Genomic DNA, 72089 nt, shown 5'->3' with positions numbered 1-72089 from the left:
TGCTGACAAAAGTGCATATGACTGTAAAAGTCTTCGGCTATTTGCAAAAGCAGGCTGTAAATTCATTCAAGTTTAATGGCAACTTGTTGATTGTTCCTTGGAGATGAAGGAAATGTGCAAATACTGAATTTAAAATGAAAAAGTGAGTGTTTGAGTTAAATTTGCTCAATTTTAGGCTCATCAATTAAGATTTGAAATATTATGTCTACAAACAAGACAAAACCTCTATGACTTTTCAAATAAATAATAATAAATAATATGTTGGTATGTTAAGTTTTGGCATGTTTCTAACAATAGTAAACAGGTCAAACTGTATATTTATAAACTATTTTGAGTTGATTATGATATTACCACAGATTTTATGGCCAGTTTATAGTAATTGCCCCTTTCAAACTTATTATTTTGTTAAATCAGTTGAGCTCACACACACTGTTATTTTTTTCTAAAATGAGAGTGTAAGCAGTTTGTCCCATTTTCATAATGAACTACAATTATCATATATTAGAAAAAGATTTTTATTTTCTGATGTCAGATTATTTTTTAAAAATGATTCCCTACTGAACACAAGGGTTATAATTTAGTTTCTGCTGACATCATAAACTATATGAGTTCAACGTAAGTAGTTTATGAATGATAGGAGAACAGTTAAGTTAAATTAATCCTAAAGATTTATTCCAACTGAATAAAGTTTAAAAGAAGTGTCTTCTATTAAAATTCAAATAATACATTTTCTTCATGAAGGGCAGTGAGGCAGAATAGCTTTGTCACAGAGTCATTATTTCCTAAATAAGATTTAGATAGTGTAAAAGGTATTTATGTTGTAATGTAAAGAATTCATTTTCATGTAATTAATATATGGTCACAGGTTCTATTGTATTTTAAATATACTGTCCTTTTGTTAATTTTCTTTGTATAAATTACACAACACACAGTGTTCTTTTTCATGTTGTTAATTACAAATTGAAGATACCATACTGAGTAACCTTGGCAGTATATTATGATGAATTGTAGGTAGGTTGCATAAGATCAAGCAAGTAGTGAAATCACATGATCATGTTCTAAATGAGGGAAATGCCCAACTTCTTCTAAGATTATGTTAAATCTTTTCTTCAATTAGCAATGAGCACTTTGCATAGGGATTACATGAAGTTGTGGATACAGTGACAAGAATATGTTCTTTCTGTGTAACAATTCAGCCATTGCAGTGAATCAAAAACTTCACTGTGTGGATGCCTTCTTTTAAATATTCTTTCACTTCAGCATTCCCTCTTCATTTCCATTTTCAACTCCCTTAGTTTGAGCCCCAGCCACCCTTTCCTTGTTACATCCATGTGCTTCTGCCTTCACTGTCACCATCTGTCCTCCTAATATACATATCTGGTCCATTTAAAATCTATCAGTGAGTTTTCATCTTTGACATATAAATCCAAACCTTGTATTATAGGTTGTAGGATACTATTAGAAATAAGTTTGTATCTCCTCTCTGAGGACACCCTGGACAGAGAAAAGGGCAGGCGAACTGCAAGATTATCGATATTATGACTCATTCTTGATAATGAAATAATGGATGCTGAATACCTTAGAGTCTCTTCATTTCAGGCCTGAATAAATCTTGGTTATTGCAGAAGTGGTAGCCAGATAAAACCAGCAGGCATCAAAATCTCTTCTGATTTCATTAAACCCTGAAGGTAAAATTTTCAGATTCCTCAGCACTTGCACTAATCCTGCTTCAGAATTCTACATGATTAATGCAGGCATTTTTGGAATGAAGTGACAAACCAATGGAAAGATGTTCAGCATCACTCATTCTTAGAGAAATGCAAGTCAAAATCACTCTGAGGTACCACCTTACACCAGCCAGAGTGGCCATCATCAAAAAGTCTACAAACAAGAAGCGCTGGAGAGATGGAAACAAGGCACCAGGCAGGCTGGGCAGTGTGCCTACCCTCTGCTGGCACAGCTCCCTTCTCAGAGCCCCGCCAAGGCAGGGGCTTGGAGTCGCTAAACCGGGGTATTGCGTGCCTGTTGGCAGGCAGAAGCGCCAAGCCTCTGGGGCCCCTTGGCTCGCCAGGCAAATGGGCAGTGGTGGTAGGCTCCCTCCCCCGCCAGGGATCCGGAGGCCAAGATGCTGCATCCACCATTCTTGCAATGCAGCGCAAGAGTCCAGCCTGCTGGAAGCCTAGAGGAGCCCCAGGCAGGGAGCGCACAGCTCCCTGCGAGATGCTGACAGTGCCCGCTGTCAGGATAGTGCTTTCCCCGGGATCCCAGGCCTGCAGCCTGGCGGTGCGCCCTCTGAGCCTCCTGCTCGGCCAAGCATATCCCCTGCAGAGCCAGGGGCTGCTCCCAAGCGCCCTCATCCCCCTGCGGTGGGGGCGTGGCTCTGGCTGCCTCCCCGGGGCCTGCAGGCTCGGCCACCTGGGAGCGCCAGCCCTTGCCACTAGAGGGCAGTGTGGCACCGCGCTGCCTGGACTGCGTTGCTGGCCGATCTTACCATAACTTTGAGATTTTTAGGATCTGTAATCCAATTACTGTTTCTCAGACACTAGACTCTTATCAGGGTCCAGAATCATGCTCCTGGATCCATGCAGCACAATAATTCAGCGAGAGATCTCCCCAGAATTTCCAGAGTCTTCTGGTGTTTCCTCAGTTGGCCCCTAACTCTGCCAACTGAGTCCCCTTGCTCCTTCCCAAATCTGTTACCTTTGCAGCTCCAGGCTCTTGCACTTGGTGTCCTCTGCTTGGTGACACTCACTGCTTGGTCTCAAATTCCCAGTACTTCTGCTTGAAAATATGGCCCCTGGGAAAATAGCCCTTTGAGTGGGCTCCTCACATGCCTCCTCTGACCCAAACATTGCAGCCTTCTGTGGCTGTTGATAAATGTGTAGTTCTACATATTTTGTCCAGATTTTGTAATTATTTCATGGTAGAAAGAGAAGTGTGTGATTAGGTACTGTCTTGTCCATACCTAAAGTAGTCTTGCCTAAGAATAAATGAATAAATCCTAGGGTTAACCTTGTAAAAAACGCTAAAATGTAGGATTTCAGAACACATTTTAGTTCTAGTTTACATCTTTTGCTTTAGGTCCACATCCAAAGTCATGTTACTCTTTGGGTTCTTATTTTGGCATCTTGTACCTTAGTACTGTCCCTCATTTGGTTCCTTCTCAGATCAAATCAGTATCTCTTTTATATTTTCTCTTCAATATAATTTGATAAATCTTGTGACTAGTAGGGCAGTAAACTCAGAATCAAATAACTTAATCTAAGAAAAACCTACTAATTAGGACATTTGGGGGCAACTCTGGCCTGTTTTTAGTTTGTTCGATACTAATACCAGTTTACATTTATCTTGTTCATATGGATAAAGGGAAGTTTGGCTGGAATTGGAAAATGCCTTATATATGTTTAAAGGCTACTTACAAAGAGAAATAAAGGTAGCCTGGTAAGACCTTTTAACTCCATTGTACTTGTTCCCTATTCTTTTCTGACTACAGCCAAATAATTCATTTCACTCTCTTCTCTAGAATGAAATGGAAATGATTTCAAACTTAATCACCATATAGATAATAGAATCTATTTTTAAAAAATATCTATATGCCCCCTTTCCTAGTCTGTTTGTTGTTCATGTATTTACCAAAGATTATCCATGCCACTCCTGTTCCCACAGGCAAATAGCGATTTTATGTAATGGGAAAGATATGTTACATTTGAATTCATAATCCTCTTACTAGCTATGTAATGGGCAATTTACTTAGTCCTTTAACTTTCTTTTATTTATTACTGTCCTCCTTTATTAACTGGGGATAAAATATTTCTTTGAAAGTTTGCTTTGAAGAGTAGGGAACTCTCTCTGAGTTACCCAAACAAGCCGGCTCATATACTAAGATGATCGTCAGTGTTCTGCACTTAATTCACCTGAGCTTCGCTGCATGTACTAACTTAAATAGCCACATGTTTTCTCACTGTCTTTTTCCTACTATGCTCTTAATTCTCTGTAATCAACATTTAGTCCCTTCTCAAAATTGTTCCACTTAAAAAGAAACATATAGACTCAGAAAGGAATTTGTGTATTTCTATTTTTCTTAGCCTTACTTATTTTCCCAAAGAGGTTTTGTTTGCTCTTTGCAGTTTATTGTCTTGCTCCAAATAAAATGAACACAATCATTTTGCCTCTTTTAATATTGTTAAAAGTTTCATTTCATACCGTGCTCTAACTTTGCCCCCCTACTTACCACTACTGATTGTCTCTGTCCTTCCTGTGGGGTTCGCCTACAATCTTTCCTTACATACTATTTAAAATACTTTTAGCCTGCTGTGAGGCAGCCTTGGCATCTTTGCAACTTTGTTATCTTTCCACTGGTTTGTATCTAGTTAAAATGTAGTAAATTTATTTTCCCTCCGCCTTCTTCCTACCTTTTCCCCCATTTCTTTCCTTTCTCCCATTTTAGCATTTGGTTTGTCTTCAGTTACATTTGAAATTTAAAAGCTAGCCTAGCTAGCAAGATCCTTTTTTTCTGATTAAAAAAACAAAACAGAAACTGCTGTTTGCTTGTTTCTTTCTGTGCGTGCGTGTGTGCGCGCACAGGCACACACGCGTGTGCATAGGCGCGCATGTGCGCCTTTTTCGCACATTTGTTTCATTTACTCCTAATGTGTAAACTTTGAAAGAAGGAACACCCAGACCTCCTCTGTTAATTAGTATGTTGCTCTGTATGAACACACTCTTCACTAAAATCAAAAAATAAAGGCATCAGACTGCTACAAGTTTTCCATGGAATCAACTGAGCTGATGTTCTTTCATCAGTAAGTTGTGCTCAAGACTCTACTTCTTTGCACTCCTTTCAAGCAGTTCATGCAAACTAATTTAGGAGAAAACAGGATGAAACTAACTACTGGCCAAGAAAATGTGTGCTTGAAGGACCTGGGGCACAATCTGGGCACACCTGAAAGGGCTGGCTGGGTGAGTCTTGCCTTCAGGGGAGGGAGGGAAACGCCCATTCTGCCCTGCAGGGGTTGGGACTGCGCATGCGCAGAAGCTGGCAGGCGGAATCTCCCAAGACAGCACGTAGGCGTGAGAGCAGCCCCTCGAGCTCAGCGAGGAGGAGTGGCCTGTGGTAGCCACGGCGGCCATTATGGGCGGCCATTACGGGCGGCCATTACCCGGCAGAGGAAGAGTTCTTGAGGAGGGAAGCACTCTCCACCCCTCCTGTCTGCTTTGGGGAAAAGAGAATACAAGATAAGGGAGAAGACAGGAGGAAGAAGGGGGACAAGTGAAGGGGGTACAGAGGGAAAAGGACAGCAGTGAAAGGCTAGAGCATGCAGGGGGCTGGCGGCCATGAGGGTGGCAGTGTGGAGCAGGAGCGTGGGCACTGGGGCAGGGGCAGCTGCCCCTGCTTGGAGGCAGTATGTGCTGCGCCCCTCCACTAGACACTGTGGGTGTGCTCGGAGTACAGAGACCACACAGCCGGGTAAGCCTGTGCCATCCTGGATCCCCACGCTGCACATCACCAGGTCCACTACAGATCTTCCAGGAAGACCGCGATGAACAGAAGCATGGCCCTGGGGCTTGGGCGCACTGGTCCTAGGACACTAGCTTCCTGATTACCGGGGGAGGCAGTCAGCAGAAGGTCGACCCAGAGACCTCCGGAGCAACTGGGATGTATTGATGACTGGTGTGAGAGAGCACGTGGGGTGGAGCGGCCAGGTAAGGATGGCGCCTGCTAACCCAGCACTGAGCTAAGTGGGTGGTGGCAGTGGCTGACCAGTTTCTTGCCCTATTGCTTGTAAAAAGGAGGAAACTATTTTCTGTGGGGGTAGGAAATGTCCTTGCTCTGGGGAGTTTAAAGATCTGAGGAGGGAGGGGAGAATTGGTTTATAGGCATGGGGGGTTCTATATATTATTATGAGACCATCATGATGCTTGAAGCATTAATCATGGTTTCCTGTGTTTAAAACAATGGCTTTGTATCTAGTTAAGAGACCCTGCATAAGAACACACACTTCAGAAAGAGGAGAGCTGCCCCTAGAACAAATCCACACATTTCCAGAAGGTATGTGGTAGTAGCTTATTAAAAAAAAAAAAAAAAAAAAAGCCAAAAAAAATCTAAGGTCTTATCTTCCAAATGTGGTGGCATAGATATGGCATTGGGGGCACCTTCTTTTTGTGAGAGCTGGTACGGGGGAATATACTTGGAAAATGCCTGCTTCTCCAGTGTGCATTCAACATGCCAAAAATATGTGGTTTAGATCATACACACCTATCATAGAATAATCTGTTTTTAGATTTTGTTTACATTGTTTGTCACAATTAACTTAATATGTGATTAACTCCCGTTGAGCTAGAAACCACATTCATTTTGAAATGGGTTTCCAAATCTGACTAGGAACCATGCGGTTGTGGATTTGATCCATGGTCTTGCTCAGTGGGTTAAGGATCTGTCATTGCTGTGAGCTGTGGTGTAGGTCACAGATGTGGCTTGGATCTGGCATTGCTGTGGCCCTGGCATAGGCTAGCAGCCATAGCTCTGATTGGACCCCCTAGCCTGGGAACCTCCATGTGCCATGGTGCAGCCCTGAAAAGACAAAAGACAAAAAAAAAAAAAAAAAAAGGATTTTCTATTTGGAAATATAACTTGAACTTAAATACTCATTTAAAATAAATTACATTGCAGTTTTGATTTAGACTGTGTAGTGCTGTAAGATTGAATTTAGTATGAACATAGCAGTAGTGAAATACTGATTTTTAAAATGACAACCAATATTTATTCCAATATACTTGATATTTTAAAAAGAATATGAGATTAAAAGCAGATTTTGAAAAGACTCTTTGACAGTGTGTATATTTTGCATGGAGTGAGGAAAGTATAAATTGGGAAAAAGGTAAGCATGTTCATGGAATTGGTTCAGATTTAGAGAAAAATAGAGAATGTTATTATAATGAGTAGTTTTCTATTGAACCCTACTTGACTTATTCAGGAAACTTTCCTTGATAGTTTAGAGAAATGTATGAATGTGTTTTACCTAGGTTTTCTTCCTGGGGCAAAAGGTAAAAATACAACTTCAAAAATATTATTTATTTCTGAAGATTATTTAGGCATACTTAAAAGTTCTGTAGGGTATGCTCTTTCACTTTCTCTTCCTTAGATAATTGATTTGTTTCCTTACAAAAAGCATTTTGCTTGTTATTTTAAGCTACAGTGTGTAAAAACATGGGCTTCTTTTAATGCTTTTTTAGCTTTTAATTGCAGGCAACCTGTTGAACATGAGACCAGGGGAAAAAATATGAAATTTGCAGAACTGGAATTTCTTCAGTCCATACCAGGAAATTGATTAGACAGCAAATGAAACCATATGATCAAAAGCAAAGCTGCCTTGCGTATTTGAAAATTATAAAGAGGAGTTCCCGTCGTGGCGCAGTGGTTAAGGAATCCAACTAGGAACCATGAGGTTGCGGGTTCGGTCCCTGCCCTTGCTCAGTGGGTTAACGATCCGGCGTTGCCATGAGCTGTGGTGTAGGTTGCAGATGCAGCTCAGGTCCCGAGTTGCTGTGGCTCTAGCGTAGGCCAATGGCTACAGCTCCGATTGGACCCTTAGCCTGGGAACCTCCATATGCCGCGGAAGCGGCCCAATAAATAGCAAAAAGACAAAAAAAAAAATTATAAAGAAACAACTTTGTTCATGTTTTTACCTAAAATTTCCTCTAACATTTCCTTGGCCAATGTAGTGTACTTGCCTAAGAAAGATGTTGACATTGGCACAATCAGTTGCTTACCCCCAAATGGCCTGTACATTCATATATATATTTAGATTATGAATACCTACACATTTATACACACAATCTAAATATATATGAACATTATTTTGATCTATTTGAATCATAATTTAAAGACATGATTTTGGAGTTCCCATCATGGCGCAGTGGTTAACGAATCCGACTAGGAACCATGAGGTTGCGGATTCGATCCCTGGCCTTGCTCAGTGGGTTAACGATCCGGCATTGCCGTGATCTGTGGTGTAGGTTGCAGACGCAGCTCGGATCTCGCGTTGCTGTGGCTCTGGCATAGGCCGGAGACTACAGCTCCATTTGGACCCCTAGCCTGGGAACCTCCATATGCCGCTGGAGCGGCCCAAGAAATAGCAGAAAAAAAAAAAGACATGATTTTGAGGATAAATGCATCAGATACACCCATTTAAGGTTCATGTGGAATTAATTTATTTTTACCACATATTAGTTAAATAATGAGTTTATCTAGGTTAAAAAAATAAATTGAAATCTGTCAGATTACCAACACTAGAAACTTAAACCTCGGAAGAGTTTGATTGCAGATATACTTTAGTTTTTAATTTTTGTTTTCCTAGAACTTTGACAGTTTCCTCATACTGGGAAAGTCATTGAAAGAGTCAGCACATATTGACTTATTTATGAGTTTAATTAATTAAAATACATAGCTTATAAGCTAAAGACTAAAAATTCTAAAGGTAATAATAGCATATACAGTCCATATTACTTGCACTGTGTAGTGAGGATAAGAAGGGAAAGGGGAAGAAAAATACACCAAGCTGATGGGGAAAAATGAAACTAGAAAGAAGCATAACAAATAATTGTTAAACAAAATGAGAACAGTTTCTATAAAATTATTTACATAAGATGAACTCATGAACTCATAAAGACTGGTCCTCAGATTGCTTTAAAACCTTAAAGTCATAGCAAAGTTATTTTTAAAAATTGTCAAAAAATACAAAAAACAGACAGAGTTTTAGAACAGTGAAACTACTCTGTTTTATGCTATAATGGTGGATACATTTCATTATGTGTTTGCCAAAACCCTCAGGATCTACAACACTAAAATGAATCCTGTGAGCTATGGACTCTGGGTGATTACCATGTGTAGGGTGTAGGTCCATCTGTTGTAACAAATGTAGCATTTTGGGTTAGGCTCTACATGTGTGGGGGCAGGAGATATAAGGGAAATCTCTGTACTTTTCTCTCAATTTTACTCTGAACATAACCCATCTGTAAAAGATACATCTGTTTAAAAAATTTTAAGTTAGAAAATGTAAAAATAAAAATAAAAACTTTCATACCATCCAAGTCAATGCAAATAGAAGTGATAAGGACAAGTGATAATAGTACAAAATTTTGTTAGATCTACAAACTAATGAATGATCCCTATATGAATAAAAATGGTGGTTTGCATCACAGCTATAACCATTAGACACCTCCATGTGCAACTGACATACAGTCAAAGACATGGAAAACAGAGACCTTCACATAAAACACTACTAGTGGGGTATGTTAAACAAACAAAATGGGAATACTCAGGTACTAAAAAACAATTGTATGTCCATTTAGAAAAACAGAAGACAGAAACCTTAAAATATGCATGTGAAAAATCTCCAAACAGTGGGGGGAAAAAAGCTACTTCTTTATTATAAGCATACATGGCCTCTTTTCAAATTTATTTTGTGAGTTCCCATTGTGGCTCAGCAGTAATGAACCCGACTAGTATCCAGGAGGATGTGGGTTTGATCCCTAGCCTCAAGGATCCTGCATTGCCCTGAGCTGTGGTGTAGGTCACAGATGCAGCTCAATCCCAGGTTGCTGTGGCAGTAGTGTAGGCCCCCAGCTCCAACCCCTAGCCTGGGACCCTCCATATGCAGCAGGTGTGGCCCTAGAAAAAAAAAAAGTTGGAACTAGTTAAGTTTGATTTTAAAAGTATCCTTCAAAAAATATATACCAGACAATAGCCAGAAACAAATTATTTAAATTTTGCATAACAAAAGGGAGAAACTTAGGTGAGAAAAGAATAGTTTAAAAAAATAAAAATATTTTATTTTATGGAAACCTAAATGAATTTAAAGATACGGAATAGCAGTTGCATAAATGGACTAATGTATTGTTGCGAAAACCGCAAAAACCGTGGCAATGGAAGGAGACAAACAGCACTCGGAGATACAAAAAAGCAAGGTTTATTCAGCACCGGTGCGGGCTCAGAGGAGTCACCTCCAGAGTCTGAGCACCAGGTCTTTGTTCTCAGTAACTTTTATACACTACAAGGTCTTGATTTTCCCATGTAAGCATCCCGGACCTCCCCCATCCCCAAGCAGACAGTGTTCCTCCCTAAGAAACTGAGCAAGCAAGGTTACAGAAGCAGAACTGATAAGCAATGCTGGGTACCTGATTAGCAGGGCTGCTGGCTTGGACAGAGAGCACACAGTTGTTACATTATTACAAGAAGGGTGGTATAGTGAAGAGCATAGCTGGAAAGGCCTGCAGCTGCCTTAGCCAAGGGGGGTTGTTCTTCAGTTAAAACTCTATTTCAGTATAATATGTAACCTATAATAAAGTTGGAAGTAAAGTGAGTAAATTTGGACTTTCATTTTTAAAAGCTTATTAAATACTACTATTCATTTGGAAAAAATATAAGAGCAGATGCCTAATTTATATATTCATGAATCTGATATTTTTAGCATGTGTTGTGTTCCAGGCAGTATATTAGTTATTGAGAATATAGTGGTGAACAAAACAGATAAGATAAAGACAAAAGCATGATATAAGGACAAGTTTCATATGTGCTTATGTTCTTCCTAGGTTGTAAACTACTATGTCAGGAACACTGAATATCCAGCATTTAGTACAATGTGTTAATGTACCAGGTTTTAAATTTATATGTACTGCTTGAAAGAATAAGTGGGAAGTCTTAATGACAGAGTAGCATTTACAAGTGGTAGTGGTAAAAGAAAAAGGTTACATAGGGTATATCAGAAAAAAAAATTGAAATTGGTGAAATACGGTATGTGGGAGAGGTAGGAAGAGTACGCAGATTTATCCATATAAAAGTTTGGGGTTTATTGAAGATACTATTTCAAATTATCCATACAATTATATAATGCACTTTTTATCCTTTTGCCCTCCTGTTCCCTGACTTCTCAGTCATAAAAAGTATTAAAACTAAATATTTAAGAAGTACTTGAAACCTTGTAAATTTTTTTTGGCATCAGTGAATGCTTGCAGAGTGTTAAAATAAGGTGATTTGACTTGAAAATTCTTATCAGCCCTTAAATCAGGACATAATCTCTGGGGAACTTTGGGACAAAGAGTTTAAATGAGCTTTTAAAAAGTTGAGGGAAGGAGTTCAGGTCGTGGCGAAGTGGTTAACGAATCCGACTAGGAACCATGAGGTTGCGAGTTCGGTCCCTGGCCTTGCTCAGTGGGTTAACGATCCGGCGTTGCCGTGAGCTGTGGTGTAGGGATCCGCGTTGCTGTGGCTCTGGCGTAGGCCGGTGGCTACAGCTCCGATTCAACCCCTAGCCTGGGAACCTCCATATGCCGCAGGAGCGGCCCAAGAAATAGCAACAACAACAACAACAACAAAAGACAAAAGACCAAAAAAAAAAAAAAAAGTTGAGGGAAGAAGAGCATACACACATACAACACATACAAGGTCACGTCTCTCAACCTTAGAAAAATCTTTGGAGGTTGCATAATGATTTCTATTATAACATTAGCAACAGTTAAAAGGGCACTTTTGATCCCAGGTGGCTTCTTTTGTAAAGGGGATTCCATTATCTCTCTCTTTTTTTTTTCCATTTTATTATCTTCACTTTAATGCAGGCACTGTGTTTTTGTTTTTGTTTTGTTTTTACAGAATAAAATACATATATTTATAAACACAATTACATTCACACATACTATTATATCATGGATCTTAAGAAAGAGATTAAGTGACTCCCTCTGGAGAAGTGGAATGGAAAATATGCTGAGACAAATAGGAAATTTATTCTATACTTTATCCCATTTTGTATGGCTTTCATCTTTACTATTTAGTATTATCTATTACATTTCAATTTTTCTTTAAAAATTAGCATTATAGTAAAATTGTGTATATTATGCAACTAAAATTTATAAAGAAGAAAGCCTTATATACCATTAAATACTTTATATAACATAATAAAAAAAATAACTGGTAAGAATAACAAAAATAATACACCCTCTGAAAAGAAGTAAAATATAAAATGCATAAATTGGTTAAAAAACAGTGTAACTATATAAATATGTCCTCACAATTTGTTACATCTTATTGATTCTTCAGTATAGGCATTACACCATTCTAGGTGATGTGATAAACAAGACATCATAGACCTTACATTGTACCATGGAGAGAAATGGTTATTAATGATACAATTGTAGAACTGTATTATTTAATTGTAGAGTTGCATTATTTAATATAATTATCATAAATTCTTTGATGGAGAGGAAATCAGAATCAGATCTAAGAAGACCTCAGCTTTCCAAGAGTGATGTCAAATGACCCCCTTCATGGTGGATTATGCACTTATTTACTGTGAGACATATTTCTTCTCCAGAGATTCCTTGTTTGTGTATCCATTGTAGATTTTTGGTTTGCAGTTATTCTGAAGTTTTGATACAAGTCTATATGAGATTGTTTTCAGTTGTTCTCTTCATTGTAAATTCATCTCCATTGTCCTTCATTTGTACCCACCTCTTCTCATGATGTCTGATTTTGGTGGTATAATTGTGCATGGATGATTTTGTATTTTTACTGTATATATACCTTTACTGGTGAGCCTTGTCATTTGTGGAATTTTTGTTTCCTGTTGCTGTGTTTTCTTTTCTGCCTAGAGAAGTTCCTTTAGTATTTGTTGTAAGGCTCTATTGTCTCTTTTGTATTAATTATGCTTTGATTTGCTTGCTACTTAGAAGATGTGCTTTTTATTCTGTAGAACTTCTGTGCTTGAAATTGAACTTTAAAAAAAAATATCGTCTTCAAATATGTTTGAATTGAAATAAAACTGTTTAAAATGAGAAACTGATTACGTAAAGAATGCTGATGTTCAACACTATAGGTATGTGACTACAATATTTGATGTAGTTAAATGTATTTAATATTTGATGAAATATTTGATATTCGATTAGTGGGTTAAATGTACATCTTTGTTTCCCAGACTGCTACTTTCTGGATTTATACTAAATAGGATCTCATTTTCTGTGCTTGCTTATGAAACTGCCTATAATCAGTTAATATTGCTTGGTTCTAAGGGAATGTCTTTGGGTTCGTTGTAAGATAGAGCTTGAAGCAAAACTTAGTGTTGATGTTTTCTTTATTGTGTGATGTAATTCCAACACAGGAGAAAGGGAAAAAAGCATAGAATGCTGGAAAGCAAATAGAAAGTTTCATGAGCTTTTAGTTATTGAGGCTGGCTGGTTCCGAGTCTGTAATTGAAAATTTTCATCTAGTTTCTCTACCACCTATCATAGAATTCCCTTGTTTTTAACCAGTAACTTGGCTCCTTTGCATTGCCTGAGTGGTTTTGCCTTGGTGGATTATGGTTACTGTAATTGTTATTGACAGTTATTACTGAACATGGCCTGCAAAGTGATGGCCCCAGGAATCTCCTAGATTCCAGACATATTACCTTTGCAACATTTTGTATTGAAAACCCTCGATCCATATTACAATTCAGGATGAATGCCCCAGCTAATAAGATAACTGCATTTACCTATTGATCATTGGAGCTCCAAGCAGCCAGATGGTACTTAAAACTTCCAAGCAGTGTCCTCTGTCTTTTGTCAGAAGTATTCACTTCTAGGAAACTGGACTCCTAAACCAGCACAACCTAATGTTAAAATGAGAATCCCAAATGGAGCAATGACTGTGTGAAGGATGGGATCTTTTCTTTTGTTACTTAAATAGTCTCTCCACGCATAGGCTGTTGGCAGCTCTGTGCATATTTTTGTTGTTGTTGTTGCTATTTCTTGGGCCACTCCCGCAGCATATGGAGGTTCCCAGGCTAGGGGTCGAATCAGAGCTGTAGCCACCGGCCTACGCCAGAGCCACAGCAACGCGGGATCCGAGCCGCATCTGCAACCTACACCACAGCTCACGGCAACGCCGGATCGTTAACCCACTGAGCAAGGGCAGGGATTCGTTAGTCGGATTCGTTAACCACTGCGCCACGACGGGAACTCCCTATGCAGCCTTTTTAAAAAAGTGTAAGGATTTAAAAGGAAGAAGAAATTGGGGTCAGTCATGACATGTTATTGTGATGGTTTACAGAGTTTTTTCTCAATGACATTTGACTTTCCATCCATTCATTTGGTCTATGACTAGATCAGATTAGAAAATGATTCTCCAGTGAAGTGATTCAAGTTACTTACCATCTGACCTAGGGACTTTTACCTATGCAATTGCAGTATGATTTTTTTTAGGTACCCCATCTGTTTCAGGCTTTAGTTCATTATGATCAATTAGCCCATGACAATGTTTGCAGGTGAAAACACTTGGTTTACTGAGCCAGTCCTATTTTCCATTACAGTAAACAGGCCTACCTTGACTCCAAACCTTAAGACTTTTTTCTTGTGGTCTGCCACTTCAGGAACTTAATATGTTGAAATCAGGGAAGGCATTCAAATAGTAGCACCTCTCATAATTACTCCCTGCTTCCAGTGGGCAGATACCACCAAACTTTTCAAAGATATTTTCTCCACACACAACTCAAACCACAATGCATTCTTTCCAGTGCCTTTTTTGGGGAGAGTGTTTTCTGTGAAATCCAAGGGAAAATGCTCTTTTTTTTTTGGATGTTGAGCAATTTGCACACACATCAGGTGTCCTATCCCCATAAGCTCTGTGATTCCTTCCTATCTATCACATGGAGTTAGGCTATTTCAACCTCATATAATATAAGCCATATTTGAATTCATGCTCCAGTTACAAATCAGATTGTTAGAACTATTTCCCACAATGAAGCTAACACCATGAATCTAGAATACCCTATCTGTGTATGCAAGTAAGCCCACCTGGACAGGTTCAGCCTGATTCAGTGTTGTGTTCTTTCTTTCCTGATCTGGCATCCAGTATTGGGTTACACCATAACTTTTTAAAATCATACCAGATATTTGATGTGTATGATATACTCCAATGCAGACTTTGTACTTGGCATTGATCCCCCAATGAGACCTATTTGGATTGAAACCTAATTATAGGTTTTATAGCAATGATACATGCTAGAGGTAGGTTCTAAGGCAAGATGTTTACGAGGCAACTACCCAAGTGAAATTGTTAGAGTTAAAGGGCCATTAACTTCAGAATGGGAAGGAGAGATTGCTTATCCAGGAAAAGAGTTTCAAGGCAACTAGGATTCAAGGAGCATAGATTCATCAGAATCCCCCATATTGTCTCACTGCTATCCAAACACTACTTTGCTAATTATAGGACTAGAAAGGATGTGAATTGTCATTCAGCAAATGGCAGCCTCATAATCTGTGTCTAACTTTCTGAAATATTTGTAGTGTGTCTAAAAAGAGCTTTAAAAGAGAATTTAGGGGAAATCATAGAAGCCCTCTCACTCTCTGATCATTACTTGAAATGGAAATTTAAATTCCTGACATTGTCCTTTGCTTTCTGTAATCACTCAAAAAGAACTAACTCAAAACAGTATTCTAATCATTATTTATGCCATATTATCTTATTGCACAAGTCACTTGTCTCTTACTGCATGGATTTCAATAGCAGTCTTATTTCATTCACCTTCAGATAGGCATTTGTAAAAGACACTTATTGATGCTGCACGCCATGTTCCTCAAAGGTCCCATTTTTCACTGCTGATTTTACTCTTGTCTTCAGATCTCTTCATGTTGGATAACCAACTCCATACACGAATAGATAAATAAATGTAAATCTGGAAGAATGTACAAAATCACTTAACCAAACAAATCATGTGTAGAATTCAAAAGATGTAAATTCCAACTGCTAAAAATGCATTCAACCAAAAATTGTGGCAGTTTGCCTACATAATAATTACTTTATTTTTATTTAATATAGATTATTTTATTGTGACTCTGTATTCATTTACTTATTTATTTATTGTCTTTTTGCCATTTCTAGGGCCGCTCCCACGGCATATGGAGGTTCTCAGGCTAGGGGTCTAATTGGACCTGTAGCCCCTGGCCTATGCCAGAGCCACAGCAATGCAGGATCTGAGCCGCATTTGCAACCTACACCACAGCTCATGGCAATGCTGGATCTTTAACGCACTGAGCAAGGCTAGGGATCAAACCCGCAACCTCATGGTTCCTAGTCGGATTCATTAACCACTGCGCCACAACGGGAACTCCTATTGTGACCTTTTAATATGAGTCAATTTGAGTGTCAGCAGAGCTAAACAGAAGATTTTTGTTCTTAATACTTCATTTTTTAAAAGGGAAAAGTATAAGGTTTTATTAGGCTAGGACTTTCAATATTTTATGGAATAAAAGTGAGAATGGACATTCTTGTCTTATTCCTGATTTTAGTGGAAATACTTTCCACTAAATTGTTTATACCAATGAATAGCTCATACTTCTCAAATATTAGAAGAAAAATCACTTTAAAATAAGTAAGAATATATGAAATATTGTGTGTTTTATTATTCTTAACTACAACAATTAAAAATAAACTTTATGGAGTTCCCTTTGTGGTTCACTGGGTTAAGAACCTGACATAGTGCCCATGAGGAGGGGTGTTCAATACGGACCTCACTCAGTGGGTTTAGATCAGATGTTACCATGAGTGGTGATGTAAGTCACAGATGTGACTTGGATCTGGCATTGCTGTGGCTATGGTGTGGGCTGGCAGCTGCAGCTCTGATTCAACTCTTAATGCCAGGAACTTCCATATACCACAGGCACAGCCCTAAAAAAGAGAAAGAAAACAAGAAATGAATAAACTTTATTAAACACTATAAATTTTAAGTTATATAATACTAATAGAATGGTTACTAGTAAAAAAAAAAAGAAATTTGGCTATTTGAATTTGTATTAGTGAAATTAATTTTTAGCCATATATGAAAAACCAGGAGTTTCTGTCATGGCTCAGTGGTTAACGAATCCAACTAGGAACCATGAGGTTGCAGGTTTGATCCCTGGCCTTGCTCACTGGGTTAAGGATTCAGCATTGCCACGAGCTGTGGTGTAGGTTGCAGATGCGGCTTGGATCCTGCATTGCTGTGGCTCTGGCATAGGCTTGGCAGCTACAGCTCTGATTAGACCCCTAGCCTAGGAACCTCCATATGCTATGGGTGTGGCCCTAGAAAAGGCAAAAAGACAAAAAGAAAAACCAATGGCTAACATCATTCTCACTGGTGAAAAGCTGAAAGTATTTCCACTAAAATCAGGAATACGACAAGAATGTCCATTCTCACTACTTTTATTCCATAAAATATTGAAAGTCCTGGGATTGTAAATTGGTGCAACCATTGTGGAAAGCAGTATCGAGATTCCTCAGAAAACTAAACATAGAACTACCATTTGATCCAGCAATCCCACTCCTGGGCATCTATCCAGAGAAAACCACGACTCGCAAAGACACATGTACTCCGATGTTCATTGCAGCACTATTTACAATAGCCAAAACATGGAAACAACTTAAATGTCCATTGACAGAGGAGTGGATCCAGAAGATGTGGTACATATACACAATGGAATATTACTCAGCCATCAAAAAGAACAAAATACCGGCATTTTTAGCAACATGGATGGACCTAGAAACTATCATGCTAAGTGAAGTCAGCCATACAATGAGACACCAACATCAAATGCTTTCACTGACATGTGGAATCTGAAAAAAGGACAGAGAGAACTTCTTTGCAGAACAGATGCTGACTCACAGACACTGAAAAACTTATGGTCTCCAGAGGAGACAGTTTGGGGGATGGGAGGATGTGCTTGGGCTGTGGGATGGAAATCCTGTGAAATCAGATTGTTATGATCATTATACAACTACAGATGTGATAAATTCATTTGAGTAATAAAAAAAATGAAAAAAAAGAGAGTCCTAGCCATAGCAGTCAGAAAAAAAGAAATAAACGGATCAAAATTGGAAAAGAAGTGAAACACTGTTTGCAGATGACATCATACTATACATAGAAAATCCTGATGATGCTACCAGAAAACTATTAGAGCTCATCGATGAATTCAGTAAAGTTGCAGGATACCAAATTAATACACAGAAATTTCTTGCATTCATATATAGTAACAAAACATCAGAAAGAGAAATTAAGGACACAATCCCATTAATTATCATATCAAAAGTATTAAAATAACTAGGAATAAACCTACCTAAAGAGGCAAAGGATCTGTAGTGAAAAGTGTGAAATGTGGATAAAAGAAATTGAAGAGGACACACACATATCAACCTGTACCCCATGCTCTTGGATTGAAAGTGTCCATATTGTCAAAATGACGGTACTACCCAAGGTAATCTACAAATTCAGTGAAATCTCCTATCAAATTACCAATGGCATTTTTCATAGAACTAAAACCAAAAATTTTTGAGTTGGTGTGAAAACACAAAGGATCCTCAGTAGCCAAATCAATCTTGAAAAAGAAAAACAGAAATTGAGGAATCAGGCTCCCTGGCTCCAGACTATACTACAAAGCCACGATTATCAATACAGTATGGAACTGACACAAAACCAAACATAGATCAGTGGAACAGGCTCTAAAGCCCAATCATGAACCCACTCACCTATGGTCAACTAATCTATAACAAAATAAGGCAAGAATCTACAGTGGAGAAGACAATCTCTTCAGTAAGTGATGCTGAGAAAACTAGACAGCTACATGTAAAAGAATGTTTCTCTAACACCATTCACAAAAATAAACTGATGAAAGTGGTGAGAGTGGGCATCCTTGTCTTGTTCCATATTTTAGTGGGAAGGCTTTCACCTTTTCTCCGTTGAGTGTTACATTGGCTGTGGGTTTGACATCATTGGCTTTGATTATGTTGATATGTTCCCTCTATACCTACTTGAGTAAGAGTTTTTATCATGAATGGATGTTAGATTTTGTCAAATGCTTTTTCTGCTTCTACTGAGATGATCATGTGGTTTTTGACTTTTTGTTCATTAATGTGGTGTATGACATTGATTGATTTGCATATGTTGAACCATCCTTGTGAACCTGTGATGAACCCCTCTTGGTCATGGTGTATGAGCTTTTTAATATGTTGCTGGATTTAGTTGGCTAAAATTTTGTGGAGAATTTTTGTGTCTATATTCATTAAAGATACTGGCCTGGAACTTTCTTTTTTAGTAGTATCTTTGTCTGGTTTTGGTGCGAGGGTGATGGTGGCTTCATGGAATGTGTTTGGGAGTATTCCTTCTTCAACCTTTTGGAAAATTTTAAGGAGGATGGGTATAAGTTCTTCTGTGTGTGTTTGGTAGAATTCACCTTTGAAGCCATCTGGTCCTGGACTTTTGTTTGTAGGGAGTGTTTTTATTACATATTCAATTTCATTTCTATTGATTGGTCTGTTGACTTGATCTATTCTTGATTCCATTTTGGCAGGCTATAAGTCTCTAGAAAGTTGTCCTTTTCTTCTAGGTTATCAAGTTTGTTGGCATATAAAATTGTTCATAGTATTCTCTTATTTTTTTTGTATTTCTGCAGTATCCATATATATTTCTCCTTTTTCACTTTTCATTTTGTTTATTTGAGTTTCTTCTCTCCTCCTCTTGGTGAGTCTGGGCAGAGATTTATCAATTGTTTACCCTTTCAAGGAAAGAGCTCATTGTTTTATTGATTTTTTTTCTATTTTTTTGATAGTAATATCCTCTTCTTGAATGGATCATTTTATCATTCAATATTGTCCTTCTTCATCTTTTCTTATGGCCTTCATTTTAAAGTCTGTTTTGTCTGGCAAATAACAAATGCTAGAGAGGGTGTGGAGAAAATGGTACCCTCCTTCACTGTTGGTGGGAAAGTAAATTGGTACAACCACTCTGGAAGACAGTATGGAGGTACCTCAAAAAACTAAATATAGAGCTACCATATGGCCCAGAAGTTCTACTCCTGGGCATATATCTTGAACAAAACTTTCCTTGAAAAATACACATGCACCCAATATGTTCATTGAAGCACTATTCACAATAGCCAAGACATGGAAACAAAATGTCCATGAATGGATTAAGAAGTGTGGTATATATACACAAAGGAATACTCCTCAGCCATAGAAAAAAACAAAATAATGCCATTTGCAGCAACATGATATGGAACTAGAGACTCTCATACTAAGTAAATTAGATCAGAAACAGAAAGACAAATACCATATGATATCACTTGTATCTGTAATCTAATATACAGCACAAATGAACCTATCTACAGAAAGAAAGAAACTCATGGGCTTGGAGAACAGACTTGTGGTTGCCAGGGGGCAAGGGGAGAGAGTGGAATGGGCTGGTAGTTTGGGGTTAGTAGATGCCAGCTATTGCCTTTGGAATGGATAAGCAATGAAATCATGCTGTATAGCACAGGTTACTATACCTAGTCACATGTGATGCAACATGATGAAGGTTAATGTCAGAGAAAGAATGTGTATCTATCTATTTATCTAGATATATATGTGTGACTGTGTCACTTTGCTGTACAGCAGAAATTGATAGAACATTGTGAATTAAGTACAGTAGAAAAAATAAAAATCTTAAAGTCAACATGGATTAAAGACCTAAGTGTTAGAACAAATACCATAAAAACATAGGCAGAACATTCTTTGTCATAAATCTCAGCAATATCCTTTTTTTGGGGGGTGGGGCTGCATTCATGGCATATGGAGGAGGTTCCCAGGCTAGGGGTCAAATTGGAGCTATGGCTGCCAGCCTACACCACAGCTACAACAACACAGGATCTGAGCCACATCGGCGACCAACACCACTGCTCATGACAGTGAAGGATCCTTAACCTTCTGAGCTAGGCCAGTGATCGTACCTCATGGACACTAGTCAGATTTGTTTCTGCTGAGCCATGATGGGAACTCTAGCAATATCTTTTTGGATCCACCTCCTAGAGTAATTAAAAATGAGACCTAATTAAACTTAAAAGCTTTTGCACAACAAAGGAAACTATAAAAAATGAAAAGGCAACCCAGAAAATAGGAGAAAATCTTTGCAGATGTAGATGACAAGGGATTAATCTCCAAAATATACAAACATCTCATGCAGCTTTATATTAAACAGGAGTTTATTTATTGATAAACATTTTTTGAGAAATTCAAAATGTTTAAAATTTATTTCAAGGGGAAATGTTGGCAGAAGGATAAATTAGGAGTTAAGGATTAATCTTACATAGTACTATACATAAAATAGATAAATATCAAGGGCCTATTGTATAGCAGAGGAAAATCTCAATATTCTGTAACAAACTATTGGGAAAAGAATCTGAAAAAGAATGGATATATGTATAACTGTTTCACTTTGCTGTACACTTGGAAGGAACACAACACTGTAAGTCAACTATACTATAATACAAGTTTTTGTTTTTTTTTAGGGCCGCACCTGTGGAAGTTTCCAGGCTAGGGGTTGAATTGGAGCTGCAACTGCTGGCCTACACCACAACCACAGCAACACAGGATCTGAGCCACATCTGCAACCCACAGCAGAGCCCATAACAATAGCATATCCTCAAGCCACTGAATGGGGCCAGGGATCAAACCCGCATTCTCATGGATCCTAGTTGGGTTCATTAACTGCTGAGCTACAGCAAGAATGCCCCAGTTTTCTTTAAATGAATTCTGAACCATTATCCTTTGTAGAGGTTGGTATTTTTAAAATTAAAAATTTTGAATTGCTCAAAAAATGTGTAGCAATATATTTTTAAGGTAAATAGGCCTTTGCCTTTATACTGTACTATTCTCTCAAACTTCTGGCTATTAAACTTTATAAATGAATAAATTAAGGAAAATCATATCTCAACTCTGACCTCAAAACAGCTGTTTTCCCACCTAGCAATCTAACTATAGCTCAGTCTGTAGAGGAGGTGATTTGAATATGTAAGACTCTCTTGAGCCTTGACTTTTCAGTTTTCTTGTCCTGATTATCTCCACCATGAGTGTGAGTTCACTCTCATACACTGTATGAATCAGGGCCTTAAAGAAGTACTTTTTTATCTTAACTTTCCTCAAAGGTACTTTCTCAGCACTTAACTGAGAAAGAGCTTCTGCATCCAGCTGACTTACAGAGGTTGTTAAGTGACTATGAATCTAGTTAGTTGCCAGCAAAATTCCCCCAATACACTCTTGAGAATTTACTTCTCCACTGAACCAGTGGATTTGTTTCTCGCAGTTCAATAAATTATTAATACAGACATTTTATTAATAAAAAAGAATATTTTGTATTTGAAACCTCATTTTAAAAAATGAGGGATGTTTCCATGCTTATGTTTCTATATTATTTCATTTGACCTTTGCAATGTTTGATGGAACAGACTGGATAAGAATGACCATTTAGCCTTAATTTTCCTTTAATATAGTGATTAAACCAACCCAATTCCGATGGCTGAAGCTAATTTCTTTACATTATGTTTCTGTCCCTTTCTTTATTATTTTCTTGGTGTTTATGGGTTTATTTCACTCCCCATCAGACAATAGTGTTTATTTTTTTCTGTCATTTATGTTCAGGGTTCACTGAAATATCACCTGAGAGATTAATCCCACTGAGAACTCTAAGCTGAGTCCCAAAGTGGAGGTAACTTTTTCAGAGCCAAGAAAAATGAAGAGACTGCAGAACCTCATTTATTTGCCTGAATATTTTGAATTTTGTGGCTTACATGCTACTGCTATTAGTTATCCTGTATTATAACTAGCTGTGCATATGTGTTTATGAAATCTCTGCCATATACAGCTGTTATTTAATACATTTGTTTTTCATAAACTCTGCCTTAACCTTGACATTATCCTGTTTTTCTCATTGCCCATCTCAACTCATCACAGCCCACAGTTCTCTTTGATATTAATATATTGTGATTCATGGTGTGCAATAAATTTTCAGTTGCTTACACCAGCAACTGCCAATGTATGTGATTTCAGATGCCTTTGATATGTTTTTGATCTATTTACTTAGCAATTAAATTATGCCAAATTCTAGGAGAATTACTGGCCCAAATTTTACCAAATGCCAGGCTGCAACCCATTGTTTTTTATATACATGTTTCTGTGGTCTGGGACCTTCTTTGATGTTCTGTCCAGCCTTAGTGGAAGTGTGGTTCTTTTATTATATTTATCATATATTATTTTAAATAAAAATAGAAATATAATGCTTACTTTCCCATACTCAAAAGGAGAGGAAATTAAGCTCTATATCCTGGTGATAGCATATTTTTTTTTTTTTTTTTTGCCTGTTCTAGGGCCACTCCCATGGCACATGGAGGTTCCCAGGCTAGGGGTCAAATTGGAGCTGTGGCCGCTGGCCCACGCCAGAGCCACAGCAACACGGGATCCAAGCCACACCTGTGACCCACATCACAGCTCACGGCAACGCCGGATCCCCAACCCACTGAGCAAGGCCAGGGATCGAACCTGCAACCCCATGGTTCCTAGTCAGATTCATTAACTGAGCCACGATGGGACTCCAAAATCCTGGTAATAAAATAATTAAATATTTTGATGTGTTAAAATTCACCACTGAAGTTAATGTATCTATTGGGAGAGATACTTTGAGGCTATGCAGATATACTGTTTATCCTTAAATATTTGTTCACACATTTTATCATTCATCATTGGCCTTGCCTACAGTGATTACTGTGGTATTCTCATGGTGATTTTCTATTTTCACATTTCTTCTTCATTTGTTACTTTAAATTGTTTCCTAAGAAAGATCTGTTCTTTATTTAAATGAGATGGATTCATGGTTATTATATTAGCTTTCTATTGCATCTTTAAAGATATTGCATTTAGTGACTCAACAACAACATGCATTTATCGTCTCACATTTCTCATGTGTCAGAGTCTGGGCAGGCTGTAGCTCAGCCAGTTGCCCTGTTCTAAGACCCACAAGGCAGAAACCAGGTATACACAGGGCTGAATAATTTTCTAGAGTCACTTCCAAGTTCACTCAGGTTGTTGGTAGGATTCATTTACCTGCAGTCATGGGCCTGAAGTGTACTTGCTGGATTTCAGCCAGGCGTCCTTCTCTGCTTCTAGAAACCACCAGCATTTGCAGATTCACAGTCCCTTTCCAAGCCAGAAAGGATGGGCAGGCCACCTCATGCTTTGAATCTCTTCTCTGACTCTCTCTGTGCTGCATCTCTCTCTCCGAGCCCTGCTGGATAGAAATCTCTCTGCTGTTAAGGGCTCAAGTGATTAGATTGGGCCTATCTGGAGAACTGAGGATAATCTCCTTATTTAAAGTTTCATAACCTTAATTATATCTGCAAAGTTCTTTTTGCCAGGTAACATAAAGTGTTCCAGGCAACAGAGATTAAAGGAGCCACAATCGTCCTACCACAGTTACTTATTTTATTCTTTGGTATATAAACAAATGATTTTGTGCTGTGTTTTGGTACTCACATCCTTCTAGCTTTGCTCATTAGAAGCTTATTTCAAGTTGGTTCCTAGGTCCTTTATCATACCTCTCCTCCTTTTTAGCACTTTTTTACTTTGTGACACTACTGAATGCCCCCAAGCTCATCTGTTATTTTCCCTGCCCTAGCCCCTATGGTGAGAAATTTCTATAAGGAGCCTATTCAGTATCTTGTAATAATTTATAATGGAAAAGAATCTGTAAAGTGTATGTGTGTGTGTGTGTGTACGTGTGTGTGTATAAACTGAATCACTTTGCCATGTACTTGAAATGCTATAAATCAATTTTATTTCAATAAAAAATAAAAGTTATAGAAAAACAGATCAAACACAAGATGAGAGGGAAAAAATCCAATTATCTATAGATGTCAGACAACTAGCAGACAGAGAACACTACAATTCACATTACATGTAAACAGGTAAATATACACGAATCCTTTAGACTCTGCTCTGGAGTCTGCATCTGATTTATGACTCAAAAAGAGACTGTGATTTAGATCTAGATGCCAGTGTTATCCTATTACTACCTCATGACTTCCTTAAAATATGGATCATTCTTTGACATTATGCCCTTTAATATGGCCTATCTCCTTTTCTCTCTTTTTTTTTTAGTTTTAAATAAATTTTATTTGAATATAGGTGACTTAAAAAGTTATGTTAGTTTCAGGTGTACAGCAAAGTGAATCAGCCATTCATATACATATATATCCATTCTCTTTTGGATTCTTTCTCCATATGGGCTATCACAGAGTATTGAATACATTTCCCCAGGCTGTAGGTCCCTGTTATTCATCTATTTTGTATATATAATAGTATGTCTATGCCAATCCCAACCTCCCAATCCATTTCTCCATTTCTTCCCCCCAACAGTGTCTCCCCTTTCGTAAGTATAAGTTTGGTTTTGAAATCTTTGAGCCTGTTGTTTTGTGAATATGTTTTGTATCATTTTTATTAGATTCAACATATAAGTTATAGCATATGTTATTTGTCTTTCTCATTCTGACTTCACTTGTAATGATAATCTCTGGATCCATCCATGGTGCTACAAATGGCATTATTTCATTCTTTTTTAATGGGTGAGTAACATTCCATTGTATGTATGTACCACATCTTCTTCATTCTTCTGTTGATGGACATTTGGGTTGCTTCCATGTCTTGGCCACTAAATACTGTTGCAGTGAACATTGAGGTGCATGATTACTCTGGTTTCTCTTCAGATCTTATAAATCTTTTCCTTTTCTCTTGATTTTGTCTTTCTGGAACTTCTTTGAGCATCATGTCTCCTCTCTTTCATACTTACATTTTTTTTTTTTGTCTTTTTGCCATTTTCTTGGGCCGCTCTCATGGCATATGGAGGTTCCCAGGCTAGGGGTTGAATCGGAGCTGTAGCCACCAGCCTACGCCAGAGCCACAGCAACGCTGGATCCAAGCTGCGTCTGCAACCTACACCACAGCTCGCGGCAACGCCGGATCATTAACCCACTGAGCAAGGGCAAGGATCAAACCCGCAACCTCATGGTTCCTAGTCAGGTTCGTTAACCACTGCGCCACGACGGGAACTCCCATACTTATATTTTTAAAAATTTCTATATTTTTTCTAAGTCATTGATTTTTTTATGACCTACAAATTCAATTAACTTTATCTGGCATTAAATACATCCACTATTTTTTTTAATGTTTATATTTTATTGTTATTTATAAATCAGTATGGACAAAGAAATAACAGCTTATGTGCTGAAAAACTTAATAAAATCATTTTTACCATGATCACTATTTCTATTGTGTACATATGTATAAATTCTGTTACTGCTGTTTTAGCAGTGGAGTCCTTTAAATGATAATTTACTTCAATTTTTTCCAACATTCCTAATTTTAAATTGTACTTTATAAGCTATATTCTGTGAGAAAACTCCATATCAAAAGTTTGACATTTGAACTTTAATACAGACTAATCTGGCTACTGGTTTAAACCTTACCAAATCCTGACTCCCATCTAGTTAAATGTTTGATAACTCACATTTTATACACAAGAATCCTGAGAATGGAGATGTTGACTTTCCATAGGTTAAAGAATAAGTAAAGTGGTAAAATTAGAATTCAAGTCCCCTGGTAATCTCTTCTCCTTACTACCACCTTTGCAGTGAATAAATCCTGAGGGTTTCTGCTAGATCTTTTATGGTGTAAAAAAAGCTATTTTGGTCCAAAGAGGAAGGTAAAGTACATGATATCTGCCTTCACAGGATTTGCATCCTTTTTACAATATTTCTGGAAAGTCTAATCACCATGTTGACTCAAGTACTGTTGTAGAGGAGTAAATGCAATGTAAGATTCCTGCACTCTACCTTGTGGACCACATAGAGATGGAATTGATGGTCGGTACCATCCCGAAGTTAATAGTGGGCAGTCTATGGATTGAACCTAAAAATCAAACATGTGGCATAATGGAATGATAGTTTAGAAAAGAGGTGTAGAATGCTTTTATTTTTTTCAGTCACCAATCTGATATGCTTTCAAGCTTCTTCTGTTTTTTGTTTTCCTGAAGACTTCTGTAGCATTCATGAATATGTACACTTCAATCAGTTTGTAATCTTGCAGCACATATCAACCCCTCAGACTGTTTATCAAAGTTACATTAATTGTGGTAAGGCCTGAATTACATCAGTTCTTCCAACTACACCATAAGCTCCATGAAAGCTGGAGACAAATGTGAAGTAATGTTTAGTCTTACATCTTTTCTCATGACATTTAGATGTCAACAAAATCATTACTAAAAAAACCTAACATAATTTAGCCAATTTCACATGAGAAAAAAATGAATGTATCTTAAAATCATGTTTTTCCCCACTTTCTGCATGATATTTTTTCGTTCATACAATTTGTAATTCTTTTGTCATTCCATGTAGAATAACAATCTCTCATACACCCAGAATATCAGTTTAATCAATATTAATGATTCTGTAATTTAGAGTGGTCATCATCTTCCTTAACCAAAGTATGATTATTTAAGGGTAAATTCCACTCCTATTAATATAAATGAAATGGACATATATTGAAATGCATAAAGCTTTTCTTATATTTAAGACTTTTTTCTTGGGCTGGATTCCCAGCATTGTAATTACAAAAGCTGAGAGGGCATTTTGGCATATTGAAATAGAATGATTTTCAGATTATGTAAAATGCTTCCTGAATGCACCTCATGTGTGATAGAAATAAGGCGTCTAGGGTTTATAATTACAGTATTTTGTCATAGGAAACATGGAAATACTTTATCAGAGAAATTACATTTTAAAAAAATTATATTTTATTGCTGTACTTTCTTGTGTCTGAATGTACTGTACAGAAAGAATTTTTGATTGTAGTATTTACAACAGCAGTTCATTCAGAGGAGAACCATTCATGCTTATCGTTATATGCAATCATGAAATGAATAGCCATTTAGCTTCCTGACATGGTGTCTCATGTATTGTTTCTTCTTATACTACATCAAAGTTTAGATGGGAAGGAATTTGCTAAATTTGGGGACCCAATACTTGCATACTTGAAATTTACATTTTTGTCTCCAGTTAATTTCTGTTCTTTGAGCTCATCCTTAGTGTATCACTATAAATGAGTGGTGGGAAAAAAGAAACATTCCAGGTGTAAAGAGCAGAAATAGAGTTAATATAGGGAAGTTTAAGACTTAAAAAATCAACAGATGGCCTGTAGGTGTGAGAATCAAGTTCCAGCACTAGAATTAATGGTCATAAAACTTTGGCAACAATAAAGAGATGGAGCATGATAATGTGAGAAAAAAGAATGTATGCATGTATGTGTAATTGGGTCACCATGCTGTACAGTAGGAAAAAAATGTATTGGGGAAATAATAAATAAAAAATAAATAGAAGTTTTAAAAAAAGAGAGATCAGTGGTTGCCAGGGTTGGGGGAGATGAATAGACAGACCACAGAGGACTTTTAGGACCTTGAAAATAACTGTACAGCAGAAATTGACACAGCATTGTAAATCAAATATAACTAAAAGAAGAAAATAACTTTGTATGACATTATAATGTTGGATATATGTCATTTCATCAAAACTCACTGTATAACATCAAGAGTGAAACTGAAGGTAAAGGATGAACCTTGGGTGATGATGATGTGTTCACTGTAGGTTCATCCTCCATGAAATGGTACTAGTGATGTGACATTGACAATAGGGAAGACTGTGTGTGGGGGAGGGCAGGAAGTGTAAGAGAGAAATCTTTGTACCTTCCTGTAAATATTGTGGTTAACCTCAAACTGCTCCAAGAATAAAGTCTTTAAATGAAAAGGAACCAATGGTCACTGCTGTGATCCAGGGTCACTGCAGATGACCTAGAAACTGGCCATCCAAATACTGGTTTGCTCGCTGGAAGAAATAATCAGCATTGGTTGGCTCCCCTTCTTAAATATTCCTTCTACATATCAAACAAATGCTTCTTAGCCTGGATCATATCTCTTCTCCAAATGAAGCCACAAGGAAATAGAAAAAAAATAGTTTTGACTTTTTCATCTCTAAGTTCAGAAAGGCACACACTAGAAGAAGATAAGAATGGATGTGGAGAATTAACAAGCCGTATTCTACCCTGGCTTCCTACTGAAGATCTATACAACTTACAAAGACATGTAAAATCCACTAATAAACAACTGTGCACACCTAATGTACTGTACTTATTCTTGGCATGTCCACAGATACATGCATGCATTTAACATTTTACCAAGGAATATCTGAGTGTCCTTTTATTTACTTCATTTATCTGTGAGTGATTATTACTTCTGTAATTCAAACATCGGCAAACAACCTCTAGCACACAATGTCTTTACAAGGCAGGGTGAGAAGGATGGACAGCTTCTGCTACAGTCCTCACTTAGGCAACTGCCCAAAGTTCATATTTTGAAAAACTTTTTTCCCCCACATTTCCTATGTTCCATTAACTTTTTGGATGGCCAGGGTTGTTTATTTGGGGATAGAGGAGGCCAGAATCTCTCTTATTGAGGAGTCATAGCTGTCTGGATCTTATGACTCCTTGGGTTCTGTAATAAGTCATTTTCTTTCACCACCAGACTTAGCAGTTATTAGGAAATGCTTTGATTATTTCAGGAACATTGTAGAGGAAATTTGAAATAAAGTGTTTTTGCAGAAATTGGGAACAAAATGTGTGTCATTTAAAATTTGACATCAAAACTTCATAATTAAAACCATTCCAAGTTGTATAGTTTCTGAAGTGCTGTAATTATTGACATTTTAAAATAAAACTCCTGCTTTTTCTTAGGATATAGTCACAAGAGAATGTTCTTACACCCTAGCAACATGATCAAAATATCTGAGAACTTAGTTGCAAAGAATCTAACTCAAATCCAAAAAATGGCAGGTCTGTTGGGGAACGAGGGACCGACAGCCACTGTCATTCTTGGCAGAGCAGCAGGAAACAAAGGGAACTGCCACAGATGCAAGAGCACTGATGAAATTGATAAAAGTAGTAAAACCTTGAGGGCATTCTGGCATGAGAATCCAGAATCCCTGGGAAGCCCAGACACAACAGAAATCTCCATGCAATTTCCACTTTTTACACAGGCTTCCAACAGACAGCTCCTGAGAGTGACTGGAAGCTGAAAGAGCCCTCCCCTGAGGAAAGAGTGCTAACCTCTGAGAGTTGTCAAGGAGGAGAGACGTCCACCAGGCACATCAAGTCTACTCTGAGGAGGCAGCAATTGCCTTCAGTTTGAGAGAAGTTCAGAAGGCATGCTGAGCCTCCCCCAGGTGAATACTCAAGGATCCTTTGAAAATCAAATCTTAGAGACACAACTGGGAGAAACAACAACAACAACAAAAGACAAAAGATAAAAAAAAAATAATAATAATAATCAATAGAAATTGTCCCAACTAAAATAAAAAAAAAAAAGATTTTTTTTGGGGGTCTTTTTTTTGCTATTTCTTGGGCCACTCCCGCAGCATATGGAGATTCCCAGGCTAGGGGTTGAATCGGAGCTGTAGCCACCGGCCTACGCCAGAGCCACAGCAACGCGGGATCCAAGCCGCGTCTGCAACCTACACCACAGCTCACGGCAACGCTGGATCGTTAACCCACTGAGCAAGGGCAGGGACCGAACCCTCAACCTCATGGTTCCTAGTCGGATTCGTTAACTTCTGCGCCACGACGGGAACTCCAGATTTCCCATTTTAACACCTTTTTAAGTGCACTGTAAAGTACTGGTAGCTATAAACAGACAGCTAATCTCTAGAATGTATTCATTGAAACTTTATGTCCTTTGATGAGCAAATCCTCACTTCCCTCCTTCCTCCAGCCCCTGGCAACTACCGTTCTGCTCTTTGTTTTCATGAGTTTGACTCTTTTAGGTGCTGTCATTTAAATGGAATCATGTAGTATTTGCCCTTCTATGACTGGCTTATTTTACTTAGCACATATCTTCAAGTTTTACTCATGTCATGGCATGTTACAGTATTTCCTTCTTTTTAAAGACTGAATAATATTCTATTGTGTATAGTACAGCATTTTCTTTATCCATTTATCCACCAGTAGACTTTTAGGTTGTTTCAACCTCTTGGCCATTGTGAATAGTGCTGCAGTGAACATGAGAGTACTAATATATTTTTATTATCCTGATTTCAATTCTCAGTAAGTACCTAGAAGTGGAATAACTAGGTTATTGGGTAGGTTTTTTAAAGTTTTTTTCTGAGGAACCTCTATATTACATTCTATTGCTGCTGCACCATTTCACATTCCCAATAGTGTTCAAATATTCTAATTTCTCCACACTCTCATTAATATTTATCTTTTGCAGGTTTTTTGAGGATAGCCAGAATAACAGGTATGAGGTGATGTCTCATAGTGGTTTTGATTTATACTTCTCTGATGATTAGTGATAGGCCAATTTATATTACAGAAAAACAGTATAGTACTGACCTAAAGAAAGACACAAAAAGTTAAGGAGGCTTTAATTAGGTTGATATATGTTCCCTCTATGGCTTCTTTGAAGAGAGTTTTTATCAGAAATATGTATTGAGGAGTTCCCGTCGTGGCGCAATGGTTAACGAATCCGACTAGGAACCATGAGGTTGCGGGTTTGGTCCCTGGCCTTGCTCAGTGGGTTAAGGATCTGGCGTTGCCGTGAGCTGTGGTGTAGGTCGCAGACGCAGCTCGAATCCCGAGTTGCTGTGGCTCTGGCGTAGGCTGGCAGCTACAGCTCCGATTCGACCCCTAGCCTGGGAGCCTCCATATGCCGCGGGAGCGGCCCAAGAAATGACAAAAAGACAAAAAAAAAATTAAATTAAAGAAAAAATTTAATTGTAATTTTGGAGTTCCCATCGTGGCGCAGTGGTTAACGAATCCGACTGGGAACCATGAGGTTGCGGGTTCAATCCCTGCCCTTGCTCAGTGGGTTAACGATCCGGCATTGCCGTGAGCTGTGATGTAGGTTGCAGATGCGGCTTGGATCCAGCGTTGCTGTGGCTCTGGCGTAGGCCGGTGGCTACAGCTCCAATTCAACCCCTAGCCTGGGAACCTCCATATGCCGCGGGAGCGGCCCAAGAACTAGCAACAACAACAACAAAAGACCAAAAAAAAGAAATATGTATTGAACTTTATCAAAAGCTCTTTCTGCATATATTGAGATGATCATATTCTTTTTATTCTTCAGTTGTTTTTTTTTTTTTTTGTCTTTTTTCTATTTGTTTGGGCCACTCCCACGGCATATGGAGGTTCCCAGGCTAGGGGTTGAATCGGAGCTGTAGCTGCTGGCCTACACCAGAGCCACAGCAACGCGGGATCCGAGCCATGTCTGTGTCCTCCACCACAGCTCTCAGCAATGCCGGATCGTTAACCCAATGAGCAAGGGCAGGGGCCGAACCCTTAACCTCATGGTTCCTAGTCGGATTCGTTAACCACTGCGCCATGACGGGAACTCCTCTTCAGTTTTTTGATGTAGTGTATCACACTGATTGATTTGTGGAAATTGAAAAAAATACCGGTGTCCCTGGGATAAATCCCACTTGATCATGGTATAGGATCTGTTTGATGTATTGTTGGATTCAGTTTGCTAGTATTTTGTTGAGGATTTTTGCACCTGTGTTCACAAGTGATATCAACCTGTAATTTTCTCTTTGTTTGTGTTATCTTTGTCTGGTTTGAAGGTTGTGTAGAAGTTCTTCTTTGTCCTTATGGTATAATTCACCTGTGAAGCCATCTGGTCCTGGAGCTACTTTTGTTTGTAGGGAGTGTTTTTAGTGATTTGTCTATTCAGTTGATCTGTTTCTTCTTGATTCAGTTTTGGTGGGCTGTAAGTCTCTAGAAAGTTGTCTATTTCTTCTAGGTTTTCACATTTGTTGGCATATAATTGTTCATAGTCCTCTCTTTTTTTTATATTTTTGCATTATGTGTTGATATTTCTCCTTTTTCATTTCTTGTGTTTATTATTTTTTTCTTCTCTCCCCTTCTTGGTGGTTTTGGCCAAAAGCTTCTCAATTTTGTTTACCTTTTCAAAGAACCAGCTCTTGGTTTTATTGATTTTTTTCTACTGTTTTTTTGAATATCTATTTTATTGATTTCCTGTCTGATTTTAATGATTTCCTTCCTTCAGCTGACTTTTGGGGTTTTTTTTAGTAGCATGTTGTTTAGTTTCCATATAATCAGTTTTTTTCTCATTTCTTTTCCTGTGGATGATTTCTAGTTTCACACTATTGTAGTCAGAGAACATACTTGAAGTAATTTGTATACTCTTAAATTTGTTGAGGTTAGTTTTGTGCACCAGTGTGTGGTCAATCCTTGAGAATGTTCCATGTACACTTGAAAAGAATGTATATTCTGCTTTTTTTGGATGGAATGTCCTAAAAATGTCAGTGAAAGTCTAACTTTTCTATTGTGTCATTTAGGATCTCTGTTGCCTTACTGATTTTCTGTCTAGAGGATCTGTCCATTAATGTGAGTGGAATGTTAATGTCTCCTACTATTATTGTATCCCCATCAATTTCTCCTTTTCTGTCAGTATTTGTTGTAGGTATCTGGGTGCTCCTATATTAGGGGCATATATATTGATGATTGTAATACCCACTTCTTGAATGGATCATTTTATCATTAAATAGTGTCCTTCTTTGTCTTTCTTGATGGCCTTCATTTTAAAGTCTATTTTGTCTGATAGGAGTCTTGCAACTCCTGCTTTCCTGTCTTGTTCATTGGCATGAAATATCTTTTCCCATTCCCTCAATTTCAATCTATGTGTGTCCTTTGTCCTAAGGTGAGTCTCTTGTACACAGTATATTATAGGCTTTTGCACTTTTATCCAAACTACCACTATGTCTTTTGATTGGATCATTCAGTCCATTATCTTTTATGGTAATTATTGATAAATATGTATTTATTTCCATTTTAAACCTTGTTTTTCAGTTGATTCTATGTTTATCCTTTGTTGCTTGCTTTTTTTGGTTGTATGATTTCCTTTTATTTTATGCTTGTGTCCCTTTCTTTTTAGTTTTTGTGAATGTAATGTTTGGTTTTGATTTGTGGTTGACCTGTTTCATATTAATAAAACATATATAAATAATTACCTTAATGTTAATGGACTAAACACCCCAACCAAAAGACACAGACTGGTTGAATGGATACAAAAACAAGACCCATATACATGCTGTCTTCAAGAGGCCCACTTCACTTCTAGAGACACACACAAATTGAATGGGAGAGGGTGGAAGAAAATATTTCATGCAAACGGGAATCAAAAGAAAGCTGGAGTAGCAATACTCATATCAGACAAAATAGACTTTAAAATGAAGACTATTTTAAGGAACAAAGAAGGACATTACATAATGATCAAAGGATCAATCCAAGAAGAAGATATAACAATTTTAAATATCTACACACCAAACATAGGTTCACCACCATATATAAGGCAACTGCTAACAACCTTAAAAGGATGAATCAACAATAACACAATAATAGTGGGGGACTTTAACACCCCACTTACAACAATGGACAGATCAAACAAAAAATCAGTAAGTAAACACAGGCCCTGAATGATGCATTAAACCAGATGGACTTAATAGATATTTATAGGACATTCCATCCAAAAGCAACAGAATACACATTCTTCTCAAGTGCACATGGAACATTCTGTAAAATGGATCATATCGTGGGCTACAAATCCAACCTCAGTAACTCTGAGAAAACTGAAATCATACCAAGCATCTTTTCTGACCTCAATGTTATATGACTGGAAATCAAAACAAGAAAAAATCTGCAAAAAACACAAACACATGGAGACTCAACAACATGGTACTAAACAACCAATGGATCACTGAAGAAATCAAAGAGGAAATTAAAAAATACCTAGCAGCAAATGACAACGAAGATACGACACTCCAAAACCTATGGGATGCAGCAAAAGCCATTCAAGAAGAAAGTTTATAACAATACAAGCCCACCTCAGGAAATAAGACAAAGCTCAAAGAAACAAGCTAACTTTACCTCTAAAGCAGCTCAAGAGAGAAGAACCAACAGGACCTAAATTTAACAGAAGGAAGGAAATCCTAAATATCAGAGCAGAAATCAATGAAATAGAAACAAAACCATAGAAAAGATCAATGAAACAAAAAGCTGGTTCTTTGAAAAGATCAACAAAATTGATAAATTCTTAGCCAGACTTACTGAGCAAAATATAGAGAGGACTCAATAAGAAATGAAAAAGAAGAAGCAACAACGGACATCACAGAAATACAAAGGATCATAAGAGATTACTATATGCAACTATATGCCAATAAAATGGAAAACTTAGAAGAAATGGACAAATTCTTAGAAAGATACAATCTTCCAAGACTAAACCAAGAGGAAATAGAAAAGATGAATGGATCAATCACAAGAACTGAACTTGAAACTGTGATTAAAAAACTTCCAACAAACAAAAGTCCAAGACCACATGACTTCACAGGTGAATTCTATCAAACATTTAGAGAAGACCTAAAACCTCTCCTTCTGAAACTATTCCAGAAAACTACAGAGGAAGGGATACTCCCAAACTCATTCTATGAGGCCACCATCACCCTGATACCAAAATCAAAGATACCACAAAAAAGAAAACTACAGGCCAATTTCACTGATGAACATCGATGCCGAAATCCTCAACAAAATACTAGCAAATTATATCCAACAATACATTAAAGGATTATACATCATGATCAAGTGGGAAGCAAGGGTTCTTCAATATCTGCAAATCCATCAGATATAATATAATGTGATATACCACATTAACAAACTGAAGAATAAAAACTATATGATCCTCTCAATAGACACAGAAAAAGCCTTTGACAAATTCCAACACCCATTCTGATAAAAACCCTTCAGAAAGTGGGCATAGAGGGAACTTACCTCAACATAATAAAGGCCACATATGACAAACACACAGCGAACATCATTCTCAATGGTGAAAAGCTGAAAGAATTCCTGCTGAGATCAGAAACAAGACAAGGATGTCTGCTCTCACCACTACTCTTCAATATAGTTCTGGAAGTCCTAGCCACGGCAATCAGAGAAGTAAAATTAATAAAAGGAATCCAACTTGGAAAGGAAGAAGTAAAACCATCCCTATTTGCAGATGACATGATACTATACCTAGAGCATCCTAAAAACTCGACCAGAAAACTGTTAGAGCTCATCCATGAATTTGGCAAAGTCACAGGATACAAAATTAATACACAGAAATTGACAGCATTTCTATACACTAACAATGAAAGATCAGAAGGAGAAATTAGGGAAGCAATCTCGTTTACCATCACATCCAAAAGAATAAAATACCTAGGAGTAAACCTGCCTAAAGAGACAAAAATCCTGTACTCTGAAAACTATAAGCCACCGATGAAAGAAATCAAAGATGACACACAAATAGATGGAAAGACATACCATGCTCTTGGATTGAAAGAATCGATATTGTCAAAATGACTGTACTACCTAAGGCAATCTACAGATTCAATGCAATCCCTATCCAATTACCAAGGACATTGTTCACAGAACTCGAACAAAATATTTTAAAGTTTGTGTGGAAGCACAAAAGACCCAGACTAGCTAAAGACATCCTGAAAAAGAGAAATGGAGCTGGAGGAATCAGGCTCCCCAACTTCAGACTACACTACAAAGCAATAATCATCAAAACCATATGGTACTGGAACAAAGATGGAAATATACATCAGTGGCACAGGATAGAAAGGCCAGAATTCAACCCACGCACCTACAGCCAACTCATCTATGACAAAGGAGGCAAGAATATACAGTGGAGAAAGGACAGCTTGTTCAATAAGTGGTTCTGGGAAAACGGGACAGCCGCATGGAAACAAATGAATTGGAACACTCCCTAACACCATACACAAAAATAAAACTCAAAATGGGTTAAAGACCCAGATATAAGGTCAGACACTATAAGACTCTTAGAGGAAACTAAGGCCAAACACTCTCTGACATAAATGACAGCAACATCTTCCCAGATCCACCTATCAGAGTATTGACAATAAAAAGAAAAATAAACAAATGGGACCTAATCAAACGTAAAAGTTTCTGCACAGCAAAGGAAACCCTAAACAACACAAAAAGACAATCCACAGAATGGGAGAAAATCTTTGCAAGTGAATCAACTGACAAGGGATTCAGCTCCAAAATTTATAAGCAACTTCTGCGGCTCAATACCAAAAAATCAAACAACCCCATCCAAAAATGGGCAGAAGGTCTAAACAGACAGTTCTCCAAAGAAGACATACAGATGGCCAAGAAACACATGAAAAGATGTTCAACGTCACTCATTATTGGAGAGATGCAAATCAAAACCACTCTGAGGTACCACCTTACATCAGCCAGAATGGCCAGCATCAAAAAGTCTACAAACAAGAAGTGCTGGAGAGGCTATGGAGAAAAAGGAACCCTAGTACATGGTTGGTGGGATTACACATTGGTGCAACCACTGTGGAAAGCAGTTTGGAGATTCCTCAGAAAACTAAACATAGAACTCCCATTTGATCCAGCAATCCCACTCCTGGGCATCTATCCAGAGAAAACCATGACTCTCAAAAACACATGTACTCCGATGTTCATTGCAACACTATTTACAATAGCCAAAACATGGAAACAACCTAAATGTCCATTGACAGAGGAGTGGATCAAGAAGATGTGGTCCATATACACAATGTAACATTACTCAGCCATTAAAAGGAGTGAAATACCGGCATTTTTAGCAACATGGATGGACCTAGAAATTATCATTCTAAGTGAAGTCAGCCATACAATGAGACACCGATGACAAATGCTTTCACTGACATGTGGAATCTGAAAAATGGACAGACGGAACTTCTTTGCAGAACAGATGCTGACTCACAGACATTGAAAAACTTATGGTCTCCAGAGGAGAGAGTTTTTGGGGTGGGGGGGGTATGCTTGGGCTATGGGATAGAAATCCTGTGAAATTAGATTGCTATGATCATTATACCAAAAAAAAAAGTCACCTTGGTTTTAGGTCAAGACTGGTGGAAAGGGGAACTTTTTCACTAAGATTTCACATGCAATAATGTTACAATCTCCCCCAAATTCTTTCTAATTACTGCAGTTATCCATATGGGAAGATGGGGGGAAATGTTTAAGATGATTTTCTTATATATTAAAAAATCTTTAAAAATAAATAAATAAATAAAAAGTTTCTGCAATATAAAAAAAAAGTCTCTGACAGCTACTGCATATACACAATATAAACAGAACCAGTAAGATACAGATAGATACATGTATGGATATAAATATAGATACAGGTAAGGGAATTTTTAAAATGGAAGTCAACTCACAATTTTGAAGGCAGAAAAAAAATCCCATAATCTGCCATCTGGAAACTGAAAAATTAGAAGTGACTGTGAGTTGTGTGAGTGTGACCCCAGCAGCCACTTGGCCCCTGGCCCCACCTGGGCATGACCGTCCTCCCCACCACAGGTGTCCACCACCACCCTCGGCTCCAAGCACCACACCAAGGGACGGACACCGAGTCCCCAGCGACACGGCGGCTGCAGAGGACCCCAGGCAGGGGCTCCCCGACACCCTGCTTACCTTCTCTGAGCTTCCCATACTGGAATCTGCTACCAACATCCGCTCTGCTCCCAGGGATGTCTTCAGATCCAGTAGAGAGCAGACGGCTGGCCCTTCACTGTCCACAAGATGGCGGACTCCCAGGAGCCCCTGCGGCACCACAGAGGAGCTGAAGACCTGGATTCCGGCTGTCTCACGAGAATGCCTGTCCTCCTTGGGCTGCTGTCTTGGGGTCCTCCCATCGTGCAGAGCTGTTATGGAGACTCTCCCTGCCCGGAGGAAAATGAAGAAAAAATGCATTTTGGGGGGAATAGAGGACTTCAGGTAAAATCCACGACAGTAAGAGTCAGCCTACACCAGAGCCACAGCAATGCAGGATCCAAGCCATGTCTACAACCTTCACCACAGCTCATGGCAACACCGGATCGTTAACCCACTGAGCAAGGCCAAGGATCAAACCCGAAACCTCATGGTTCCTAGTCGGATTTGTTAACCACTGCGCCACAACAGGAAATCCTTTTTTTTTTTTTTTTTGTCTCTATTTAAGTCTTTCAGCCATTTTGAGTTTATTTTTGTACATGGTGTGAGGGTGTGTTCTAATTTCACTGATTTGCATGCAGCTGTCCTGGTTTCCCAGCAATGCTTGCTGAATAGACTTTCTTTTGTGGTTCCACGTAAATTTTTGGATTGTTGGTTCTAGTTCTGTGAAAAATGTCATGGGTCATTTGATAGGGATTGCATTGAATCTGTAGATTGCTTTGGGAAGTACGGCCATTTTTACAATATTGGATTTTCCAATACATGAACATAGAATATCCCTCCATTTCTTTACATCTTCTTTAATTTGTTTGATTAAAGTTTTGTAGTTCTCGGCATATTAGTCCTTTACCTCCTTGGTCAGGTGTATTCCGAGGTATTTGATTTTTTGAGGTGCAATTCTACAAGGTATTGTACTTTTGTATTCCTTTTCTAATATTTCATTGTTGGTATACAGAAATGCAACTGATTTCTGAATGTTAATCTTATATCCTGCTACTTTGCTGAATTTATTAATCAGCTCAAGTAGTTTTTGGGTTGAGTCCTTAGGGTTTTCTATGTGTAGTATCACGTCGTCTGCATACACTTTTCTCTCTTCTTTTCCTCTTTGGATGGCTTTTATGTCTTCTGAATGATTTCTGAATGTTAATCTTATATCCTGCTACTTTGCTGAATTTATTAATCAGTTCAAGTAGTTTTTGGGTTGAGTCCTTAGGGTTTTCTATGTGTAGTATCACGTCGTCTGCATACACTTTTCTCTCTTCTTTTCCTCTTTGGATGGCTTTTATGTCTGTTGTTTGTCTCATTGCTGTGGCTAGGACTTCCAAAACTATGTTACAGAGCAGTAGCGAGAGTGGGCATCCCTCTCTTGTTCCAGATGAGTGAGAAGGCTTTCAGTTTTTCTCCATTGAGTATTATATTTGCTGTGGGTTTGTCATAAATGGCTTTGCTTATGTTCAGGAATGTTCCCTCTATACCCACTTTGGCGAGAGTTTTGAACATGACTGGATGTTGCGCTTTGTCAAATGCTTTTTCTGCATCTATTGAGATGATCATATGGTTTTTGACTTTTCTTTTGTTAATGTGGGCAGGGTTTCCGGAGTGCAGTGGTTATCACATTCACCTCACACGACCGTGTTTTAAGCTGTGCATCCTTAAAACAGGATGTGTGCAGTCTGGGAGGGCAAGGGTTGCCCTGGGCCAAGCTGCTCGGGTGGAAGGGGGTCCAGGCAAGGGATGGTGGGGGCAAAGCCAGCTCTGTGGCCTCTCCTTGGCTTCTGTCCCTCCATCTGTAAACTCCTAGGAAGTCCCACATTTGTCCAGCCTGCTCTGGGACTTGCAGGAGAGTGAGGTCCACGATTGGTTGCCTTCACAAGGGTTCCTGGATTGGAACAAAGGGGCAAGACCTCTCCTTCAGATTTGAAGAAGACATCAAAAACTTCACAGATAAGCAAAAGCTAAGAGAATTCAGCAACTCTAAACCAGCCTTACAACAAATACTAAAGGAACTTCTATAGGCAGAAAAGACAAGACAGCAACAGGAAACACAAATACCTCAAATGACAAGGCTCACCAGTAAAGGTATATGTACAGTAAAGATACAAAATCATCCAAGCACAATTATACCACCAAAATCAGAAATCATAAGAGGAGGAGTTCCCGTCGTGGCGCAGTGGTTAACGAATCCGACTAGGAACCATGAGGTTGCGGGTTCGATCCCTGGCCTTGCTCAGTGGGTTAACGATCCGGCGTTGCCGTGAGCTGTGGTGTAGGTTGCAGACGCGGCTCGGATCCCGCGTTGCTGTGGCTCTGGCGCGGGCTGGTGGCTACAGCTCCGATTCAACCCCTAGCCTGGGAACCTCCCATATGCCGCGGGAGCGGCCCAAGAAATAGCAACAACAACAACAACAATAACAAAAAGACAAAAGACAAAAAAAAAAAAAAAGAAATCATAAGAGGAAGGTGCAAATGCAGGATACTGGAGATGTACTTGCAATTAAGAGAACAACAACTTAAAACAATCTCATATACATATAGACTCATATCAAAACTTCAGAATACCTGCAAACCAAAAATCTACAATGAATACACAAACGAAGAAAAATCAACTCAAATACAACACTAAAGATAGTCATCAAACCAGAAGAGGAGAGAACGAGAGAAGAAGGGAAGAAAAAAGATTAACAAAAACAAATCCAAAGCAATTAATAAAAGGACAATAAGAACATACATATCAATAATTACCTTAAATGATAATGGACTAAACACCCCAACCAAAAGACATAGACTGGCTGAATGAATACCAAAACAAGACCCGTACATATGCTGTCTTCAAGAGACCCACTTCACTTCTAGGGACACGTACAAATGGAAAGTGAGAGGATGGAAGAACATACTTCATGCAAACAGGGATCCAAAGAAAGCTGGAGTAGCAATACTCATATCAGACACAATACACTTTAAAATGAAGAATATTTTAAGGGACAAAGAAGGTCATCACCTAATTATCAAAGGATCAATCCAAGTAGATGATATAACAATTTTAAATATCTACACACTCAACATAGGTTCACCACAATATATAAGGCAACTGCTAACAAACTTAAAAGGACAAATCGACAGTAACACAATCAGAGTGGGGCACTTTAACACCCCACTTAAAGCAATGGACAGATCAACCAGACAGAAAATCAATAAGTAAACACAGGCCCTGAATGATGCATTAAACCAGATGGACTTAATAGATATTTATAGGACATTCCATCCAAAAGCAACAGAATACACATTCTTCTCAAGTGCACATGGAACAGTCTCTAATATCCAGGTCTATAAATCCAACTTCGGTAACATTAAGAAACTTGAAATCATATCAAGCATCTTTTCTGACCACAATGCTATACAACTCAAAATCAACAACGAGAAAAAAATCTGCAAAAAACACAAACACGTGGAGACAAAACAGCATGCTACTAAACAACCAATGGATCACTGAAGAAATCAAAGAGGAAATTTAAAAATACCTAGGGAAAAAAAAAAAAAAAACGGGAGTTCCCGTCGTGGCGCAGTGGTTAACGAATCCGACTAGGAACCATGAGGTTGCGGGTTCGGTCCCTGCCCTTGCTCAGTGGGTTAACGATCCGGCGTTGCCGTGAGCTGTGGTGTAGGTTGCAGACGCGGCTTGGATCCCGCGTTGCTGTGGCTCTGGCGTAGGCTGGCGGCTACAGCTCCGATTAGACCCCTAGCCTGGGAACCTCCCATATGCCGCAGGAGCGGCCCAAGAAATGGCAAAAAGACAAAAAAAATAATAATAATAAAATAAAATAAATAAAATAAAAATACCTAGAAGCAAATGACAATGAAGATACGACACTCCAAAACATAAGGGATGCAGCAAAAGCTGTTCTAAGAGGAAATGTTTATAGCAATACAAGACCACCTCAGGAAACAGGAAAAATCTCAAATAAACAGACCTAATTTGCATCTAAAGCAGCTTGAGAGAAAAGAGCAGACAAGGCCTAAAGTTAGTAGAATGAAAGATATCATAAAGATCAGAGCAGAAATCAATGAAATAGAAACCAAGAAGAACATAGAAAAGACCAATGAAATGAAAAGCTGGTTCTTTGAAAAGATCAACAAAATGGATAAACCCCTAGCCAGACTTATCAGGCAAAAAAGAGAGAGGACTCATATCAATAAAATTAGAAATGAAAAAGGAGAAGTAACAACGGACATCACAGAAATACAAAGGATCATAAGGGACTATATGCAACTATAGGCCAATAAAATGGAAAAGCTAGAAGAAATGGACACATTCTTAGAAAAGTACAATCTTCCAAGACTAAACCAAGAGGAAATAGAAAAGATGAATATACCCATCACAAGAACCAAAATTGGAACTGTGATTAAAGAATTTCCAACAAACAAAAGTCCAGGACCAGATGGCTTCACAGGCGAATTCTATCACACATTTAGAGAAGAGCTAACACCCCTCTTTCTGAAACTATTTCAAAAAATTGCAGAGGAAGTGATGCCCCCAAACTCATTCTATGAGGCCACCATCACCCTGACACCAAAACCAGACAAAGATACCACAAAAAAAGAAAACTATACATCCATTTCACTGACGAATATTGATGAAAAAATCATCCATGAAATACCAGCAAACCGGATCGAACAATACATTAAAAGGATTGTGCATCATGATCAAGTGGGATTTATCTCAGGGATGCAAGGGTTCTTCAATAGCCACAAATCCATCAGTGTGATACACCACATTAACAATCTGAAGAATAAAAACTATATGATCCTCTCAATAGACACAGAAAAAGCCTTTGACAAATTCCAACACCCATTCTGATAAAAACCCTTCAGAAAGTGGGCATAGAGGGAACCTACCTCAACATAATAAGGGCCACATATGACAAAACCACAGTGAACATCATTCTCAATGGTGAAAAGCTGAAAGAATTCCCACTGAGATCAGGAACAAGACAAGGATGTCTGCTCTCACCACTACTCTTCAATATAGTTCTGGAAGTCCTAGCCACTGCAATCAGAGAAGTAAAATTAATAAAAGGAATCCAACTTGGAAAGGAAGAAGTAAAACCATCCCTATTTGCAGATGACATGATACTATACCTAGAGCATCCTAAAAACTCGACCAGAAAACTGTTAGAGCTCATCCATGAATTTGGCAAAGTCACAGGATACAAAATTAATACACAGAAATTGACAGCATTTCTATACACTAACAATGAAAGATCAGAAGGAGAAATTAGGGAAGCAATCTCGTTTACCATCACATCCAAAAGAATAAAATACCTAGGAGTAAACCTGCCTAAAGAGACAAAAATCCTGTACTCTGAAAACTATAAGCCACCGATGAAAGAAATCAAAGATGACACACAAATAGATGGAAAGACATACCATGCTCTTGGATTGAAAGAATCGATATTGTCAAAATGACTGTACTACCTAAGGCAATCTACAGATTCAATGCAATCCCTATCCAATTACCAAGGACATTGTTCACAGAACTCGAACAAAATATTTTAAAGTTTGTGTGGAAGCACAAAAGACCCAGACTAGCTAAAGACATCCTGAAAAAGAGAAATGGAGCTGGAGGAATCAGGCTCCCCAACTTCAGACTACACTACAAAGCAATAATCATCAAAACCATATGGTACTGGTACAAAGATGGAAATATACATCAGTGGCACAGGATAGAAAGGCCAGAATTCAACCCACGCACCTACAGCCAACTCATCTATGACAAAGGAGGCAAGAATATACAGTGGAGAAAGGACAGCTTGTTCAATAAGTGGTTCTGGGAAAACGGGACAGCCGCATGGAAACAAATGAATTGGAACACTCCCTAACACCATACACAAAAATAAAACTCAAAATGGGTTAAAGACCCAGATATAAGGTCAGACACTATAAGACTCTTAGAGGAAACTAAGGCCAAACACTCTCTGACATAAATGACAGCAACATCTTCCCAGATCCACCTATCAGAGTATTGACAATAAAAAGAAAAATAAACAAATGGGACCTAATCAAACGTAAAAGTTTCTGCACAGCAAAGGAAACCCTAAACAACACAAAAAGACAATCCACAGAATGGGAGAAAATCTTTGCAAGTGAATCAACTGACAAGGGATTCATCTCCAAAATTTATAAGCAACTTCTGCGGCTCAATACCAAAAAATCAAACAACCCCATCCAAAAATGGGCAGAAGGTCTAAACAGACAGTTCTCCAAAGAAGACATACAGATGGCCAAGAAACACATGAAAAGATGTTCAACGTCACTCATTATTGGAGAGATGCAAATCAAAACCACTCTGAGGTACCACCTTACATCAGCCAGAATGGCCAGCATCAAAAAGTCTACAAACAAGAAGTGCTGGAGAGGCTATGGAGAAAAAGGAACCCTAGTACATGGTTGGTGGGATTACACATTGGTGCAACCACTGTGGAAAGCAGTTTGGAGATTCCTCAGAAAACTAAACATAGAACTCCCATTTGATCCAGCAATCCCACTCCTGGGCATCTATCCAGAGAAAACCATGACTCTCAAAAACACATGTACTCCGATGTTCATTGCAACACTATTTACAATAGCCAAAACATGGAAACAACCTAAATGTCCATTGACAGAGGAGTGGATCAAGAAGATGTGGTCCATATACACAATGTAACATTACTCAGCCATTAAAAGGAGTGAAATACCGGCATTTTTAGCAACATGGATGGACCTAGAAATTATCATTCTAAGTGAAGTCAGCCATACAATGAGACACCGATGACAAATGCTTTCACTGACATGTGGAATCTGAAAAATGGACAGACAGAACTTCTTTGCAGAACAGATGCTGACTCACAGACATTGAAAAACTTATGGTCTCCAGAGGAGAGAGTTTTTTGGGGGGGGGGGTATGCTTGGGCTATGGGATAGAAATCCTGTGAAATTAGATTGCTATGATCATTATACCAAAAAAAAAAGTCACCTTGGTTTTAGGTCAAGACTGGTGGAAAGGGGAACTTTTTCACTAAGATTTCACATGCAATAATGTTACAATCTCCCCCAAATTCTTTCTAATTACTGCAGTTATCCATATGGGAAGATGGGGGGAAATGTTTAAGATGATTTTCTTATATATTAAAAAATCTTTAAAAATAAATAAATAAATAAATAAATAAATAAATAAATAAAAAGTTTCTGCAATATAAAAAAAAAGTCTATGATAGCTACTGCATATACACAATATAAACTGAACCAGTAAGATACAGATAGATACATGTATGGATATAAATATAGATACAGGTAAGGGAATTTTTAAAATGGAAGTCAACTCACAATTTTGAAGGCGGAAAAAAATCCCATAATCTGCCATCTGGAAACTGAAAAATTAGAAGTGACTGTGAGTTGTGTGAGTGTGACCCCAGCAGCCACTTGGCCCCTGGCCCCACCTGGGCATGACCGTCCTCCCCACCACAGGTGTCCACCACCACCCTCGGCTCCAAGCACCACACCAAGGGACGGACACCGAGTCCCCAGCGACACGGCGGCTGCAGAGGACCCCAGGCAGGGGCTCCCCGACACCCTGCTTACCTTCTCTGAGCTTCCCATACTGGAATCTGCTACCAACATCCGCTCTGCTCCCAGGGATGTCTTCAGATCCAGTAGAGAGCAGACGGCTGGCCCTTCACTGTCCACAAGATGGCGGACTCCCAGGAGCCCCTGCGGCACCACAGAGGAGCTGAAGACCTGGATTCCGGCTGTCTCACGAGAATGCCTGTCCTCCTTGGGCTGCTGTCTTGGGGTCCTCCCATCGTGCAGAGCTGTTATGGAGACTCTCCCTGCCCGGAGGAAAATGAAGAAAAAATACATTTTGGGGGGAATAGAGGACTTCAGGTAAAATCCACGACAGTAAGATTCAGCCTACACCAGAGCCACAGCCATGCAGGATCCAAGCCATGTCTACAACCTTCACCACAGCTCATGGCAACACCGGATCGTTAACCCACTGAGCAAGGCCAAGGATCAAACCCAAAACCTCATGGTTCCTAGTCGGATTTGTTAACCACTGCGCCACAACAGGAAATCCTTTTTTTTTTTTTTTTGTCTCTATTTAAGTCTTTCAGCCATTTTGAGTTTATTTTTGTACATGGTTTGAGGGTGTGTTCTAATTTCACTGATTTGCATGCAGCTGTCCTGGTTTCCCAGCAATGCTTGCTGAATAGACTTTCTTTTGTGGTTCCACGTAAATTTTTGGATTTTTGGTTCTAGTTCTGTGAAAAATGTCATGGGTCATTTGATAGGGATTGCATTGAATCTGTAGATTGCTTTGGGAAGTACGGCCATTTTTACAATATTGGATTTTCCAATACATGAACATAGAATATCCCTCCATTTCTTTACATCTTCTTTAATTTGTTTGATTAAAGTTTTGTAGTTCTCGGCATATTAGTCCTTTACCTCCTTGGTCAGGTGTATTCCGAGGTATTTGATTTTTTGAGGTGCAATTCTAAAAGGTATTGTACTTTTGTATTCCTTTTCTAATATTTCATTGTTGGTATACAGAAATGCAACTGATTTCTGAATGTTAATCTTATATCCTGCTACTTTGCTGAATTTATTAATCAGTTCAAGTAGTTTTTGGGTTGAGTCCTTAGGGTTTTCTATGTGTAGTATCACGTCGTCTGCATACACTTTTCTCTCTTCTTTTCCTCTTTGGATGGCTTTTATGTCTGTTGTTTGTCTCATTGCTGTGGCTAGGACTTCCAAAACTATGTTACAGAGCAGTAGCGAGAGTGGGCATCCCTCTCTTGTTCCAGATGAGTGAGAAGGCTTTCAGTTTTTCTCCATTGAGTATTATATTTGCTGTGGGTTTGTCATAAATGGCTTTGCTTATGTTCAGGAATGTTCCCTCTATACCCACTTTGGCGAGAGTTTTGAACATGACTGGATGTTGCGCTTTGTCAAATGCTTTTTCTGCATCTATTGAGATGATCATATGGTTTTTGACTTTTCTTTTGTTAATGTGGGCAGGGTTTCCGGAGTGCAGTGGTTATCACATTCACCTCACACGACCGTGTTTTAAGCTGTGCATCCTTAAAACAGGATGTGTGCAGTCTGGGAGGGCAAGGGTTGCCCTGGGCCAAGCTGCTCGGGTGGAAGGGGGTCCAGGCAAGGGATGGTGGGGGCAAAGCCAGCTCTGTGGCCTCTCCTTGGCTTCTGTCCCTCCATCTGTAAACTCCTAGGAAGTCCCACATTTGTCCAGCCTGCTCTGGGACTTGCAGGAGAGTGAGGTCCACGATTGGTTGCCTTCACAAGGGTTCCTGGATTGGAACAAAGGGGCAAGACCCCTCCTTCAGATTTGAAGAAGACATCAAAAACTTCACAGATAAGCAAAAGCTAAGAGAATTCAGCAACTCTAAACCAGCCTTACAACAAATACTAAAGGAACTTCTATAGGCAGAAAAGACAAGACAGCAACAGGAAACACAAATACCTCAAATGACAAGGCTCACCAGTAAAGGTATATGTACAGTAAAGATACAAAATCATCCAAGCACAATTATACCACCAAAATCAGAAATCATAAGAGGAGGAGTTCCCGTCGTGGCGCAGTGGTTAACGAATCCGACTAGGAACCATGAGGTTGCGGGTTCGATCCCTGGCCTTGCTCAGTGGGTTAACGATCCGGCGTTGCCGTGAGCTGTGGTGTAGGTTGCAGACGCGGCTCGGATCCCGCGTTGCTGTGGCTCTGGCGCGGGCTGGTGGCTACAGCTCCGATTCAACCCCTAGCCTGGGAACCTCCCATATGCCGCGGGAGCGGCCCAAGAAATAGCAACAACAACAACAACAATAACAAAAAGACAAAAGACAAAAAAAAAAAAAAAGAAATCATAAGAGGAAGGTGCAAATGCAGGATACTGGAGATGTACTTGCAATTAAGAGAACAACAACTTAAAACAATCTCATATACATATAGACTCATATCAAAACTTCAGAATACCTGCAAACCAAAAATCTACAATGAATACACAAACGAAGAAAAATCAACTCAAATACAACACTAAAGATAGTCATCAAACCAGAAGAGGAGAGAACGAGAGAAGAAGGGAAGAAAAAAGATTAACAAAAACAAATCCAAAGCAATTAATAAAAGGACAATAAGAACATACATATCAATAATTACCTTAAATGATAATGGACTAAACACCCCAACCAAAAGACATAGACTGGCTGAATGAATACCAAAACAAGACCCGTACATATGCTGTCTTCAAGAGACCCACTTCACTTCTAGGGACACGTACAAATGGAAAGTGAGAGGATGGAAGAACATACTTCATGCAAACAGGGATCCAAAGAAAGCTGGAGTAGCAATACTCATATCAGACACAATACACTTTAAAATGAAGAATATTTTAAGGGACAAAGAAGGTCATCACCTAATTATCAAAGGATCAATCCAAGTAGATGATATAACAATTTTAAATATCTACACACTCAACATAGGTTCACCACAATATATAAGGCAACTGCTAACAAACTTAAAAGGACAAATCGACAGTAACACAATCATAGTGGGGCACTTTAACACCCCACTTAAAGCAATGGACAGATCAACCAGACAGAAAATCAATAAGTAAACACAGGCCCTGAATGATGCATTAAACCAGATGGACTTAATAGATATTTATAGGACATTCCATCCAAAAGCAACAGAATACACATTCTTCTCAAGTGCACATGGAACAGTCTCTAATATCCAGGCCTATAAATCCAACTTCGGTAACATTAAGAAACTTGAAATCATATCAAGCATCTTTTCTGACCACAATGCTATACAACTCAAAATCAACAACGAGAAAAAAATCTGCAAAAAACACAAACACGTGGAGACAAAACAGCATGCTACTAAACAACCAATGGATCACTGAAGAAATCAAAGAGGAAATTTAAAAATACCTAGGGAAAGAAAAAAAAAAAACGGGAGTTCCCGTCGTGGCGCAGTGGTTAACGAATCCGACTAGGAACCATGAGGTTGCGGGTTCGGTCCCTGCCCTTGCTCAGTGGGTTAACGATCCGGCGTTGCCGTGAGCTGTGGTGTAGGTTGCAGACGCGGCTTGGATCCCGCGTTGCTGTGGCTCTGGCGTAGGCTGGCGGCTACAGCTCCGATTAGACCCCTAGCCTGGGAACCTCCCATATGCCGCAGGAGCGGCCCAAGAAATGGCAAAAAGACAAAAAAAAAAATAATAATAAAATAAAATAAATAAAATAAAAATACCTAGAAGCAAATGACAATGAAGATACGACACTCCAAAACATAAGGGATGCAGCAAAAGCTGTTCTAAGAGGAAATGTTTATAGCAATACAAGACCACCTCAGGAAACAGGAAAAATCTCAAATAAACAGACCTAATTTGCATCTAAAGCAGCTTGAGAGAAAAGAGCAGACAAGGCCTAAAGTTAGTAGAATGAAAGATATCATAAAGATCAGAGCAGAAATCAATGAAATAGAAACCAAGAAGAACATAGAAAAGACCAATGAAATGAAAAGCTGGTTCTTTGAAAAGATCAACAAAATGGATAAACCCCTAGCCAGACTTATCAGGCAAAAAAGAGAGAGGACTCATATCAATAAAATTAGAAATGAAAAAGGAGAAGTAACAACGGACATCACAGAAATACAAAGGATCATAAGGGACTATATGCAACTATAGGCCAATAAAATGGAAAAGCTAGAAGAAATGGACACATTCTTAGAAAAGTACAATCTTCCAAGACTAAACCAAGAGGAAATAGAAAAGATGAATATACCCATCACAAGAACCAAAATTGGAACTGTGATTAAAGAATTTCCAACAAACAAAAGTCCAGGACCAGATGGCTTCACAGGCGAATTCTATCAAACATTTAGAGAAGAGCTAACACCTCTCTTTCTGAAACTATTTCAAAAAATTGCAGAGGAAGTGATGCCCCCAAACTCATTCTATGAGGCCACCATCACCCTGACACCAAAACCAGACAAAGATACCACAAAAAAAGAAAACTATACATCCATTTCACTGACGAATATTGATGAAAAAATCATCCATGAAATACCAGCAAACCGGATCGAACAATACATTAAAAGGATTGTGCATCATGATCAAGTGGGATTTATCTCAGGGATGCAAGGGTTCTTCAATAGCCACAAATCCATCAGTGTGATACACCACATTAACAATCTGAAGAATAAAAACTATATGATCCTCTCAATAGACACAGAAAAAGCCTTTGACAAATTCCAACACCCATTCTGATAAAAACCCTTCAGAAAGTGGGCATAGAGGGAACCTACCTCAACATAATAAGGGCCACATATGACAAAACCACAGTGAACATCATTCTCAATGGTGAAAAGCTGAAAGAATTCCCACTGAGATCAGGAACAAGACAAGGATGTCTGCTCTCACCACTACTCTTCAATATAGTTCTGGAAGTCCTAGCCACTGCAATCAGAGAAGTAAAATTAATAAAAGGAATCCAACTTGGAAAGGAAGAAGTAAAACCATCCCTATTTGCAGATGACATGATACTATACCTAGAGCATCCTAAAAACTCGACCAGAAAACTGTTAGAGCTCATCCATGAATTTGGCAAAGTCACAGGATACAAAATTAATACACAGAAATTGACAGCATTTCTATACACTAACAATGAAAGATCAGAAGGAGAAATTAGGGAAGCAATCTCGTTTACCATCACATCCAAAAGAATAAAATACCTAGGAGTCAAGTACCTAAAGAGACAAAAATCCTGTACTCTGAAAACTATAAGCCACCGATGAAAGAAATCAAAGATGACACACAAATAGATGGAAAGACATACCATGCTCTTGGATTGAAAGAATCGATATTGTCAAAATGACTGTACTACCTAAGGCAATCTACAGATTCAATGCAATCCCTATCCAATTACCAAGGACATTGTTCACAGAACTCGAACAAAATATTTTAAAGTTTGTGTGGAAGCACAAAAGACCCAGACTAGCTAAAGACATCCTGAAAAAGAGAAATGGAGCTGGAGGAATCAGGCTCCCCAACTTCAGACTACACTACAAAGCAATAATCATCAAAACCATATGGTACTGGAACAAAGATGGAAATATACATCAGTGGCACAGGATAGAAAGGCCAGAATTCAACCCACGCACCTACAGCCAACTCATCTATGACAAAGGAGGCAAGAATATACAGTGGAGAAAGGACAGCTTGTTCAATAAGTGGTTCTGGGAAAACGGGACAGCCGCATGGAAACAAATGAATTGGAACACTCCCTAACACCATACACAAAAATAAAACTCAAAATGGGTTAAAGACCCAGATATAAGGTCAGACACTATAAGACTCTTAGAGGAAACTAAGGCCAAACACTCTCTGACATAAATGACAGCAACATCTTCCCAGATCCACCTATCAGAGTATTGACAATAAAAAGAAAAATAAACAAATGGGACCTAATCAAACGTAAAAGTTTCTGCACAGCAAAGGAAACCCTAAACAACACAAAAAGACAATCCACAGAATGGGAGAAAATCTTTGCAAGTGAATCAACTGACAAGGGATTCAGCTCCAAAATTTATAAGCAACTTCTGCGGCTCAATACCAAAAAATCAAACAACCCCATCCAAAAATGGGCAGAAGGTCTAAACAGACAGTTCTCCAAAGAAGACATACAGATGGCCAAGAAACACATGAAAAGATGTTCAACGTCACTCATTATTGGAGAGATGCAAATCAAAACCACTCTGAGGTACCACCTTACATCAGCCAGAATGGCCAGCATCAAAAAGTCTACAAACAAGAAGTGCTGGAGAGGCTATGGAGAAAAAGGAACCCTAGTACATGGTTGGTGGGATTACACATTGGTGCAACCACTGTGGAAAGCAGTTTGGAGATTCCTCAGAAAACTAAACATAGAACTCCCATTTGATCCAGCAATCCCACTCCTGGGCATCTATCCAGAGAAAACCATGACTCTCAAAAACACATGTACTCCGATGTTCATTGCAACACTATTTACAATAGCCAAAACATGGAAACAACCTAAATGTCCATTGACAGAGGAGTGGATCAAGAAGATGTGGTCCATATACACAATGTAACATTACTCAGCCATTAAAAGGAGTGAAATACCGGCATTTTTAGCAACATGGATGGACCTAGAAATTATCATTCTAAGTGAAGTCAGCCATACAATGAGACACCGATGACAAATGCTTTCACTGACATGTGGAATCTGAAAAATGGACAGACGGAACTTCTTTGCAGAACAGATGCTGACTCACAGACATTGAAAAACTTATGGTCTCCAGAGGAGAGAGTTTTTGGGGTGGGGGGGGTATGCTTGGGCTATGGGATAGAAATCCTGTGAAATTAGATTGCTATGATCATTATACCAAAAAAAAAAGTCACCTTGGTTTTAGGTCAAGACTGGTGGAAAGGGGAACTTTTTCACTAAGATTTCACATGCAATAATGTTACAATCTCCCCCAAATTCTTTCTAATTACTGCAGTTATCCATATGGGAAGATGGGGGGAAATGTTTAAGATGATTTTCTTATATATTAAAAAATCTTTAAAAATAAATAAATAAATAAAAAGTTTCTGCAATATAAAGAAAAAGTCTCTGACAGCTACTGCATATACACAATATAAACAGAACCAGTAAGATACAGATAGATACATGTATGGATATAAATATAGATACAGGTAAGGGAATTTTTAAAATGGAAGTCAACTCACAATTTTGAAGGCGGAAAAAAATCCCATAATCTGCCATCTGGAAACTGAAAAATTAGAAGTGACTGTGAGTTGTGTGAGTGTGACCCCAGCAGCCACTTGGCCCCTGGCCCCACCTGGGCATGACCGTCCTCCCCACCACAGGTGTCCACCACCACCCTCGGCTCCAAGCACCACACCAAGGGACGGACACCGAGTCCCCAGCGACACGGCGGCTGCAGAGGACCCCAGGCAGGGGCTCCCCGACACCCTGCTTACCTTCTCTGAGCTTCCCATACTGGAATCTGCTACCAACATCCGCTCTGCTCCCAGGGATGTCTTCAGATCCAGTAGAGAGCAGACGGCTGGCCCTTCACTGTCCACAAGATGGCGGACTCCCAGGAGCCCCTGCGGCACCACAGAGGAGCTGAAGACCTGGATTCCGGCTGTCTCACGAGAATGCCTGTCCTCCTTGGGCTGCTGTCTTGGGGTCCTCCCATCGTGCAGAGCTGTTATGGAGACTCTCCCTGCCCGGAGGAAAATGAAGAAAAAATGCATTTTGGGGGGAATAGAGGACTTCAGGTAAAATCCACGACAGTAAGAGTCAGCCTACACCAGAGCCACAGCAATGCAGGATCCAAGCCATGTCTACAACCTTCACCACAGCTCATGGCAACACCGGATCGTTAACCCACTGAGCAAGGCCAAGGATCAAACCCGAAACCTCATGGTTCCTAGTCGGATTTGTTAACCACTGCGCCACAACAGGAAATCCTTTTTTTTTTTTTTTTTGTCTCTATTTAAGTCTTTCAGCCATTTTGAGTTTATTTTTGTACATGGTGTGAGGGTGTGTTCTAATTTCACTGATTTGCATGCAGCTGTCCTGGTTTCCCAGCAATGCTTGCTGAATAGACTTTCTTTTGTGGTTCCACGTAAATTTTTGGATTGTTGGTTCTAGTTCTGTGAAAAATGTCATGGGTCATTTGATAGGGATTGCATTGAATCTGTAGATTGCTTTGGGAAGTACGGCCATTTTTACAATATTGGATTTTCCAATACATGAACATAGAATATCCCTCCATTTCTTTACATCTTCTTTAATTTGTTTGATTAAAGTTTTATAGTTCTCGGCATATTAGTCCTTTACCTCCTTGGTCAGGTGTATTCCGAGGTATTTGATTTTTTGAGGTGCAATTCTAAAAGGTATTGTACTTTTGTATTCCTTTTCTAATATTTCATTGTTGGTATACAGAAATGCAACTGATTTCTGAATGTTAATCTTATATCCTGCTACTTTGCTGAATTTATTAATCAGCTCAAGTAGTTTTTGGGTTGAGTCCTTAGGGTTTTCTATGTGTAGTATCACGTCGTCTGCATACACTTTTCTCTCTTCTTTTCCTCTTTGGATGGCTTTTATGTCTTCTGAATGATTTCTGAATGTTAATCTTATATCCTGCTACTTTGCTGAATTTATTAATCAGTTCAAGTAGTTTTTGGGTTGAGTCCTTAGGGTTTTCTATGTGTAGTATCACGTCGTCTGCATACACTTTTCTCTCTTCTTTTCCTCTTTGGATGGCTTTTATGTCTGTTGTTTGTCTCATTGCTGTGGCTAGGACTTCCAAAACTATGTTACAGAGCAGTAGCGAGAGTGGGCATCCCTCTCTTGTTCCAGATGAGTGAGAAGGCTTTCAGTTTTTCTCCATTGAGTATTATATTTGCTGTGGGTTTGTCATAAATGGCTTTGCTTATGTTCAGGAATGTTCCCTCTATACCCACTTTGGCGAGAGTTTTGAACATGACTGGATGTTGCGCTTTGTCAAATGCTTTTTCTGCATCTATTGAGATGATCATATGGTTTTTGACTTTTCTTTTGTTAATGTGGGCAGGGTTTCCGGAGTGCAGTGGTTATCACATTCACCTCACACGACCGTGTTTTAAGCTGTGCATCCTTAAAACAGGATGTGTGCAGTCTGGGAGGGCAAGGGTTGCCCTGGGCCAAGCTGCTCGGGTGGAAGGGGGTCCAGGCAAGGGATGGTGGGGGCAAAGCCAGCTCTGTGGCCTCTCCTTGGCTTCTGTCCCTCCATCTGTAAACTCCTAGGAAGTCCCACATTTGTCCAGCCTGCTCTGGGACTTGCAGGAGAGTGAGGTCCACGATTGGTTGCCTTCACAAGGGTTCCTGGATTGGAACAAAGGGGCAAGACCTCTCCTTCAGATTTGAAGAAGACATCAAAAACTTCACAGATAAGCAAAAGCTAAGAGAATTCAGCAACTCTAAACCAGCCTTACAACAAATACTAAAGGAACTTCTATAGGCAGAAAAGACAAGACAGCAACAGGAAACACAAATACCTCAAATGACAAGGCTCACCAGTAAAGGTATATGTACAGTAAAGATACAAAATCATCCAAGCACAATTATACCACCAAAATCAGAAATCATAAGAGGAGGAGTTCCCGTCGTGGCGCAGTGGTTAACGAATCCGACTAGGAACCATGAGGTTGCGGGTTCGATCCCTGGCCTTGCTCAGTGGGTTAACGATCCGGCGTTGCCGTGAGCTGTGGTGTAGGTTGCAGACGCGGCTCGGATCCCGCGTTGCTGTGGCTCTGGCGCGGGCTGGTGGCTACAGCTCCGATTCAACCCCTAGCCTGGGAACCTCCCATATGCCGCGGGAGCGGCCCAAGAAATAGCAACAACAACAACAACAATAACAAAAAGACAAAAGACAAAAAAAAAAAAAAAGAAATCATAAGAGGAAGGTGCAAATGCAGGATACTGGAGATGTACTTGCAATTAAGAGAACAACAACTTAAAACAATCTCATATACATATAGACTCATATCAAAACTTCAGAATACCTGCAAACCAAAAATCTACAATGAATACACAAACGAAGAAAAATCAACTCAAATACAACACTAAAGATAGTCATCAAACCAGAAGAGGAGAGAACGAGAGAAGAAGGGAAGAAAAAAGATTAACAAAAACAAATCCAAAGCAATTAATAAAAGGACAATAAGAACATACATATCAATAATTACCTTAAATGATAATGGACTAAACACCCCAACCAAAAGACATAGACTGGCTGAATGAATACCAAAACAAGACCCGTACATATGCTGTCTTCAAGAGACCCACTTCACTTCTAGGGACACGTACAAATGGAAAGTGAGAGGATGGAAGAACATACTTCATGCAAACAGGGATCCAAAGAAAGCTGGAGTAGCAATACTCATATCAGACACAATACACTTTAAAATGAAGAATATTTTAAGGGACAAAGAAGGTCATCACCTAATTATCAAAGGATCAATCCAAGTAGATGATATAACAATTTTAAATATCTACACACTCAACATAGGTTCACCACAATATATAAGGCAACTGCTAACAAACTTAAAAGGACAAATCGACAGTAACACAATCAGAGTGGGCCACTTAAAGCAATGGACAGATCAACCAGACAGAAAATCAATAAGTAAACACAGGCCCTGAATGATGCATTAAACCAGATGGACTTAATAGATATTTATAGGACATTCCATCCAAAAGCAACAGAATACACATTCTTCTCAAGTGCACATGGAACAGTCTCTAATATCCAGGTCTATAAATCCAACTTCGGTAACATTAAGAAACTTGAAATCATATCAAGCATCTTTTCTGACCACAATGCTATACAACTCAAAATCAACAACGAGAAAAAAATCTGCAAAAAACACAAACACGTGGAGACAAAACAGCATGCTACTAAACAACCAATGGATCACTGAAGAAATCAAAGAGGAAATTTAAAAATACCTAGGGAAAAAAAAAAAAAAAACGGGAGTTCCCGTCGTGGCGCAGTGGTTAACGAATCCGACTAGGAACCATGAGGTTGCGGGTTCGGTCCCTGCCCTTGCTCAGTGGGTTAACGATCCGGCGTTGCCGTGAGCTGTGGTGTAGGTTGCAGACGCGGCTTGGATCCCGCGTTGCTGTGGCTCTGGCGTAGGCTGGCGGCTACAGCTCCGATTAGACCCCTAGCCTGGGAACCTCCCATATGCCGCAGGAGCGGCCCAAGAAATGGCAAAAAGACAAAAAAAAAAATAATAATAAAATAAAATAAATAAAATAAAAATACCTAGAAGCAAATGACAATGAAGATACGACACTCCAAAACATAAGGGATGCAGCAAAAGCTGTTCTAAGAGGAAATGTTTATAGCAATACAAGACCACCTCAGGAAACAGGAAAAATCTCAAATAAACAGACCTAATTTGCATCTAAAGCAGCTTGAGAGAAAAGAGCAGACAAGGCCTAAAGTTAGTAGAATGAAAGATATCATAAAGATCAGAGCAGAAATCAATGAAATAGAAACCAAGAAGAACATAGAAAAGACCAATGAAATGAAAAGCTGGTTCTTTGAAAAGATCAACAAAATGGATAAACCCCTAGCCAGACTTATCAGGCAAAAAAGAGAGAGGACTCATATCAATAAAATTAGAAATGAAAAAGGAGAAGTAACAACGGACATCACAGAAATACAAAGGATCATAAGGGACTATATGCAACTATAGGCCAATAAAATGGAAAAGCTAGAAGAAATGGACACATTCTTAGAAAAGTACAATCTTCCAAGACTAAACCAAGAGGAAATAGAAAAGATGAATATACCCATCACAAGAACCAAAATTGGAACTGTGATTAAAGAATTTCCAACAAACAAAAGTCCAGGACCAGATGGCTTCACAGGCGAATTCTATCACACATTTAGAGAAGAGCTAACACCCCTCTTTCTGAAACTATTTCAAAAAATTGCAGAGGAAGTGATGCCCCCAAACTCATTCTATGAGGCCACCATCACCCTGACACCAAAACCAGACAAAGATACCACAAAAAAAGAAAACTATACATCCATTTCACTGACGAATATTGATGAAAAAATCATCCATGAAATACCAGCAAACCGGATCGAACAATACATTAAAAGGATTGTGCATCATGATCAAGTGGGATTTATCTCAGGGATGCAAGGGTTCTTCAATAGCCACAAATCCATCAGTGTGATACACCACATTAACAATCTGAAGAATAAAAACTATATGATCCTCTCAATAGACACAGAAAAAGCCTTTGACAAATTCCAACACCCATTCTGATAAAAACCCTTCAGAAAGTGGGCATAGAGGGAACCTACCTCAACATAATAAGGGCCACATATGACAAAACCACAGTGAACATCATTCTCAATGGTGAAAAGCTGAAAGAATTCCCACTGAGATCAGGAACAAGACAAGGATGTCTGCTCTCACCACTACTCTTCAATATAGTTCTGGAAGTCCTAGCCACTGCAATCAGAGAAGTAAAATTAATAAAAGGAATCCAACTTGGAAAGGAAGAAGTAAAACCATCCCTATTTGCAGATGACATGATACTATACCTAGAGCATCCTAAAAACTCGACCAGAAAACTGTTAGAGCTCATCCATGAATTTGGCAAAGTCACAGGATACAAAATTAATACACAGAAATTGACAGCATTTCTATACACTAACAATGAAAGATCAGAAGGAGAAATTAGGGAAGCAATCTCGTTTACCATCACATCCAAAAGAATAAAATACCTAGGAGTCAAGTACCTAAAGAGACAAAATACCTGTACTCTGAAAACTATAAGACACTGATGAAAGAATTCAAAGGTGACACAAACAGATGGAAAGATTCTCATGCTCATGCTCTTGGATTGGAAGAGTTATGTTATCAAAATGACTATACTACCTAAGGCAATCTACAGATTCAATGCAATCCCTATCCAATTACCAAGGACATTGTTCACAGAACTCGAACAAAATATTTTAAAGTTTGTGTGGAAGCACAAAAGACCCAGACTAGCTAAAGACATCCTGAAAAAGAGAAATGGAGCTGGAGGAATCAGGCTCCCCAACTTCAGACTACACTACAAAGCAATAATCATCAAAACCATATGGTACTGGTACAAAGATGGAAATATACATCAGTGGCACAGGATAGAATGGCCAGAATTCAACCCACGCACCTACAGCCAACTCATCTATGACAAAGGAGGCAAGAATATACAGTGGAGAAAGGACAGCTTGTTCAATAAGTGGTTCTGGGAAAACGGGACAGCCGCATGGAAACAAATGAATTGGAACACTCCCTAACACCATACACAAAAATAAAACTCAAAATGGGTTAAAGACCCAGATATAAGGTCAGACACTATAAGACTCTTAGAGGAAACTAAGGCCAAACACTCTCTGACATAAATGACAGCAACATCTTCCCAGATCCACCTATCAGAGTATTGACAATAAAAAGAAAAATAAACAAATGGGACCTAATCAAACGTAAAAGTTTCTGCACAGCAAAGGAAACCCTAAACAACACAAAAAGACAATCCACAGAATGGGAGAAAATCTTTGCAAGTGAATCAACTGACAAGGGATTCATCTCCAAAATTTATAAGCAACTTCTGCGGCTCAATACCAAAAAATCAAACAACCCCATCCAAAAATGGGCAGAAGGTCTAAACAGACAGTTCTCCAAAGAAGACATACAGATGGCCAAGAAACACATGAAAAGATGTTCAATGTCACTCATTATTGGAGAGATGCAAATCAAAACCACTCTGAGGTACCACCTTACATCAGCCAGAATGGCCAGCATCAAAAAGTCTACAAACAAGAAGTGCTGGAGAGGCTATGGAGAAAAAGGAACCCTAGTACATGGTTGGTGGGATTACACATTGGTGCAACCACTGTGGAAAGCAGTTTGGAGATTCCTCAGAAAACTAAACATAGAACTCCCATTTGATCCAGCAATCCCACTCCTGGGCATCTATCCAGAGAAAACCATGACTCTCAAAAACACATGTACTCCGATGTTCATTGCAACACTATTTACAATAGCCAAAACATGGAAACAACCTAAATGTCCATTGACAGAGGAGTGGATCAAGAAGATGTGGTCCATATACACAATGTAACATTACTCAGCCATTAAAAGGAGTGAAATACCGGCATTTTTAGCAACATGGATGGACCTAGAAATTATCATTCTAAGTGAAGTCAGCCATACAATGAGACACCGATGACAAATGCTTTCACTGACATGTGGAATCTGAAAAATGGACAGACGGAACTTCTTTGCAGAACAGATGCTGACTCACAGACATTGAAAAACTTATGGTCTCCAGAGGAGAGAGTTTTTGGGGTGGGGGGGGTATGCTTGGGCTATGGGATAGAAATCCTGTGAAATTAGATTGCTATGATCATTATACCAAAAAAAAAAGTCACCTTGGTTTTAGGTCAAGACTGGTGGAAAGGGGAACTTTTTCACTAAGATTTCACATGCAATAATGTTACAATCTCCCCCAAACGAGTCAATGAGGCTGTTACAGAGTGATGAACCTCCAAAAAGACTATCATATCGGCAGTACCTCCAGCATTTGTTGGCAGCTAACACCACAGTGGGGATTAGTTAACGTCTAGCATCACAATCAGGAGTGTGGAAAGTGGAGTCATTTCCCACCTATATGTTTTATTACACAACCTCACCCCCAATAAAATCAAATCTGTTATGATTCCTTGCACTAACCTTTCAGGTTTGATATTTTTCATTGGAGGGTGCCGTGGAGATGGGATGCAGGAAGTCACTGGAGGAATATAAGAAGAGATTTCTAATAATCTATTTCCTTGGCTTTGCAAAATTGGGAAAATGCCAGACAGGGGCATGACAAGTCAATATATATTTTTTAATGGGGTCATTTTCCTTACTGACAAGGCACTCTTTCCGAAATATCTGTCCACATAAGACAAAGAACTGCTTCCCTGAGTCATTATCTCTCTTAGAAGTTACCTATAACTAAAACTGAAGAATTTTTCCAGGTGAAGGGGAAGAAATGTGCCTTCTGGGAGGGAACACGAAAAGATTATGATGGTCACGCCATATAATGAGAGTCGTGCTGACATACAAGTGGTTCCTGGGAACAGCTAAAGGCAGTCAGGCAAACCAATATTCTTGAGGACTTCGGAAAAAACAGGGCCACTTAGAAGTAGATAACATTCTGGTCCATTCCACACCTGTGCCCTTAGCTCCGGAGAGTTCCCATGGCCCTGTTATTCTTCTTGGCTTCACACTTGCAGATCAGTTCTGTGGCTTCAAGAGTGGGACCAGACCCTTGGTGATAAACTGCACTCGACCTCCACTTTATTTTTCTTTTAGGGCGGCACCTTTGTCATATGGAAATTCCCAGGCTAGGGGTCAAATTGGAGCTGCAGTTGCCAGGCTATGCCACAGCCACAGCAACACCAGATCTGAGTCACATCTGCAACCTACGCTGCAGCTCACAGCAATGCTAGATCCTTAACCCACTGAGCAAGGCCAGGGATCAAACCTGCATCCTCATAGATACTAGTCAGATTCTTAGCCCATGGAGCCACAATGGGACCTCCTCAACCTCCACTTTAAAAGCACAGATGCTGTGAGTGGCATGGCATGCATGGCCACCATACCTAGGGTGAAATGCAACTGCCAAGATAGCTTGTTTCTCCCCCTATTATAATATGTTCACGCAATTGTGTTTTACAGCACTGGGAAAACTCAAGAAGCCCTTCTAGGTTCACAGTGCAGAGGCCAATGGTATGATGACTGTGAAAGCTTGGGGCTCACCAGAGAAAGGGCTCTATAAAAATGCAGCATATTATTATTGCAACAGTCATAGCTATTCTTTATTCCCCCATCCATTCTTTCCTTCCTGTGCTTGGAATTTCAAAAGATCAAAAGAGCCAGAGGAAGTCTTGTGCATCTTGACATGGAGATGGATCTTCAGAAGCCACAGAGGAAGAGCTTCTAACAGGTTATTCTGCACAATGGAGTCCAAAGGTTAGAGTGATAATTGAAGTCTTGCCACCTGTTAAGAGTGGAAGGTGGAAAGCTTTGAACTTCTTGGGAGCAGCAGAGCACCATCTCTTGTCAGAGCAGAGGAAAATCCATGAAAAATAAAGAGTTCCAGGGCTTCTAAGTCACCCTTCAGATCTTCAAGCCTTGTCTGTGTGTTAGGTTCAACATAAGCGAAGAGCCACAAGACAGAAAAGCACTTATAATAATCGCTAATACAACAACAAAAGTAGTGATTATTTCTAAAGTACTTACCATGGGTCAGGCATGGTATTAGATGCTTTATAGATAATCTTGGGTAAGGTAAGGCAGCGTAGATCACTGGTAAGACTACAGGGAGCTGGAGACACTTTGCCCCATTCCAATCCCAGCCCCGCCCATACTACCTATTTGACCTCTGGCAGTTCACCTTTCTATGCCTCAGCTTTTCCATCAGTGAAATGGGGATGACATTAACAGTGTTTATCTCACAGGTTGTCATGAAGATTCAAAAGAGTTCACCCATGGAAAGTTCTGAGGACGGTGCCTACACAAATAAGATTAAGTGTTGGAGTTTTTTGTTTTGTCCTACAGCAGATAAAACGTCCATTAAAGACACACACATTCCTAATGCCTAAGAGAACCAACAATAACTGGTTCAGGATGATGCAAAAGTTGAGGATAACACTTCATGGCCATTTTAAGAAGTAGTAACTACACCACACCAGACCTAAGCCTGCGCAGGGAGCTCAGCTCCCCTTTCCCCCATTACTGAGGGCAGACATGTGGGTGGACCGACAGGTGGGTACAGGTAAGCTACACCACAGAATTTTTACCAGATGCACATGCCAACCTCCATCCCCATCTCCACGACCGGGAGAGACCTTGGCAGTGAAATACAGGACCTCTCTAAGGCTGGAAGAGTAAGATACTGGAAGGTAAGGCAGTCACCGAATCAGACCTCCAAGAGCAAGGGCTGGCCTTTTTCAGATCCCAGACCTTTTGAAAGGCCATTAGAGCTAAACAGACTTCCTCTGGGGGAAGAAATGCCTTCATGCCTAATACCACATTATGAGCCAATTTCAGAAGCTCATAGCCCTCGGAAGCCCATTCACAAAGCCCAGGTTATGATGCTTCCTCTCCCTTCTTGGTCTTCCTGGAATCACAGCTGCCTCCCCTCCACTATTATCCTAGGTGGGACCTGAATCTCTGTCCCTATCACTTCGAGACCCTACTAGACGCCTCCCTCCACGCCCCTCACCCAAAGCAATGTGCAAAGAACAGCAAACATTCAACCTCGGGGGCCTTTCTGTCTGTAGTGCAGAAGAACATGACAGGGCATACTCTCGAACCCTCCACTTTCCACTACTCTCATTACCCTGACTACTCCCCATATGACCTTCCCTCAGAGCCAGTCTTCAGGCTAGTGATCAGGGCCTACCCTGTGTGACTCCAGGGAAAACTAAGAATCCATTCTCCTAAACACACATAGTACTTTCCAATACTTGTGTTTGCTTGTGTGTGTGGTTACTGCCTACAATGCCATTAAGAACGTCTTCTCTTTAGCTTCAAAAGATTTGTTCTCAACAGAAAAGTCACAGGTAAGCTGCCCGCTACCCATATTTTTAGTTATGCTTCCTCAAGTGTCCTCCCCACTCCCTCGATCAAACTAGCAACTTGAAGACAAGGACCACATCCCTTATTCCTTAGTGCCTCTCCAGCATCTTATCCAGAGAGGGAGCAGGCATTCAATACGCATTTGTTGTCTTATTGGTTTATAGCATGGTGTGAATAGCAGAGCTGGTTTTCATCATGAGAGTAGACATTGGTACTGGGGAAGAGGGGGGTAAAGGGTACTGGGGACCTTGCAATCAAACACTGCTAACTTTACAGTGTGGGCAAAAGTCCTACCTGTTATGAACTCTCAGTGATGGTCATACCAGAAGCGAAAGGGAAGATTACACTAGGTTAAAATAAAAAGGAAAATTCCTATTGGCATGGGAGAGAACTGAGGAAAATACCCCCCAAAAGCGAATACTACTGAAAAGATTTCCTGAGAAGTGGAACGCCTGAATCTTGAGATAATTAATAAGAGCAAATATTTTCAAATGTACTGGGCTAAAAATCCTGGAGCACTAAGAAATGCCTAGAAAGTTGAGGATTCTCTCCTACACACACACACACACACACACAGAGAGACAGAGAGACAGAGACAGACAGAGGGACAGGACAGACTGACTGATTTACATTTAAAGTGAATTAAACAGTTGGGGTCTCATGGCTCACTCCTAGTGAAAATGCCAACTTCTTCAGTATAGGAACCAATCTAATAGCTGCCTGAATGTCTCTGCTGACAGGGAGTTCTATACTTCACAAAGCAATCTGCACCACTGGGGAACAGTCCTTGCATTGGCTTTGTTTAATGAGGTGCACCTATAAGTAAATTTTTTCTAAATGAAATAAAGGGAGAATGCTAAAACAATGAATTCATACTTCCTAAAGTTTATACACACTGGGACCGGCATCAACCCTCCTTCCTTTTTTGCAGCCTAAAGTTTTTAAAATAATAATCCAGAAAAGCAAATCTCTTTTCCACAAGGTTCAGTGGTTTGGAGTGGGTGAAGGGAGGGCACTCAAATCCTTTGGAAATCATCCTAACCACCTAGCAGCATTTCAGGGCTGGGGATACTATTTTGTCAATAATAAGGAAATGCACACTTCGTTTAAATGAACCTGGGTTCTGATTTTTACCTTCACTAACTCTTATTATTAGAGACAACACTTAACCTCTCTGAGCCTCAATTTCCTCATGCAGAAAGAGAAACATTTGACTAGATGATTTTCATGGTCTCTTACAAAATAACTGTAAGCATCCCATCAGCAACACTGAAAAAAACTAGGCACAGCATTCTTTTGAACTTCACAAAGCTGTATGAATTAAAGTTTATTTACCTGGACCCATAGTGTGTTACATCAATTCCTTATTACACCTGCATCCTGGTAACATAACTGGAAACAGGTATCAAATGCTGAAGGAATTGTTATAGAAAATCTACTTAGATGGAGAAACACTGTCCAGCAATATTTTTGCCTTCAGAACTAAAAAAAAAAGGTGAACTTTGATTTTAGTTTAGCAGAGGAAGAACTACATTCATCCAGCTGGCAGGGGGAAGAAGAGATACAAAATTTCTGCTCCAGGCATCTCTGATCATCCTTCCACCAAAGGCTCTATGCTAAGCAATAGAAGCCTTCTAGAAAGGTGCTCTAAGCTGGGTCTGGCTTTGGGAATGGACTTTGATCCCTGATTATCCAAAGATCTCATTTACTTTCCCAAACCACTCTACGGAGCTCCAGGTCCCTAAGAACTTTCAGACTCTTTTCTCCCCTCAGGGAAGGGACTCAGAAATTGTTTTATTAGGAAGCAAGTCACCCAGACACTTTCTAGCTCTTCACAGAACCAAGACCCTTAATTAATGAAATCTTCACTTCCCTCCAGACAGATGAGTGCAGAAAGGTACAGCAGTCTTAACAAGCTTCAGCTTCTGGCCATCTGTGATGCCACTAGGAATGCCCGCCACCACTAAAAAGCACTTATTGAAACTTTCTATCCAGGCCAGCTGGCCCAGCCAATGTTTAGCAAGCAAACTCTTTATTATTAAACATTAACATCTCCATCGACGCATGAACGTTCTGGAACAAAATAATCCTGCCCACTTCTTGAAAGGCTGTTGATGGAAAGAACGTTGCAAATGTTCCATGTATCTTGAATTTCAGGGCAAAAATGGCTCTGCTGAAACCAGAAGAATCACATCCTAAGAACCTATACGAAGAGTCCTAATATAAATGCCTCCATGGCAGGTGTCACACAGAACTTGTGAAGTACTCTGGCAAAGCGAAGGACCACCACTGACATGATACACCAACTTTCAATGCACTAGTTTCACATATTTAATTACACCATGGTCCTGCAAGGAGTCTGCCCCCAGCAAATGGAGCCAGACTAGAAAAGTAAATATATCTCAAAACAATTGGCCCATCAGGAATTGGACAATCTTTCATGGGGCTCTAGATGGCGAGAGACACACTGTTTGCCCCGGCAGTTTGCGACATAAAAATCAAGGCAAGCCACAGACAGCGACCTGCGGGGCTGCTGGCTCTGGCCTCCTAGGCAGTCCATAGGCAACCCCCACAGTGATTCTTAAACCTGCCACTCTCGCGAATAATTCGGAGTTTGATTACCCATTTTTTTTTTCCTGCTCTGATTCTGGTTTCCTCTGTCTCTAACGAAAGAGGCGCTACAGTGTGTCGAAATAATGTTTCCCTGCTCCCAAGTTTCTTGCGACGATTAATATGCATAATAGCACAGGACCCGGCGCTGAGCCGCGCTGGAGAAGCTGACACTTCACACATCTGTCAAGATAACCATCAGGCTCCACCTCTGAGATTGCAACATTTACCGATAGGCATCACAGTTGTAAAATGTACAATAAGTTCCCTCTGTGGCTCCGGAGCCCAGCGCGCGCGCAGAGGAGCTGACTCTAACTTTGCTTTTTGATTGTTCAGTCATTGTTACTGGCAGGCAATATTGGTTTTACAAACTGCGTTGGAATCTTAGTCTCTTCCTTGCTTCGCTGCCCTGCAAAGACCCAGGACTCCAGGGCTGCTCGAAGGGGAGGCCGCTGGGGCCGCCAGCCGGCTCCTGTCTCAGGGTCCAGAGCGGCCGGGGCCAGGCTCCCTCATCCATCTCTCAGGCCTGGGGGCGCCACCATGACGCGGAAGGGGGAGCTGCGGCCGCGAACCCGAAGCTGGGCTCAATCCCCTCCCCCCAGCGATCCGGAGTGAAGGGCCCGGGCGCTCCGCCAGAACGGGCGCGATTCGCTCCCCTTTATCAAATTCTTATCGGTGCCCCGAGGTGGGAACAGCCGCTTTCGACTAGAGGATACACGGCTTCTGGCTCTGGTCCCGCAGTGGAAGTCGGAACAAGAGCAAATCAACCCAAGCAATGAACTCTTCGGGCTCCCAGGCTCCAGTCCAGTTACCCCCGCCCTTCGAGGCCGGATCCCCGGATCCCCGCACCACCCCATGATCGCCCAGCCGTTGACCTAGAGAGGCTCAGGTCCTTCAACCCGCCGCGCGTTGGATTCCCGTTCCCCGCACCCTAGCCCCGCCAAGCCTCCGTCGAACTCAGGGCTGAAAAATCCAATTCTGCTGGGGCAGGATGAGTGTAGGCTGGGAAGGGAGGAGGACCAGGCGGCAAGCCGGGCACGGTTTTGGGAGGTGAGGCAGTTTTCACGCCTGTGCGCCATGCCTTGCGCTCTCCCCCTCGCCAGGAGAGGGCGGCAGGGCAGTGAGAGTTGGCCTGGGTTGCCTCTCATCCAGTGCCCAGAGGCTCGAGAGGGCAGGCGGGCAGATCGTGGCTGCCGTTCTCTGTCCTCTTGGGAGAGAGACATCATTGGGTCCTGCGGGGAGCGCCAGGTGTCTCCATCCCCTCCCAGCACACCAAGACACTGCCTCCTCTGGGCAGCCCGGCCCACTACCCACTCTCCCGCGGAGTCAAGATGCGGGCTCAGAAAAGGGCTTCTCTAAGCTTCTGCGAGATCTGGAGCCCTGGAGTGGGTAGGGGTGCAAGGGCGCGTCCAGCGTCGCGCTCCGCTACCTACCCCTGGCCAGTTTGGGGTCACTGTTCGGGCCGAGATCAACTGGAAAGACCCCAAGGGTCCCAAAGAAAAGAGAGGAGTGGATGTTGCCCCGTCTGCGGGTCTTAAGAAAGTCAAAAGTTGACCTAAGCCGAATCGACCAAGAAACATTTCAACAGGTTGGCACTGGGAGTTTGGTGCGGGGGTGGGTTTGGGGGAGCGTGAATTTCGGAAGGTAGCCAGGGGGCACCACCGAACTCTAGGGCCATCCCCATCAGCCTCCTGGTCTCTTTGCACGCGCATATTCCCCACTCCTTCGGGCCACAGAACTCTTCACCGCGAGGCCGCAGCCTGGGGTCTCTAGACAGGGCACCTGCTTTCCCCGCCAAACCTTCCAAACCGATCCCTCGGCCTCAAAGACCTCTCTGCACTCCTCTCCCAGCCGTTCTCGGTCGCCGCGGGTCCAGAGCAGCCCCGCCATCTAGCCCCTCACTGCCCACCCACCAGCTCCGACGCCCGTTTACCTTTTCTTTTCCTTGTCAGCTGTCATCGTCGCTGTGGCCCTTTGAGACGCGGACCACCTGGGCTACAGGACCAGTAGAGGCTGCAGCTGCTGCCTTCGCTGTGGCCCTCGCAGGTGTTAAAGATCCTAAGTGCTCGCAGGTCCCGAGCTCCCCGCACAGCCAGGGGAAGTTTGCTGGCTGCAGGGTAGGTGCGGGGGAGGGGGGTGGAGAAAGGTGACGGGGAGGAACCTGCACAGGGAGGCGGGGTCCAGGAAAGAAGTGGGAGGAGGCTTGTCAAACGCAAAAAGAGGGCAGCGAGACGAGGACTGAAGTTCCCTTTTCTCTCGAAAAGGAGTCAGGAGTCACTTTTCTGGGTTTTCGGAAAAAAAAGAAAAAGAAGAAGTGACTCGAACGACGGGAGTTGGAGAGTCCGAGGCCGGGAGGGCGCGGAGGCTGAGATGACCATACAGTCTCAGGACACTGCCGAGGATTGTACCGCCGCCTCAGGAAACCTGGGGCTGGAGGTGACGCGCACCGGAGCTGTGCCGCGGGCCGCTCCAGAATGTCGGGCTGGCGGGGCTGCCAGCCCACTTTAAAAACTCCGGCTGCCGGCGCGGGAGGCGGGGAGGGCGCGAGGGGCGCGGGCTCAGCGGGTGGGGGCGGGCGCGCGCCAGCAGGCCCCGCCCCCGCCCGCCCCGCCCGCGCCGCGCGCCCGGGCAGCCCAAGGCGTCCTAGCCAATGGGGAGGCGCGGCCGCAGCCTCTGCCCTGACCCCGGCCCGCCCCCTGCCCCCGCGTTCGGCTCGGCCTCTGCCCGCCCGCCCCGCCTCCGCCCTCTGCAGTTCTAGAAGTTGTTTATGAGGTCGATGGGATGGCTGGATGGCGGGGAGCTAGATGGGATTCCGCACCAAGGAGGCGCACCTTAAGTGAGGCTAAGCAGCTGCAAGAAGTCGGTCTCCGGGAGTGCTGCGGGGAGCGGGAGTACTCCTGTGCGCGGATGTCCTTCCACCTCTGCCCTGCCCTTGGGACCGGGGCAAGATCGCGAGCACGGAATGTCCCGCGCTTCGCAGAACCGCTCTGCGGTGCTGCGCTTCAGCGTCCCTTGCCCCACTGCGTACCCACCTTGGGCAGCGTGAGGGTAATTCCGAGGGCCCCAGCAGCTGCGCTTCCGGCCTGGGCGATGCGCTCTTTTTTTCGGTAGAGCGCAGCTGGCTCTGCCTTCGGGAAGGAGAGGCAGGGAGACGGATCACCTGTGCCTATTGGGTTCCTGGAGAAACTGCAATGAAATTGAGCTGGGGCTGCCCCTGCTCTTCTCTTCCTTCAACGGGCACGTCGGTTGCTTGCGGGGCTGTACAGCTTTTGACTGGAATTGGAGAGAGGAGGTCCTTCGAGAGGTCTGGCTTGCCACACTCTGCTCCCAACACCTGGCCACAACCGCGCCGGTCTGGGCCAGTTCAGAATTGGAGAAGTCAGTCTGGCTTTCTAATGTGATCTGGGGATAAGAGTTGACAGCGTGTCCTCAAGTCGTAGGATCTCAGGGCTGCCCTGTGTGTCCCCATGGTCCGACTGAAGCTCTAGCTAAAAGATTACAAGTGTTGGGTGTGGCGAGATCTGAGATCCAGGGGCAGGCCATTAGAGCTCAGGGATTTTTCCACCTGTTCATTAAACGCTGCCCTGTATCCACACCCGCTGGGGAGCCTCTGCTCTGTCTGGCGTTGAGCTACCCTCTCAAAAATCCCACCCTATTCCCTGCCTACTAGGCAGCGACCCAGCAGGGATATTTCTGAAAGGGACCTGGGAGGCTCTTAATCCTTTGAAGCTTTGGAAAAGGCCCCGGTCTTCACAGGTGTGAGTTGAAGGGAAGAGAAAGCAAGGGCCACGGAACTCGTCCACCCTGGGACCCCAAGAAGCCGTTCTGTACCTTTTTGCCCCTTAACCACCCCATACTGTACATTTTAAAAATATGTATAATGAACACTCAGGACTTAGGCTAAGTGAAATAGGCCAATCACAAAAAGGCAAACACCATGATTCCACTCTTTAAAAAGTTTCTAAATTAAAAAAAAAAAAACCCTAAGAAATTTAAACAAAAATACTAGAAAGGGGTGAGGGTGGGATGGAGAATTTGTGTTTAATGGGTATAAAGTCTGAGTTTGGCACAATGAAAAAAGTCCAGACAATGAACAATGTGAACACTTTTTTTTTTTTTTTTTTTTTGGTCTTGTGTCTTTTTTAGGGCCGCACCTGTGGGATATGGAGGTTCCCAGGCTAGGGGTTGAATCAGAGCTCTAGCTGCCGGCCTACACCACAGCCACAGCAATGCTGGATCCTTAACCCACTGAGTAGGGCCAGGGATCAAACCCATATCCTCATGGATACTAGTCAGGTTCGTTAGCCACTGAGCCACAACAGGAACTCCGAACAATGGGAAACATTTTAACAATACTGAACTGTATTGTGAAAAATGGTCAAGGTGGTAAATTTAATTGATGCATTTTTTACCATAATACAAAAATAAATATCAAGAAAAAATAAAACAATTTACATAAAAAGACTATTTTGGTATAAGTTTGTGTCACCACCAAAATACAAAATAAACGTGTTTTTCCCTTGCATCCTGTAAGAGAATGGAGATACTTTCCAGGAGCCTTTGGAAGGTGCTGGAAAGCAGAATAGGGGTGGGAAAGAAAAACAACAACAGCAGAGAACTGGGGAACCAGGCACATTTTCTCATTTTCCTAGAGTTGCTGAGCCCTGTACCCACAAACTTTGAAATCACATATTAGGCCTGACCGTCAAGGGATTAAAACAAAACTTATAGATCCTCTAGGGAGCTTTTTTTTGGGGGGGGGGTGATGGTAGGTTTCAGGAATGAGTTGATTTTGTACTGGGATTCTCCAGCCAGCCAATCCTAATGGACACATTGACTTGTCTTAATGCAGAATTCAAATTGTTGAGACACAGTTCGCCATTGATGAGCAATAAGCTTACTCACCTCTCTTGGGACTGCAGGGGGAGAAGAAATAGGTGCTTTGGCAGCTCGCAGGTGCTCATGAGCTGCTGGAGCAAGAAAAATACCTCTGAGTTCTTGACTGTGCTTGCAGGTCACAAAGCAACACCTCCAACTCAAAGAGAATGTTTCAGCAGGGTTGAGCTTATGAAATTAGCTTCTTAGATGTTAAAAGAAAAAAAAAAGAAAAGGAAAGAAAGAGGAAAGCTAAAGTATCAGTCAAGAACACATGAACCATATTAACCTAGCTTCTTTTCATGGCCAGCCTGCCCATCTTTCTAATAGGAATTTTTGCCCTCTAAGTGAAAGGTCCCAGGCTAAGATAAACAACTACACAGATTTTGTGGAAATCCCAGTGAGTAACTTTGAAGAATCTGGGATTTTGGCAGGCAGAGAGATTCACCAAAAGCCTATATAATTCCCAGAAGGATTGGATCCAGCCTTGCTTTGAGCAGAGCTGAGGGGCCCCATGATTTCCTAAGAGTTCTTCCAGGATTCAGTTGAACAACATTTGTAGAAAGGAGCTGAGTGCATAAACGAGATGCAGGAGTGTGGCTACAGTGTCCCACTTTCCTTTTTAAAGCCCACGGAGCACTAAAGGAGAAAAGCTTTAAAAGAAGACGGCAGGGAGAGATGGACCCCAGGATTTAGGAATGTCTCTAGAGACCTTGATGTTTTGGCCACAGAGGGCAGCAGAGGGCACTGCTAAGTGGAGCTCCCAAACACTTAAAATGGGAGCAAACTTCCCACCTCTCCCAGCAAATCTCCCCACCTGTCTCCTGACTGACTCCAGACTGGATGGCTTGGTGACAAAGGCTGTGGCA

The 72089-nt window shown here is 40.5% G+C and overlaps 1 long non-coding RNA gene across 1 annotated transcript; it reads right to left on the bottom strand.

Moving 5' to 3' along the window:
* Positions 1 to 26811: 26811 nt before the first annotated feature.
* Positions 26812 to 68859, bottom strand: LOC146404477 (uncharacterized). The gene is made up of 7 exons (XR_014840473.1): positions 68279 to 68859; positions 53521 to 53768; positions 53266 to 53309; positions 46076 to 46323; positions 45821 to 45864; positions 38444 to 38691; positions 26812 to 30171 (listed from the first exon to the last, which is right to left on the bottom strand). It is a non-coding gene; the product is annotated as an uncharacterized LOC146404477 (long non-coding RNA).
* Between the last annotated feature and the right edge of the window lie 3230 nt (positions 68860 to 72089).

The sequence above is a fragment of the Sus scrofa genome, chromosome 3 (assembly GCF_054392235.1).
Source record: "Sus scrofa isolate SSC_HxYL_T2T_F1_AM1 chromosome 3, Sscrofa_HxYL_maternal_Yorkshire_Landrace_v2.0, whole genome shotgun sequence".
Taxonomy (NCBI): domain Eukaryota; kingdom Metazoa; phylum Chordata; class Mammalia; order Artiodactyla; family Suidae; genus Sus; species Sus scrofa.
The sequence above is the reverse complement of the archived record's forward strand: the minus strand, read 5'-3'. Positions and strand labels throughout refer to the sequence as shown.